Here is a 72,089-nt window from a genome sequence, read left to right as displayed (position 1 = left end):
AATCAAAGAGGACATTAGTAAAGAGAGAGAGGAAAGAAAATAAGAGGAAGATAAACAAGACACCTCACATCAGCTACCTCCAGATTGGATTGATGAAAAATAGTATCCATTGGATCAAGTACTAGGCAACATCATGAAAGGTGTAAGTACAATATCTCAGTTTAATCGTTTCTGTAAGTATTCTGCATTCATCTCTCAAATTATACCTAAAATGAAATATGATGCTTTACTTGATGAGGGATGGCTATTTTCTATGCAAGAAGATCTCATTCAATTTAAACAAAAATGATGTTTGGGATCTTGTTCTATGTCCATATATAAAACCGTCATTGGCATTTGATGCGTGTTTAGGATCAAATTAAATGAATATGGCATAGTTACTATAAATAAAGCTAGACTGGTGGAAAAAGGATATAGTCAGGCTGAAGGAATACAATATGTGGAGACCTATGCTCATGTAGCTCGTCTTAAAGTTATTAGACTCCTTTTGGAATTTGCTTACTGCTTGGATTTTAAATTTTATTAAATGGATGTTAAATCAACTTTCTTTACGGCTATATAAATGAAGAAGTCTATATCTCTTAACTCCCTGGTTTTGAGATCACGAAAATCTGGATTATGTTTTTAAACTTAAAAGATCTCTCTATGGTCTCAAACAAGATCCTAAAGCTTGGTATAAGTTCCTTAGTGGATTTTTAATTAAACAAGGATTAAATTATGGTAAAGTAAATACTACTTTTTTTATTATACGTAAAGAGAAACATGTTCTTTTAGTTCAAATTTACGTTGATGATATTATATTTGAGTCTACTAATGAATCCCTTTGCAAAGATTTTTCTAGTTTGATGCAACGTGAATTTAGAATTTCTCTGATGGGAGAGCTTACCTACTTTCTAGTATTGCAAATAAAGCAAGCGGAATATGGAACATTCATAAGCCAAAGAAAGTATTGCTTGGAGCTTCTAAACAAGTTCAATATGCAAAATTTGAATAGCATCTCAACCCACATCGTGTCAAATATGTTGATAAACAAAGATAAGAATGGCGTAGATATTAACATTACAAAATATAGAGGTATAATATAATCTTTACTTTTTAACCACGAGTATGTATGATGTTATATTTAGTCTGTGTATGTGTGCTAGATTTTAGGCATCACCTAGGGAATCTCACTTTAAGATCGTAAAAAGAATTTTGAAGTATCTTAACAGAACCTCACATCACAGTCTTTAGTTTCCTAAAAGGTAGTGAATGTAGCTTAGTAGGTTTTTCTAATTCTAATTTTGTTGGTTGTAAGTTGGATAGGAAAAGCAATAGTGGTACTTGTCATTTACTTGGAAATATGTTGGTTTCTTGGCACAATAAGAAGCAGCATAACATTGCTCTTTCTACTGTTGAGGTTGAATATGTAGTCGCTGGTAATTCTTGTGCATAAGTCTTATGGCAAAAGCAACAATTAATGGATTATGAATTAAAACTCGATTACATTTCAATCAAATGCGATAACACTAGCGCGATAAGCCTCACTAAGAATCTTGTACTTTATTCACGTACTAACATATAAAAATCTGACACCATTTCATTAGGGATCTATTTGAAAAAGGTGACTTTATTTTTTATTATATGGATACGAAAAATCAGCTAGCTAATATCTTTACAAAACCTTTATCCTCTGAACCTTTTCACTAGATACGTAGGTAATTGGAAATCTTGGATTCTTCGCGATTTTAATAGTTTTGAATTCATATTTCATTTGAATTGTTATTTTTATTATGTTGTTGTTCGCTGTGAATTTTGGCGAACAACCTCTGGTTTACCAAAACTTGTAGAATTGGGTTACTTGCAGGATCAACCACACAAATCCTAGGACATGTGCAGATCTAGATGGTCTTGAAGATGTCTAGAACCACTTTCATATCTTTCATTTTTGTTCTCTAAGTGTTTTACGTCGAAGAAATGTTGATTAAAGCGTTTAAAGAGATGTAAATTTGACAAAATAAGGTAAAATGGCAGAAAATAAACTGACGAAATGTAAAGTGTCGAAAAATAAAGCGTAGAAAGGTAACAAACTGGAAAGCGTAAAGGGAAAATATAAAGAACTTTGTTTTTCTATGAAATATAACTTTGAAAGAAATTGGTGTTTGTTTACACATACATGTTCCAAATATGACTCTTTTCTCTCACACGGGTACTTTGAGTGTTTTCAGAAATTCTGTACAAGTAATTTTTCACACTCTTTTTCCGATAACAACTACCCTATTTATAAACAAATAACATAACTGTTACTAACGACCAAATCCTAAAACTGTGACACATGACTTTCTTCCTTTCGCTAGATGCTTCCACGCGTCTTCTGCCAAACGTCACAACTCTTTTGAATTTGAATTTGTACTTTAAATCGAAATGATGTCTTCCTTCAGGCTTTTTGTCGAATTGTCGATATACTACAATGTTCTCCATGTCTGTCAAAGGTGTCTTCCCAGCTGCAGATATCTTGTCGAAATGTCGAAACCTCCATTTTGTCGAAGTGTCGAACCATACTTATTAGCCAAACGTTTATCCCATGTTGTTATTTGTCGGAAGAAACATTTTTACACCAAATCCCATGGCGTCGAAAACGCATGTATACAAATTGCCCCCCAACAAAGACGTTTCGACTGTGTTTTCTGGAGAAACAGTCATTTGTTGTCAACCAATGTTTTGATGCCATGTCATTTAATCTTTATTAAATCCAAGTCTCATAATCTCAATTTCCAATGCAGATCCATCATTACACTTTCTTCACAATGTCACGTCTAGCCCACGTTCACAGTCTATTACCATCATTCCCTCACATCATGGTCTCTTTTCAACTTCCACCTCTTTATCATTCCCATCAGAAATGGCCACGTGTCCCACTAACATCATTACCATCCTAAAACGCTTCAACATCTTCTTCCTATAAATACCCATAAACCTTTTCTTTAAACCCTTTTCCGCTTCAGATTTCCATTCTTCATACCCATTTCTCAAGCTTTTCACACTTTTCTGAGAAATCTTCCTAAGTTCTTCCTAGCAATGGCGCCTCAAAAACCTTCAAGCAGCAAACATTCCAAGAAGAAACAAGACTCAGCTTTCTCTCCTGTGCATGATTTAAAAGGACCAATGACCATTGGAAATCAACAGTATGTTCCAGAACCTCCCAATGAGAAAGAGAAAGAATGCATCTATAAATCCCAGGTATTAATCCCCGTTCTTATTTCTGGAAACTGTCATGCTATGTTAGGTCCCCTTCCAAATTTAGAGATTAAACCAGATCGCTTAAAGGAATTTTTTCCATCTTACTTTCACACAAAACCCATAGGCGCTGGAAGAAAACCTCAGCCTAAAGAGAAAGTTGTAGAACAAAAAGACTCATCGAGTTCGACGGATATTGGAGAGTTGGACTTAGCCTATTTGAACTATCCCAGGATATTTAGAACTTGCCCATGGTCGAAAGACCCTTCCGACTACGTATCTTGGTTAGATAAAATCGAAAAAGTTAAAGGGGCTTTTTGGAAAGAGGTAGGTGTCGCATCCGCGAAAAACAACCGGCGGGCTGAAACAAAACAACACAGAGCCGCCACCGTGCGTTATTTATCCCAAAAGAGGGAAAGGAAACGCTCAGAGTAAACCTGGGAAAAGCAAGGTCTCGCGACCAAAGAGAAAGGGTACGGGAGTCGGTTACGCAAGGGGAAGGTATTAGCACCCCTCACGTCCGTCGTACTCGACGGGATCCACGCTCTAAAAGAAAGAAAAGGTTGCTAAAACAAAACATCACACACACACACTAAAAACAACGCAGGTGGGGTTAAGAGGAAGAGGGCTCGCTAGGACGTCGCATCCTATGCCTACGTATCTCGTCTGGAACGAGAATCAGAGCTGCCGTAGTTCGGCTCACGCACGCCAAACAAGACACACACAAACAAGGGCAAACCTGGAACCCGAATGCCAATCGCTGGACTTACATCGGCTTCCGAACCAAACAAACACAATCAGGATACGGACAGCCAATCGCTGGGCTTACATCCATATCATGACACACAAGAGGGTAACAAGCAAACACACACAAAAAAGGAAAAAAGTGCCCAGAGAGACCTCGCACGGTCTCCTGCCTACGTACCTCATCTGGTATGAGGATCAGGGCGACGTAGTTCCCCTGAAAGGGAAAGAAATTCTAACCAGATACAAAGGGAGACACACTACCAGGGAGTTGTACTCGAGCCTAGTGTTATCATGCATCATTGCCCTATGTTATGGTTTCTATCCTACTTGCGCAACAGCAAGCTAATCCTAACCAGGAAAAGAAGCATACAAGCATACAAGCAAAGCAAATATTCCAAGTAGCACACACTATATCCAGTCAAGTGGGCTCAAACAAAGGGTTTGACTGCCGAGGCAAGTCATCTGTACAAGGTAGTGTTCGCTCTTAACCCCGACATTGAGAGTCAGGGTGAAGCAGATGAAAGGTGAGTGAAGATGAGACTTCACAGCTCTTATCCCTGACCAGGGAGAGCTTCAGACAAAGGAGCGTGGGTCCAGAATAGAGGGACCCTTCTACGCTCAAGACTCTGACTCGACTGTGCAACAGCACAAGATCTTGGGTTAATGTCCCAATGCATCAACACAGTGGTGTGAGCAGAGGGACGACTTCAACAGAATAGCGGGGGATAGATTGCATATCCCTTGGGTTCTGCCAATTGCCTCATAGAGGTCTTTACCTGCTTGGCACAAAAGTAAACAATCACAAACATCGCCTCTTAAGGAGGACTTCAGACAGTTGCCTGGCCAAGTAACAGGCCAGGTCTTCCAGACTACATGGAGAATAGAAATTCTACCTCAATTGGTTTAAAAACCAAGCAACAGCAAGCAAGTTCTCAAGGAACTGTAAGCAACTTAATGTACCTAAAATCAATCAAGTATCATCAGTACTCAGACAAACCAACAGTAAACAGCAAATGTTAATCTGTACAGTCAACACAAGTTAATGCACATAAGTGCAAGCCATGAGCTCAAACTCAAGCATCAAACCCTACAACACAAAATCAATGTTAGTTTACAACATCAAACAAACTCAATTTACAACTTGCATTGTTCTCCTTAAGGCTTTTGCATTTCATCCTGAAAATCCAAACCAAACATGAGAAACTAGACCACTAGGCCAAGCCTAGGGTCCAAAGGAGATAAAAAATCCTAAACAGCAAGTAAAAATTATCCAAAATCACAATCAAACAAATTAAAAGCAAATGCAATTGGTCCCATGCTCATATCAATCACCCTTATCATTTCATGCACAATTTAGTATCAAACATGCAATTTGCAACTTCAAAAGACCAAACAGAACTATCTCCATCAAAAGCATACCAAAACATTTCAATTAATTCCACAAAAATTCACACCTGAACAGGACACATTCAATGAATAGCATGTCAAATTTCAGCTCAATTAGACAAAAGGAAGTAGGTCAATGAAAATCAAGAAGTTCAGACAATTTCAAGCAAGCCAAAACAAGGCATCAACACAAGCATCAACTTCCAAAAATCATAAAACAGTGACAATGTAAGATAAATGAATGGGATCAAAACCACAATGACCTATAATGTGTCTACAGTCCACATGTCAAATTTTACATCCATCCAATACACTATGAGAATTTCACAAACAAAATACAATCATATGTCACAAAAACTCACAAAATGATTCAACAGAAGAGAAAATCTCAATAAATTAGGAAATGCCATCAATAAATCCAGGAAAATTCACATGTCATCTCAACATACATATGCTCATTCATGCAAAAAAATTAGCTCAATCCAACATCCATAAGCACATCAAATAAAATCATGAAATTCATCAAGCTTGGTGTGACACAAATTGTCATACCTCTATTCAAAAATTTATATCTCCTCAACCAGGTATCCAAAAACCACAAACTCTACATCAAAATCACCATCAAAGTGTCCAGAATATGCACAAAAAATTTCATCCATTTCTTTGAAAGCATCACCATTTTATGAAGGATATGGCAAGACATATACAAATGTGACACATTCAATCAATCTCTAGACAAATTAATTTTCCACACGTGCACAAAAATCACAAAAATCATGATAAAATTCTACACATTGTAAGGAACATGGTGAAAAAAACCTCACAAAATTTGGACAAGAAATGAGTGATTTATGGATTTTCTAAGTTCAAGCATCAAAAATGAAAAAGAAATGAAAAAGAAATAAGAAATAAATCCAATTAATCTGATAATGGCAAACTTGTAATACTTAAGAACTTGGCCAAAACGGCGTCGTTCCACTTAAACGCAGTGGCGCGTTTCTATTGGTTGAGGCATGGCGGCAAACACATTTTCAAACCAGGAAATGGAATTTTTGGATCAAAACGCGTTACAGTGGATTTTCATCATCTTCTTCGAACCAATTTCCAGAAAAATGAAAAACATCAAATCGTAACCAAAATCAACAAACTTATAATCATTAGAACCGTCTTCCAACAAGGATCATGAATATGTAAACGATTTAACCTAAGTCTAAGCATAGCGACGGGATCGAGTAAAAAACGAAATGCGCATCAAACTTTAATTCACGATTACACATTCAATACTCAATCAATTCACAAACTAAAAGCATCATTGCATTCTACGTTCAAAGACCTACAAAAGGCATATAATAATTCATGCAATGGTGAGATTCGAAAAAACACCTTGTGGAGATTGCAGTGCTCGATTTTGATGTTTCTGGCTCCAATTCAGTGAAACAGATATGAGAATTATGGAATCACCATTGTAGATCAAGCTTTGGACAGTCCACGATCTTGAAGTTTTTGGCAAGGATTTAGCAAAACAGTTCTTCAGTGATGATTATAGATCATGGATCCACGAAGAATGAAGCAAAATGATGTAGAATTGATGAAGATTTGATGAAAAAATGTGATGAAGTTCTTGGAGAATTTTGAGAGGTTTTGATGAAAAACAGTTATGATTCTTGAGAAATGTGTTTGTCATTACAATTCTGTTAGGATTAGAAACTTATACCATCTCCTTAATCACTTTGTTAATCATAATTAGCAAAAACCAATTGATTAGTGAAAATGTGCATTTAGGTGAAAGTCCAAAAATGACCTTGCCAAATAATGCAATGTGACAGCTCATGACAGTCCAAACAAGTTTCAATTGTCATATGTGATGTGTTGGAAGTGGTCTCATGTCCAAAGGCCTTGTATTTCTCAATTTCACTATGCCATGCCAAAAATACACATGAATTCACCTGAAATTTGACTTTTTGCATTGACCATTTTTGGTGAATTTTGATCATACACCATGAAAGTACATGTGAAATGGGGTTTGCTCACAAAAAGATCACCCAAATTGGACATTCCATGTGAAAGTTATGCCACTTTGATTATAGGCATTTTTGGAAAGTGAATGGACCATAACTTGTCAACCATACATGGGAATTTCAAGTTCTTGGACTTTTTGGAAAGGTGAGATCAAGATCTACAACTTTCAGGTTGGACAAATTTTCATTTGAAGCTTTTTTGGACATGTAATTTTGTGGTGAAAAACTTTCCATTTTTGGAAACTTCCATTACAAGTCACTTTCTATTTTTGGCAATTTTTGTCCTGACTTTATTTTCTCCATTCTTGATGTTTTAAATGTCAAATGAAACTTGTTTCAACATGAATGAAGTGTATCCAACTCTCTCCCACCTCCAAATCCACACAATCAAGCACAGTTGACCACAGTTGACTTTTTCAACTGATAGATGAATTTGGCAATGCACTGATCAATCTGAGCCCCAATCTTCTGATGAAATGGCTCAAGGATGAAACCCTAGCCTCCATAAGCTCAATACAATCATGAAATGATCCCCATATCCACTGTAGACCCCACCTCCTTGCTATGCCCTGATTGGCCCAATGCAACTGATTAGGGTTGACCAGTGGTCAAAACTCTAATCCCAAGGTATCTTGATCAAACACTTGAATCTTCTTGGTGTTCGCTGTGAATTTTGGCGAACAACCTCTGGTTTACCAAAACTTGTAGAATTGGGTTACTTGCAGGATCAACCATACAAATCCTAGGACATGTGCAGATCTAGATAGTCTTGAAGATGTCTAAAATCACTTTCATATCTTTCATTTCTGTTCTCTAAGTGTTTTACGTCGAAATATGTTGATTACAGTGTTAAGTGGATGTAAATTTAACAAGATAAAGTAAATGGCGGAAAATAACTGACGAAATGTAAAGTGTCGAAAAGGATAAAGTGCAGAAAGATAAATGACTGGAAAACATAAAAGAGATTTGTAAAGAACTTTGAACTTTATAAAATAAACTTTGAAGGAATTGGTGTTTGTTTACACATACATTTTCCAAATATGACTCTTTTCTCTCACACGGGTACTTTGAGTGTTTTCAGGAATTTTGTATAAGTAATTCTTCACACCCTTTTTTAGATAATAACTACCCTATATATACACAAATAACATAACTATTATTAACGACTAAATCCTAAAACTATGACACATGGCTCTCCTCCTTTCGCCAGATGCTTCCACGCGTCTTCTGCCAAACGTCACAACCTTTTAAATTCAAATTTACTTTTAAGTCGAAATGACGTCTTCCTTCAGGATTTTTGTCGAATTATCAACATACTGCAATGTTCTCCCTATCTGTCAAAAGTGCTTTTCCTAGGTGCAAACATCTTTGTCGAAATGACGAAACTTCCATTTTGTCGAAGTGTCGAACCATACTTATTAATCAAATCGTTTTAACCCATGTCATCATTTGTCGAAAAAATCATTTCTTACACCAAATCTCATGGCGTCGAAAACGCACGTATACAAATTGCCCCCCAGCAAAGACGTTTCGACCGTTGTTCTGGAGAAACAGTCATTTGTTGTCAATCAGTGTTTTGATGCCATGTCATTTAATCTTCATTAAATGCAAGTCTGATAATCTCAATTCCCAATGCAGGTTCATCATTACACTTTCTCCACAATGTCACGTCTAGCCCACGTTCACAATCTACTTCCATCATTTCCTCACATCATGGTTTCTTTTCAACTTCCACCTCTTTATCATTTCCATCAGAAATGGCCACGTGTCCCACTAACATCATTACATCTAAAATGTTTCAACATCTTCTTCCTATAAATACCCATAAACCTTTTCTTTAAACCTTTTTACGTTTCAGATTTCCTTTTTTCATACCCATTTCTCAAGCTTTTCACATTTTCTGAGAAATCTTCTTCAATTTTTTCCAGCAATGGCGCCTCAAAAACCCTTAAGCAGTAAACACTCCAAGAAGAAACAAGACTCATCTTTTCCTCCTGTGCATGATTTAAAAGGGCCAATGACCATTGGAAATCAACAGTATGTTCCGGAACCTCCAAATGAAAAGGAAAAAGACTGCATCTATAAATCTCAGGTACTAATCCCTGTTCTTATTTCTGGAAATTATCACGCTATGTTAGGTCCCCTTCCAAATCCAGAGATTAAACCAGAGCGTTTAAGAGAATTTTTTCCATCTTACTTTCACACAAAACCCATAGGCGCTGGAAGAAAACCTCAGCCTAAAGAGAAAGTTGTAGAACAAAAAGATTCATCGAGTTCGACGGATATTGGAGAGTTGGACTTAACCTATTTGAATTTTCCCAGGATATTTAGAACCTGCCCATGGTCGAAAGATCCTTCTGACTACGTATCTTGGTTAGATAAAATCGAAAAAGTTAAAGGGTCTTTTTGGAAAGAAGTAGGCATTTTCGACCTTATCCAGTTGTCGAGAGTAGGACCCAATATCTGCCCAAATATGCTTTTGGCTTCTCTCTACTTTTGGGATAGTACTTACAACACCTTTCACCTTCCTTGTGGGATGGTTACGCCTACCCTTTTCGACGCAGCAGCCATTGTTGGTCTTCACCCCAATGGTATAGATTTCGACCCTACTGTCTTAAGTGAAGATACCATTGCTTTCGAGACTAGCCTTGCACCCTACTCCTTATTCATGTCCTATTACCATGATAAGAGTACCACTGAAGTTTTAGATGTCGAACATATAGCCTTTTTGACACTATGGCTGTCCAAATATGTGTTCTGTTCTCGCTCTCTTCAAGTTGCCAAGAGATTTATCACCATAGCCAATCAGCTTCATGCAGGCACAAAACTATGTTTGAGCGAAATGATTCTGGCGAATCTCTATGAATCTCTGAGCGAGAGCGTACATTTCTTAAAGAACACCAAATCCCAAGGGAAAATCAACTTATCAGGACCTTTTTGGCTCTTGCAACTATGGCTCAATGCCACCTTTGAAGCTAGTCTTCCTGTAGCACCAGAAATAGATGAAGAAGAAGTAAACAATAGGACTGTCGAATGGCCAAGATTAGTGCTACTAACGCCAACTGATGAAGGAATCAGCCTTCGACAAGCTTTTAAAAGCTATGTTATGATGTTTGCTAAAAGTCATCAATTTACTTCGACCATGGCACCTTTTGCTGATAGAAAAATCGGACCTAAGTGGTTTACCCAACAGCTGCCCTTGGAGATGCAAAAGGACGAAAACACATTTCTGAATGTTTGGGAATCGTTCTTGACCCCTAGGCTCCTTTTTTCTTATCGTAACACCACTAAAAACCAAATTGCTTTGATAGTTTATCAACCCAACCTTGTTTCTAGACAATTTGGTCTAATCCAAATCAAACCTCAACCTATATTCCCCAAAAAGGGGTCCGTCATCTTTTATAACTCCCTTCACACTGAAGACGAAGGCAAAGAGCTGTCGAAGAAACTAGCTGATGCTTCTCTCGACATTCGACCAGTTATTTTTCGACCATCATTCTTATGCACTCCTGAGTTTGATGAATGGTGGAAGGATTATTATTCCAACAAATTTTTTGACGTAGCTGCTTTTGCTACACATTTGACAAATGCTTTCGCTTTTGTGCAGGATCGGACCAAAAAAGGTATTCCACGACATATTAAGGAAATACAGAAATTTCAAAAATATTTTGAAACTGCGTATAGACCTGATGATCTTAGTCGAACCATATGCGAAGCAGCGGCCGAATTAAAACGTAAATTGACAGAGAAGTTTAAAAAACTGTCATTGCCTTCCAATCTTTCACCAGAGGCGCGCTATGACCTGGTGTAGCGGTGTATTCGTTACTATATGATCTATCAATTAAATCATAAGCAAAGCATACAATGAACATAGAGTCGCCACCGCACTTTTATTTATCCTAAGGACTGGCTAAAAAGCGAACAAAAGCCTAAGAAGTTTTACACGTAGAAAACCAATAAAAGATCAGAGATCGGGTAAGGGGTAAATTACGCAAAGGGAAGGTGTTAGGCACCCAATGCGTCCTAGGTACTCCTAGGGAGCCCTTTTCACACTTTGTTGTTTGAAAATTATTATTTGTCATGACATAAGTATTGTGCAAACATGATTGGGATGATGAGAAAAGAATGTACAAATTAATTATTTTTGTGTTTGGATGGATAACCATTGCCTACGTACCTTTACAGGATCAAAACCTCGTAGTTCGGCTAAAAACTTCCAAAAGTTAGTGGATTCAATTTTACAACACAAGCTCAAAGGTCTTACGTTACCCACGGGAGAAAACTCAACCTTAAGAAACAACAAGTCCACCATGTGAGAAAAGCTTCAACTTGCTAGAGAGGGGTTAACCCTATAATAAGCAAGGAAGACTTACAATTCAATCAACTAAGGACAAATAGGTGAGATTAATATCAACCAACTAGGGTAAATCAAACCTATAGCTAATGTATGAAAACTTAACAAACATGGACAAAGCCACAAAATCATTTGAATGGGTGAAGTTATTTGGATTATTTACAAAAAGTTAAAGTATGATTAAAGTCAATTCAAAATGAAGTATTTACAAAAATGAAGTTTGGAAAATCATGGACTTAAGGTCCAAGTTTCTAATTTGGAAAGAGGTGAGAATGTTTGCACAACACTTATTTCAAAGTTTTAAAACATGTGGGAAAGGTAGGACACAATGGGGTGAATGGAATGGTGTGTATGTAAAACTTCTTAGAAGGGTCCACCTCTTGAAATCATATAGAAGATGATTCAAGTGGGTCCTTAGGAATAAGCTACAAATGAGCAATAAACATGGTAACAGATGAAAGTAAATAAAAGCGGATACTGGATGCCACTCAATGGTCTTATACCTGTCTCCTAAAACAAGTAAGGATATCAGAAGCCACTCTATGGACTTACACTAATCTCCATCAGAATAAAACAAAAAACAAAACAGGGAAATCAACTGCCAATCCATCTGGACTTATGTTAACCTCCACAGTATGATCCTAGGAATACAAATGCCACATCACAGGGACTTACAATGAATCCTCACATACAACAACAATGCTCAAACAAAGAGCAAAAGAAGATATGAGTGACCAATGAGGTCTTACACTCTATCTCTTCCATGTCATAGGAACAAAAGCCAATCAATATGGACTTACAATTGTCCTCAATGGGAAAACATCAATGTCACAAGGACAAAAGAAATGATCATGCACTGATGGCAAACAAAGATGATAAATGCACAACGGCAATCAATGATAGTAAATGCACAATGGCAAATCAAGTAATCATGTATAAATGAATCAAGTAATCAATCACATAAATTCAAGTAGCACACGCTATAACCATTTAATGAGGCTCAAGCAAAAGGGTTTGACTATGAAAGTCCACTGTAAGAGGTAAGTGTCGCTCTTAACCTTGCCATTGAGGGGCTAAGGTGAAGCAGATGAAAGGGTATGAGGGGTGTGCCTCATTGCTTCTATCTCAAGTCCGAGAGAGCATGTAAATATAAGAATGTGGGGGAGTTCAGAAAGATGGAACTCTTTCCCCAATTGAAGACTCTATAGATCTTGGGTTTGGATCTCAATGCTACAACCATGTAATGGGAGCAAGGAGAAGACACACAGATTAGTGGGAGATAGGCTACTTATCTCTTTGATCCACCAATTGCCTCGAATGAGGACTTTTCCTGCTTGGGACAAATATAAACACACACAAGCATTGCCTCTTAAGGAGGACTTCAGACAGTTTGCCCGGCCAAATAACGGGCCGGGTCTCCAGACTACATGAAGAAGAAGGTTCTATACCTCAATGCCAATTGCTTATAAGCAAAGCAATGCAAGTTCTTAAGAGAACTGAGCAACTAAGGGTACCTGGAATCAGTCAAAAATGATCAGCATCCCAACATAAACAAAACAACAACAATAAGAATCAACCAATGTACAATCAAACAATAATGTGCAACATGTGCATAGCACAAAGATCAAGTGAACCAAGCCCTACAAAACAAATAATTGGTCAAATGATTTCAACTCAATTATGCATCAACCTCCTTAAGGCATTAGCTTTTTAACCTGAAAAGTCAAAGTCAAGCTCAAACATAAGTAATAAGACCACTAGGCCAAGCCTAGGGTCCAAAGGATGGAAAAATCCTAAAACAGCAAGCAAATCATGATCAAAACCAAGATGTTTCAATTACAAAGGGATCCCAATTGGGCTCATATCCAAACTATGCACTAATTTCAATTTATGCACAAATTAAGACAAAGTAAGCAATGTTGAATCACATATGAACAACCAGAATGATTACATCACAAAAAAATATCAAAACAGCATAGAAAACTCCACAAAAATTATATCCTAAACAGAGGACATTCAACAAGCTACATGTTAATTTTCATGCCATTTGGACTAGTGGAGCTATGGGAATTAATTCAACATGTCAAGGCATGCAAAAACTCAACCAAATCAAGTCACAAAATGCACACTAACTTCAATCAAATGGTAAACAGTGATATTAAATGGGAAATGAGTAGGACCAAATCCAAATGAAAGCTATACATGTCAGGAACTACTCCACCAAGTTTCATATTCATAGGGTTAGGGATGAGGATTTGGCAACATAGGAAAAAAATGTTACACAAGCAAAACCCTAAAAATGCTAAACAGTAAACAAAAATTCTAATCAATTAGAAAATAGATCAATTAAATCCACAAAAATTCATGTTGAAAGTTAACATGTCAAAGGTATCTCATGCAAAAAATCAGAACCATAGGCCTAAGGGAAACATGGAAAAATAATTTATAAACTCAGCATATCAAAGTGTGACACATATTGTCACACTCAAAAGAATTAATCACATCTAGCAAACCAGAGGTCCAAAAATTACAAATCATATGTCAAAATCTCCAGGAGAGGGTCAAGAATCATCCTATGAAATTTCAATTCATTTGGAGCAGGCATGGTGATTTTATAATTAAAATAGTGAAACATGTGAATATTGCATACATTGTGAACATCCCTATGGCAATTAAATTTTACACCAAGCACAATTTCAATTTTTATGTCTAAAAAATAATAGATTAAAAATGGAGATTAACAAGAAAAGTCCCAAATTAATTGGATTAAAACTGAATATTCTATGATTTTTTGAAGTTTCTTTAACCATTGAAATAATTATTCAGGATTTATTTAGATTTTAGTAATTAATTAAGTGACCGAGTGGCAATTCTGTAAATAATTAAGCCAAGCCAAAAACGGTGTCGTGTGGTTTTTATGTGGTGGCTGCACGTGATTTGCTGGCTCCGGCGGGAAACAGGATTTGAAATTGGAACGGCAAAGCAGTGGATCAACAGAAAACAAATTCCAGAAAATCTCTTCTTCCTCGCGCAGCCGGTACGTCCGTAACCTTCCGATTCCGCCATGAGCAATTCTCAACCAAATTGAACGAACCTTATACCGTTAGAATCGTCTCTCCACGTACAACAACAATATGCCAAAGAAATCTCCTAATTCCTATCGTACAGCGCAGATCGAGCGAAAGAAGATTTCACATCAAAGTGTAAATTCACGATTTCTCTCTCGAATCCTAACGATTTTTAATTCTACAAGTTGCTGCGTACTCTACACATCATGCTCTACAATAACCACAACAAAATTTTGAAAATGGTGATAGTCGAATCCTAACCTTTTCGAGGTGCAGTACCGGAATCCGCGAGTTTCAGAGCTCCAATGGTGAAAACAGCAGCGGTACAATGCGTATGGAGATGATTGGAATACGCTTCGTAGCTCAACAGTGCTCCAGGTTGTAGAATTCTTCAGCTGTCACGAACCGGTTCTTGCTTCAACAGCTGCAAGTTCTTGATGCTTTTGCCACGATTCGATGGAAACAGATCCGATATAGCACGCCTGGAAGATGATTATCACAATAGCAAACACAAAAGATCAAGCAATTCGAAGAAAAATTGAAAAAAAGTGTGATGAAGAATTGTGAAATTTTGAGAGAATTTGTGAGATTTTCTTGTGGATCTGAGAAAAATGATTAGTGTTCCGAGAAAACAGTTATAATTAGACTTATATATGGTTGCTTAATCCCACTCATAATCAAGATTAGCAAAAAATTAGTGATTAGCAAATGAAGCTTGAAAATGCATTTTGGCCTTTTTGCCCTTGGATGGTTTTGATCAATGGAACAGTAATTTATCACCTCAAGCAAACCATAAATATCATTTGGAAGCTATTGGAATTGGTCCCATGTCCATTGGATGCATATTTCTCAATTTCACTATGTGATGGTACTTTGTCCATTTTTTCAAGTTCATTTCAAAAGCCAATTTTCAAACCATGAAGCCTTGGCATGTTATGATGATTCCAACCATTTTCAAATGTCATTTGTGAAGTGTTGCAAAAACCCCCACTCAAAAATTCCAATTATTTCACAAGTTGGACAATTTTGCCCCTGGTTCATTTAACTGTACAGTTGAAATTTGACTTTTTGCATTGACCTTTTTTGAAGAAATCCAATTATGCACCATGAAAGTACATGTCAAATGGAGTTTGTGCATATAAAGAACTGCCAATTTGGACACTCCATGCGGAAGTTATGCCCTCCTGATTATGGGTCATTTTTGAAATTCACTGGATCATATCTTGACAACCATACATGGGATTTTCAAGTTCTTGGACTTTTTGGAATGGTGAGGACAAGATCTTCAACTTTCATGTTGGACAAAATTTGATTTGAAGCTTGTATCATGAAGTAAATTTGAGGAGCAAAACTTTCCATTTTTGGCAGGTGAGAATTACAGGTCATTTCCATTTTAGGAAACTTTTTGTCTGACTTCAATTCTTTCAACCTTGATCCTTGAAATGCCAAATGAAGCTTATATGGACATGAATGAGACCTTTCCAACCATCTCACACCTCCCAAATCCTGATTAAATGCACAGTTGACCACAGTTTGACTTTTGTTGACTTTTCTTGACTGGGCCATGTTCTGATGAATTCCAAGCCTCTTTCAATTGAGATCTTGATTCCAAATGATATCACAAGTTATATGAACTCTTCATGAATGATCATGGTGTCCAAATTCTTCAAGAATGGCCACCATCTATTGCTCAAAGCCTGATTTTGACTGTTTGACTGATGATTGCTTCAGCTGCAAGCAACATGGTTAGATGACAATATTTTTGTACATTTGGTTAGTAAACATATGAAAAGCAATGATATACAAATGCAATACATGCTTGGTGATCAAGAGCCACACTCACAAGATAACCCACCCACTAGGAGGGAAGCTAGGGTATGCAATGATCCTTGAGGCCATGATATGATATGATATGGGCCATGAGGGATCTTAGGGCCAAAATTGGGGTCTTACAGATGCCCCTATTTAAGGTCATTCTAGCCGGAGAAGTGAAGTTTAGAAATCTTCATCTCGACGCGGTAGAATGGGCTTAAATAATAGTAATGAGACGAATTTTGGTCCCTAAGAGACCTTATGATGCAGGTGTATGCATGCAAAAGCAAATTCTGTGAGGGAATATATGATTCACACAGAAGAAAGGACGATCCATCGGAGTAATACACTCACCAGGAACAGAGATTCTAACAAGACTCTTATAGGGGATAGTAAGAAAAAAGAATGCGTGAGCAGGACACGACTTTGATTAGGGATACAAAACTGACGTAGCGTGAACAAGACACGACTCCGAGTGGGGATAACAGACATCGGACTGGAGAACTTGCTGGGGAAGCAAAGGACTCACACCGGGGAATAAAGAATTCCAGAGGAAAATAAATCCATTGGAAAGACATAAGCTGACTCAAATATCCAGAAAGGATACTTCGGATAAAAATCCGGACTCGGACCAGGAAAAGATTCACATAGAGTCTCCCTGCCGGGAAAATGCATATACTGGGGAATAAACACCCATATAGCAAAAGGTAAAAATCACCAAAGGAACTCCGCAGGGGACTGTCTAACAAAGAGACTCTCCTGGGAAAAGCAACAAGGAGGAGGTGTTACCGGTATAAGGGTAACAAACTCAGGAAGAATGAATATCTAAGACCGGTATAAGGGTGAGAGATATCAAAACTTCAAACATCTGAGAAGGACCAACGAAGGGTATAAAACTCAGGAAAATCTAACTCCACAAGGGACCAAAGTCATAATAGGGAGTAGAAAGGAAGGGACACCAGGGATACCGAGGTATATAATAGGTGACCGACAGAAACGTGAATTGGTATATATGCCAAGACACTCATCATCCGAAAGGAGAGCTTGAAATAGCAAAACAATTTACAGGATGGAACATTCGAATCCACAACGGGAAAACGAACCTTACTCAACTGAGGACACAAACCCAAAGAGTACAGGAGATATAATATCCATTACCGGCAGACCGTGGATAAGATACTCGCATGAGACATATTATCTATTACCGTCAGAACGTAGATAATAAACTCGCATGGTAAGAAACACCAGAGATACCGAAGTATATAATAGGTGATCTACCGAAAACGTGAATTGGTATATATGCCAAAACACTCATCATCCAAAACACAAACTGGTTAAAGGATGGGTATTCGATTCTACAAAGAATACGAATCTTACTCTACTAGGGATAATCAACAAAGGATTCCAACCAAAGAGCGCATGAGACATATTATTCATTACCGGCAGACCGTGAATAATATACTCGAAAGGAAAAGACACCAGAGATACCGAAGTATATACTAGGTGACTAACCAAAAAAAGAGAGACAATCGTTACCAAGCATCCGGGTAAACGAGAGACAACTCAAAGAGATAAATTGCAAGCATCCGGCAATCATCTAACAACAAGGAAGAATATTCGACTCCGCAAAGGGAAAATGAATCTTACTCGACCAGGGAAACACACAAGGCTTCAACTGAAGAGTGCATGAGATATATTATCCATTACCGTCAGAACGTGGATAGTATACTCGCATGGAAGATTATCCACAACCGGTATAAGGGTTAATAAAGGATAAATCGTCCGAAACGAAAGGCATCGGGATACCAAAACAGGTATATAATGATGACCAATCAAAGGAGCAACAACATTACCAACAAAAGGGTAAATGAAAGACTCACTGGGGATTAATTGCAAGCATCCGGCAATTATCCGCAAAAGCTGGGAATATATTGACAAACAATCAATGATCCGGGGAATAAATCACTAGCAAACGGTGAAAAGACCCACTGGTGACTTCAAAAGGATAACATTGCTAGCATCCGGCAATGATCCAGGAGACTTCTGGGAATACAAGTGCTTACTCAAGAGCAACTACCCAAAAGCAGGAAGGAATATCAACATCGAATATTGAATGAAGATAACCACGAAGAGATTAGGGTTTACATCTACCGAATACGGGGCAGAAGACCACAAACTCTAGCTGAGGAAACAAGGGGTTTAACAATACCGACTACTGGGTAAGAAACCAAAGACTCAGCTGAGGATAAAATTGCTAGCAACCGGCAATCATCCACATGTATCATAAGATACCACTCCGCTGGAGAGACAAATCACAGCGAAAAAGGATTTACAACTACCGAATACGGGGTAGAAGACCACAAACTCCACTGGGGATATAAATCACCACCGGGAACAGAACTCTGTTAGGGGTAAAACCACAACAACAGAAGATCCACCATCAGCCAGACCGAACCACAAAGGTTACCACTGCTAGGGGAAAAGAGATAGGACTCACAACTACCGAATACGGGGTAGAAGCCATACTCTGGTGGGAATAACCACAAATTAGGGTTTACATCTACCGAATACGGGGTAGAAAACCAAAAACTCTACGTGGGGATAGAATAAATCACGAATCCGCACGAGAAACCAAAAATGAGTTTTATAACAGACCACAAACTCTGTTGGAGAGCAGGGAATTAGGATTTACGACTACCGACTATCAGGTAGAAAACCAACAACTCTGGCTGGGGACTAAAAGGTATATAACCACAAGTTCTGCCAAGAAAGCCAGGAAAAATAGGACTTACAACTACCGATATAAGGGTAGAGACCGAAATCGACTCCCGCAGAGGAATGAAAGGTATATAACCACAAATTCCGCCAAGAGGAAAGGAACAATAGGACTTACAACTACCGGTATAAGGGTAGAGGCCCGAAACTCCGCTGGGGATAAAAATCACCATAGGGAAGCACAATGAACAGACGACAAATGTCAATTCAGGAAAGATCCGAAAAGACAGACTGAATCAAGACACGTCCTAATGAGGATATAACTCAAATAGGAACCTCCATCCCAATATATGTGTCGGGAGGAAACGGAAGAAACCGTCATCCACGAGGGAATATCTCAGTGGGGAACTGTAGAAGGACAGACAGACATTTTCTGCTTATGGGGCTGACTCTATATGGAGAGATTTAACACCCGACATCTGCTTAGGGAGATCTATAAAGATCTATATCACCATAGCAGGGAATAACAAACAAAGGATATATGGCAAAAAATGCAACATGAATATCTGAATGTTTCATGAATATGCATGAATATGCGTGATTTATGTTTGATGAATGCTGACAGAACAGACATTTCTAACACAACAGGTCCAGGAATCAAACGCCCGGTATTACACTTCCAAGGGAAAACCAACTGGAAAGCCAATTCTGCTGGAGATCTGCATGCTATAAAGCAAAGATCTGCGGGTACTGCTGGGAAGCAGAAGCAAAAGAATCAGAGATATCTGGAGAATACCAAATCTCTGAGCACTGGATCAGCGATCATCCCATCTGGGGTACAAAAAGTCACAACAGGCAAAGAGCCACAAAGACGAATCTGTCGGGGAACAAGAGAATCTCAAAGTCCTGCAGGGGATCCTAGAAAACACTGCTATGGAAACGGATCCAACATAACTCCATTGGGGAACAACCCACTGAGGGAGCAAAGGTCACCCGGATAGAGTTTGGCTGCACAAGCAACTCTACTGGGGATATCAGCTACTACTCTCTTGGGGAACAACCCACTGAGGAAGGAAAGCACCAAACAAGTAGATTCTGCAACAAACCCTCTACTCGGGGCGAACACACATCTGATGGATCACATCAGCAGATTCTGCAACAAAATCCGCTCTACTGAGGATCGAAAGGTAATCAGGAAATCAATACAATCTCTGGATGACGGAGCTATCAACCGGCCATACCGGGGATTGAAGGAGGTTCAACAGGCAATAATGCCACAACAACCGCTCTGCAGACGAATGCTGGAGAAAGATGGATGAAAATACTGGGATATCAACCCAATCAACCACGGAGTAGGAAAATAAATCCTGCTCTGCTGAGAATAACAACCATTCTGATAGAGAGAAAGTAAACAACTCCACTGACGACTTTGCCGGGGAAAAGGTAAGGTATCGGGTATCAAACCACTGACTTACCGAGTCTTCCAAAAGGAAAGCGACCGTGCTGAGAAAATAGACAAATCCGCTGGCAACTGCGCTGGGGAGAGTGACAACAACTCTGCTCGCGACTTCGATGGGGATATCAATAACTGTTCTACTCGCCAAGGAGACAAATAAAGTCTGGGGATAGCGACCCACTGGAGGAAGTGACGAGGCACCAAGGTGACAAACCATCAACTGTCGAATCTTCCACAAGGAAAGCATCCATGCCGGGGAAAACTGCTGTTGGAGAAAACTGAGTCTTCAACAACACTCTGTTTGGGGAACAACCCCACCAACAACTCGACTTGTAATTATGCTGGCAACTCACTTGGGGAGAAATACGGGATACGGGGATATCAACCCACTAACCGCAAATATTCTGAACGACTGAGCAATCAAGCCGGGGAGAGACTACTGCTGGAGAACAGACTGAGTCTTCAATACACCACTCTGCTTCGGGGAGTCAGAATCCACAGAAGCTCTGCTTAGGGAACAACCCCAACAACCAACTCTCTGCTTGGGGAACAACCCCAACAACCAAATCTGGAGAAGAAGGATACAAACCAAACCAGGAGTATGAACAAATGTATTACCTGTTGGAATCATGCCACCCTTGGGAGAGCACTTGAGAAATTCTTTGAGTATCCTTTCATCATTGTGAATGTTCACTTTGTTTAAAACAATAATCTTTGGAAAATTTTGTTTTTAAAACAATGATATTTTATCAATTAAAACATGCAAAACATTTGTTGAATTGAAACAAATAAGAGTGCAAATAATTGGATAAAAGCTCAAATTTATTTGATGAAATGGTAGTCTGCAAATGGCAAGACTCCATAGATCTGTACAAATTTGAAATCAGTGATATATATTGGAAGAGGGCTACATTGAACATAATGATCCTTTCTCTACCAATTTGAATCTCGATGTATTCGAAGCTTCAGTTGACGACGAACCGAGAATCCTCTGACGAAAAGACAGCTGATGAACAGAAAGTCTTGTCAGGATGCAGTTACTTGCCTGATCCCTAATTCTTGCCTAGATTGCCCCAGTGTGAGGTACTCAATCTAGCGGGATGCAAATATGCTTTTTTATCAAGTCTCTAACTTTTGCCTAGATCACCCATGCGGGTTCTCCATCGAGACGCTCATTTTTGCCTAAGCCGCCCTTTCGGGTTTTCAACTTAGCGAGCAATTCTGTTTTTCATTTGCATATACTTTTTTTTTTAGGCAAAGTATCTCTTAACTGCATCTGAATTCACAGGACGAATGAAATCCTCCCCATCCATTGTTGTAAGCATCAAAGCTCCGCCTGAAAAGGCTCTCTTAACAACATATGGACCCTCGTAGTTTGGAGTCCACTTGCCCCTGGAATCGGGCACGAAAGACAAGACTTTCTTGGGCACAAGGTCACCTTCTCGGAACACACGAGGCTTGACCTTCTTATCGAATGCTTTCTTCATTCTCTGCTGATATAACTGACCATGACACATGGCAGTTAATCTCTTCTCTTCAATCAAATTCAATTGGTCGTAACGACTCTGAATCCATTCAGCATCAGTCAACTAGGGACTTGAGGGTATACTTTTTCTTTTTTTCTTTTGAAGAAATCTTGAAAATTTTTTACTGATTTTTGATTTTTCTTATTCTTTTTTCACCCTCTCTTTTTTTTCCTTTTTTTACATTACATTTGCAATGCCCCAGTTTGACTGGTTTGCTGATTCTCATGATACAGCTGAATGATCTGCTTTTCATTGCTCAAGTGTTCGGGTAATCTCATCAGGAATCCCCTTCAACATCATCTTCCTCTGCTTCGAATACAAGGAATTCAAATTTGGGAGATGGCGTTGGATCATTATGTTCAATGGGTTTAGAAATCCCTGCATAATGATTTTGGATAACGAAAAGCTTTTGTATTTAAACAAGCAAATCATTTATGCAGATGAAAAAGTTGTTTTCTTGTTTTTCAGGTTTTTTGTGATCACTGATTTCATGCAAAAGCAAAAAGTGAAAACAAATGGAAAAACAAATGTTTAACAATGCATTAATTGAATGAAATATCATTGTATATATGAGCCAAACAATGTCATCACTTCTCCTTTTGGCATGGGAGAAGGGTTTTAAACAAAGTGAGCATATTTACTCTGATCTATGGATAACTGTAGGGACATCCACAGCGACCCAATTGTGGCAGACACCACCAGGAATGACGAAATTGTTCACATCCTCTGCATCCTCTTCCAAGATAGCAGCAGCTTCTTCAGGTTGATCATCATGGATGAATCCTCCACTCGTGAACAAACCTTGTTCATTATATACCCCAGAACAGTAGCCAATGCCAGCCCGGGATTGGTTAACCAGGAATAAATCCATCAACAGTACATAGTCTGGCAAATATCTCCTCTGAGTTCACAACTTTTGCTCAGGATGATCCATAAATCTCGAAGAGTCGGCTCTGGTATAATACCGGCGAGGTGCGTCTCCAAAATAAATGAAGATCGCAGGGTCAGACCACAGGACAGGAGACCGGAACAAAACACCCGCTTATGCAAATGATGCATGAAGTGTTTATGCATATGCTTGTTTTTTATTTCAAAGGAACTCGAGGGTTTTATTTGCAAGCTTTGAAATATTAAAGCATTTCGATCATATATGAGAATATCTCATCAGACACATCGGGTGAAAAAATTTTCCCGGTTTTTCATGTTAGAAATTTTTTGCAAATAAACTCCTTTGGGTTCCTTGAAAATTTTCTTTTTATCTGATGATATGGATGTAGATGAATGCATGAATGCATGAATGCAACAATCACACTCAAGGATCAAGCAAAGCACACCAAACAAAGGTCGTGAGAAAGCTCATTGTATCCCTAATATCAATCATCCATTTTGGTGGATTTAGGTTTTCACCTTATCGACACCCAAGTTCCATTGATATTAACGGTACATGAACCGGCTCAAACATTCTTAATATCAACCAGCCGCTTTGGTGGATTTTAGGTTTTACACCTGATCCGGGATCCATTGATATTAACAATGTTTGAACGACTCAACCACGAATCACGGGTTTGCTGAGAGTCACGAGCATGGAGTCTTGGTTAAGAACCACCCAAAGGGAGTGTACTAGGGTTTAAACCTGCCAGACATGTTCTACCAGAGGTTCCCATAATCATCGTCCCATCTCTCGGATATTATCGGAGGAACGAATACTCGTATTCCAAAAATATTCTCAAGAGAGACTCTTATGAGTGTAGTATCGCGTAACAATCGCATCAGATCTGACATCTGAACGACCTCCGCACTACGTCCTAAAAATAGGCCAAGATGGGTTTGGTAAACTAAGGTCCTTGGCTTCTAAGGCACATGATTGAAAGAATAATGCCTAACCACAAATAACTTGTGTGACATTATTAATCCAACATGACCTCCACCAAGTGAATGGACTCGCAAGTCAACTGGCTAAGGAATACTCCACACCAATCGACAAGACTATGCCATTCTCCTATCCTAGAGTGCACTCGAGTTCGGGTATAGAACTCATCTCACAGAGATCACCAAAGCAAACAGCAATTGTATATCAAGCAATTCACACATTACAATCAATACAGTTATCCCAAATTGTACAAAAATATGTCAAATAACAAATAATAATATATCACACAACAATGGTGAAAAGTAGGCAATACCACCAAGGATGGTCTAAATTTGTCCCCAGTGGAGTCGCCACTTTTCTGTAGCGGTGTATTCGTTACTATATGATCTATCAATTAAATCATAAGCAAAGCATACAATGAACATAGAGTCGCCACCGCACTTTTATTTATCCTAAGGACTGGCTAAAAAGCGAACAAAAGCCTAAGAAGTTTTACACGTAGAAAACCAATAAAAGATCAGAGATCGGGTAAGGGGTAAATTACGCAAAGGGAAGGTGTTAGGCACCCAATGCGTCCTAGGTACTCCTAGGGAGCCCTTTTCACACTTTGTTGTTTGAAAATTATTATTTGTCATGACATAAGTATTGTGCAAACATGATTGGGATGATGAGAAAAGAATGTACAAATTAATTATTTTTGTGTTTGGATGGATAACCATTGCCTACGTACCTTTACAGGATCAAAACCTCGTAGTTCGGCTAAAAACTTCCAAAAGTTAGTGGATTCAATTTTACAACACAAGCTCAAAGGTCTTACGTTACCCACGGGAGAAAACTCAACCTTAAGAAACAACAAGTCCACCATGTGAGAAAAGCTTCAACTTGCTAGAGAGGGGTTAACCCTATAATAAGCAAGGAAGACTTACAATTCAATCAACTAAGGACAAATAGGTGAGATTAATATCAACCAACTAGGGTAAATCAAACCTATAGCTAATGTATGAAAACTTAACAAACATGGACAAAGCCACAAAATCATTTGAATGGGTGAAGTTATTTGGATTATTTACAAAAAGTTAAAGTATGATTAAAGTCAATTCAAAATGAAGTATTTACAAAAATGAAGTTTGGAAAATCATGGACTTAAGGTCCAAGTTTCTAATTTGGAAAGAGGTGAGAATGTTTGCACAACACTTATTTCAAAGTTTTAAAACATGTGGGAAAAGGTAGGACACAATGGGGTGAATGGAATGGTGTGTATGTAAAACTTCTTAGAAGGGTCCACCTCTTGAAATCATATAGAAGATGATTCAAGTGGGTCCTTAGGAATAAGCTACAAATGAGCAATAAACATGGTAACAGATGAAAGTAAATAAAAGCGGATACTGGATGCCACTCAATGGTCTTATACCTGTCTCCTAAAACAAGTAAGGATATCAGAAGCCACTCTATGGACTTACACTAATCTCCATCAGAATAAAACAAAAAACAAAACAGGGAAATCAACTGCCAATCCATCTGGACTTATGTTAACCTCCACAGTATGATCCTAGGAATACAAATGCCACATCACAGGGACTTACAATGAATCCTCACATACAACAACAATGCTCAAACAAAGAGCAAAAGAAGATATGAGTGACCAATGAGGTCTTACACTCTATCTCTTCCATGTCATAGGAACAAAAGCCAATCAATATGGACTTACAATTGTCCTCAATGGGAAAACATCAATGTCACAAGGACAAAAGAAATGATCATGCACTGATGGCAAACAAAGATGATAAATGCACAACGGCAATCAATGATAGTAAATGCACAATGGCAAATCAAGTAATCATGTATAAATGAATCAAGTAATCAATCACATAAATTCAAGTAGCACACGCTATAACCATTTAATGAGGCTCAAGCAAAAGGGTTTGACTATGAAAGTCCACTGTAAGAGGTAAGTGTCGCTCTTAACCTTGCCATTGAGGGGCTAAGGTGAAGCAGATGAAAGGGTATGAGGGGTGTGCCTCATTGCTTCTATCTCAAGTCCGAGAGAGCATGTAAATATAAGAATGTGGGGGAGTTCAGAAAGATGGAACTCTTTCCCCAATTGAAGACTCTATAGATCTTGGGTTTGGATCTCAATGCTACAACCATGTAATGGGAGCAAGGAGAAGACACACAGATTAGTGGGAGATAGGCTACTTATCTCTTTGATCCACCAATTGCCTCGAATGAGGACTTTTCCTGCTTGGGACAAATATAAACACACACAAGCATTGCCTCTTAAGGAGGACTTCAGACAGTTTGCCCGGCCAAATAACGGGCCGGGTCTCCAGACTACATGAAGAAGAAGGTTCTATACCTCAATGCCAATTGCTTATAAGCAAAGCAATGCAAGTTCTTAAGAGAACTGAGCAACTAAGGGTACCTGGAATCAGTCAAAAATGATCAGCATCCCAACATAAACAAAACAACAACAATAAGAATCAACCAATGTACAATCAAACAATAATGTGCAACATGTGCATAGCACAAAGATCAAGTGAACCAAGCCCTACAAAACAAATAATTGGTCAAATGATTTCAACTCAATTATGCATCAACCTCCTTAAGGCATTAGCTTTTTAACCTGAAAAGTCAAAGTCAAGCTCAAACATAAGTAATAAGACCACTAGGCCAAGCCTAGGGTCCAAAGGATGGAAAAATCCTAAAACAGCAAGCAAATCATGATCAAAACCAAGATGTTTCAATTACAAAGGGATCCCAATTGGGCTCATATCCAAACTATGCACTAATTTCAATTTATGCACAAATTAAGACAAAGTAAGCAATGTTGAATCACATATGAACAACCAGAATGATTACATCACAAAAAAATATCAAAACAGCATAGAAAACTCCACAAAAATTATATCCTAAACAGAGGACATTCAACAAGCTACATGTTAATTTTCATGCCATTTGGACTAGTGGAGCTATGGGAATTAATTCAACATGTCAAGGCATGCAAAAACTCAACCAAATCAAGTCACAAAATGCACACTAACTTCAATCAAATGGTAAACAGTGATATTAAATGGGAAATGAGTAGGACCAAATCCAAATGAAAGCTATACATGTCAGGAACTACTCCACCAAGTTTCATATTCATAGGGTTAGGGATGAGGATTTGGCAACATAGGAAAAAAATGTTACACAAGCAAAACCCTAAAAATGCTAAACAGTAAACAAAAATTCTAATCAATTAGAAAATAGATCAATTAAATCCACAAAAATTCATGTTGAAAGTTAACATGTCAAAGGTATCTCATGCAAAAAATCAGAACCATAGGCCTAAGGGAAACATGGAAAAATAATTTATAAACTCAGCATATCAAAGTGTGACACATATTGTCACACTCAAAAAGAATTAATCACATCTAGCAAACCAGAGGTCCAAAAATTACAAATCATATGTCAAAATCTCCAGGAGAGGGTCAAGAATCATCCTATGAAATTTCAATTCATTTGGAGCAGGCATGGTGATTTTATAATTAAAATAGTGAAACATGTGAATATTGCATACATTGTGAACATCCCTATGGCAATTAAATTTTACACCAAGCACAATTTCAATTTTTATGTCTAAAAAATAATAGATTAAAAATGGAGATTAACAAGAAAAGTCCCAAATTAATTGGATTAAAACTGAATATTCTATGATTTTTTGAAGTTTCTTTAACCATTGAAATAATTATTCAGGATTTATTTAGATTTTAGTAATTAATTAAGTGACCGAGTGGCAATTCTGTAAATAATTAAGCCAAGCCAAAAACGGTGTCGTGTGGTTTTTATGTGGTGGCTGCACGTGATTTGCTGGCTCCGGCGGGAAACAGGATTTGAAATTGGAACGGCAAAGCAGTGGATCAACAGAAAACAAATTCCAGAAAATCTCTTCTTCCTCGCGCAGCCGGTACGTCCGTCACCTTCCAATTCCGCCATGAGCAATTCTCAACCAAATTGAACGAACCTTATACCGTTAGAATCGTCTCTCCACGTACAACAACAATATGCCAAAGAAATCTCCTAATTCCTATCGTACAGCGCAGATCGAGCGAAAGAAGATTTCACATCAAAGTGTAAATTCACGATTTCTCTCTCGAATCCTAACGATTTTTAATTCTACAAGTTGCTGCGTACTCTACACATCATGCTCTACAATAACCACAACAAAATTTTGAAAATGGTGATAGTCGAATCCTAACCTTTTCGAGGTGCAGTACCGGAATCCGCGAGTTTCAGAGCTCCAATGGTGAAAACAACAGCGGTACAATGCGTATGGAGATGATTGGAATACGCTTCGTAGCTCAACAGTGCTCCAGGTTGTAGAATTCTTCAGCTGTCACGAACCGGTTCTTGCTTCAACAGCTGCAAGTTCTTGATGCTTTTGCCACGATTCGATGGAAACAGATCCGATATAGCACGCCTGGAAGATGATTATCACAATAGCAAACACAAAAGATCAAGCAATTCAAAGAAAAATTGAAAAAAAGTGTGATGAAGAATTGTGAAATTTTGAGAGAATTTGTGAGATTTTCTTGTGGATCTGAGAAAAATGATTAGTGTTCCGAGAAAACAGTTATAATTAGACTTATATATGGTTGCTTAATCCCACTCATAATCAAGATTAGCAAAAAATTAGTGATTAGCAAATGAAGCTTGAAAATGCATTTTGGCCTTTTTGCCCTTGGATGGTTTTGATCAATGGAACAGTAATTTATCACCTCAAGCAAACCATAAATATCATTTGGAAGCTATTGGAATTGGTCCCATGTCCATTGGATGCATATTTCTCAATTTCACTATGTGATGGTACTTTGTCCATTTTTTCAAGTTCATTTCAAAAGCCAATTTTCAAACCATGAAGCCTTGGCATGTTATGATGATTCCAACCATTTTCAAATGTCATTTGTGAAGTGTTGCAAAAAACCCCCACTCAAAAATTCCAATTATTTCACAAGTTGGACAATTTTGCCCCTGGTTCATTTAACTGTACAGTTGAAATTTGACTTTTTGCATTGACCTTTTTTGAAGAAATCCAATTATGCACCATGAAAGTACATGTCAAATGGAGTTTGTGCATATAAAGAACTGCCAATTTGGACACTCCATGCGGAAGTTATGCCCTCCTGATTATGGGTCATTTTTGAAATTCACTGGATCATATCTTGACAACCATACATGGGATTTTCAAGTTCTTGGACTTTTTGGAATGGTGAGGACAAGATCTTCAACTTTCATGTTGGACAAAATTTGATTTGAAGCTTGTATCATGAAGTAAATTTGAGGAGCAAAACTTTCCATTTTTGGCAGGTGAGAATTACAGGTCATTTCCATTTTAGGAAACTTTTTGTCTGACTTCAATTCTTTCAACCTTGATCCTTGAAATGCCAAATGAAGCTTATATGGACATGAATGAGACCTTTCCAACCATCTCACACCTCCCAAATCCTGATTAAATGCACAGTTGACCACAGTTTGACTTTTGTTGACTTTTCTTGACTGGGCCATGTTCTGATGAATTCCAAGCCTCTTTCAATTGAGATCTTGATTCCAAATGATATCACAAGTTATATGAACTCTTCATGAATGATCATGGTGTCCAAATTCTTCAAGAATGGCCACCATCTATTGCTCAAAGCCTGATTTTGACTGTTTGACTGATGATTGCTTCAGCTGCAAGCAACATGGTTAGATGACAATATTTTTGTACATTTGGTTAGTAAACATATGAAAAGCAATGATATACAAATGCAATACATGCTTGGTGATCAAGAGCCACACTCACAAGATAACCCACCCACTAGGAGGGAAGCTAGTGTAACACCCCGATAATAATAAAATAATTATTTAAATTGAGTTAATAATTTATTTATTAATTTAATTAAATAATTGGAAATTTTATTATTATTATTTTTGGATTATTATTAATATTCGGAAAATATATAAGTTGGAAGTTAGAAAAATCCCATTTTTGGTAAAAAGTTATTTTCACGTGAAAAGGAAAAAGAGGCAGAAAAGGGAAAAGGGCAAAAAGCCAGAGAACGAAGGTTGAAGGAAGGAAAAGCTTGGAGCTCAGAGATTGCCGGATTTACTCAGGTAAGGGGGGTTTATCACCGATTAATGGGTATTATGGGATAATATGTGATGGGTAGTGAGAAACCATTGATTTGCCTCTGATTGAATGATGTATGATGAATTTGTGGACTTTTGGGATGAACGAAATTGGGATTAAAATGGAAGAAATTCGTAGGAATTAGAGGTAGAAAGGTTAGCAATTTGTGAAATCGAAAGTGTATGATTCGTGTTAGATGAGATGAATGAATTGTATGAAAATTGGACTGTAGAAGGTTGGAATTGGATAGATCTCGTAGCAGAGAAAGCCATAGCAGATCTGGGAATTCTGGGTTCTGGTCATACGCGTATGGCACTAGGCAATACGCGTATGAGATGGCTGGTACGCTTATGGATGAGGCCTTACGCGTATGGGTGAGAAAGATGATGTTTTGAACGTGAAATTGTCTCTGTTGGTACGCGTAGGAGAATGTGGTACGCGTAGCATACGCGTATGGGCTTGGGCAATACGCGTATGGACTTGGTCAGGAATGGGCAATACACGTATGGGTATAGGCAATACGCGTATGGGCAGACTTGTGGTTTTCCTGAACTGTTGTTGTGCAGTTTTTGGTTGTTTAGGCTGAGTGATGTAACTTAGCTGATGTATGACGTAGTAGGGATCATTTCCCGTTGTTTTGAGCAGTATAGGTATTAGTAGAGTGTGCTAATACTGTGTTTAATTATTTGATATGATATGATGTGTTGATACATGTGTTGATGATGTATGATGAAATGCATAATGCTGTGAATGTATATATTATGCATGTATTTGTGAATGGACTGTTGTATGGCTTAGAGTGTGAGCATGTGTCCATTGTGGATTGTTGTTGATGTTGCATTGCTAGATGATTAGCGTGCATAGCATAGCCTGTGGGGCTGTAGCTAATTCCCATAGTGAGGAATTAGTGAGTAAATCATTGTGGATTTGTTGTTGATGTTGGCATGCTAGGTGATTAGTGTGCATAGTCTAGCCTTTGGGGCTGTAGCTAATTCCCATAGTGAGGAATTAGTGAGTGAGTCACTAGGTCTCAAATGAGTGGGACTGGTGAGCTTAGTAGCCGTATCTGGAGGGATCGGTGAGCTTGAACTATATGTTCAAGAATAGTCGGTACCGCATGTGTGGAGTCTCATTGCATAAATTATGTATGGCGTATAATATGAATGGATGTATTCCAATATTATACGTGTGTTTGTGTTGGTGTTGAGTATTATGTTGAATTGATGTGCTGTTACTGAATGTATGTTTGGATTAGGGTGATGAAGTGTGTTGAAATTACTTAGCATTACATAATGTTTTATAATGCTTATTATATTGATTGAGGAACTCACCCTTACAACTGTTTTTCAGGTAACGAGCAGTGATTGAGTAGGAGCTAGTACTTGGAGTCTAGAGTAGTTCTTTAGTGGGTCATGCTCTGATAGATGTAACATCGGGACGGGATGTTTGACTTGTTTTCATTGATGATTGTTGAATGAGCTTACATGTTTTGTATTGATGTTGGATTCTATTCCGCTGCGAATTATGCAAATGTTTTATTTGATTAAATAAATGAGCATGACAGGATATTTTGATGATTGTTATGAAATGATTGTGTGGCACCCTTCGGGGCATAATTACTCTGATGTTATATTTTGATATTTAATTAAATTATTGGGGTATTTTAGAAGGGTGTTACATTAGTGGTATCAGAGCATAGTCGGTCGAGTCGAGTCGTAATTATTCTGTTTCCCCTGTACGGTATAGGTGTTGTGTAACCTATCGGTACTCATTGTTTTAGTTTGTTCGGGTTAACTCAGAATAGAGATTGCTGGAAGAGGTAGAGATGATGCTGCAATTGCTGAGGCTCTGGGTATGCTAGCTGGAGTACTTGGAGGGAATCCGAATGTTGTGGGAATGGGAGCTGCTCGTCAACTGAGTGAGTTCCAGAAGAACAATCCTCCAATGTTCAAGGGAGCATACGATCCAGATGGCGCTCAGAAGTGGTTGAAGGAGATAGAGAGAATCTTCCGAGTGACTGAGTGTGCCGATAACCAGAAGGTCAGGTTCGGTACGCATATGCTGTCAGAGGAAGCTGATGATTGGTGGGTTGCTACCCGCACTGAGTTGGAATCTGCTGGAAATGCTGAGATCACTTGGGCTGTGTTCAGAGAGAGATTCCTGAGGAAGTATTTTCCAGAGGATGTTAGAGGGAAGAAAGAGATAGAGTTCTTGGAATTGAAGCAGGGTAACAAGTCTGTTACAGAGTATGCTGCTAAGTTCACAGAGCTGTCGAAGTATTACACTCCCTATAGTGAGGCTGCTGGAGAATTTTCGAAGTGTGTGAAGTTTGAGAACGGGTTACGTCCCGAGATCAAACAGGCTATTGGATATCAGCGGATCAGAGTGTTTTCTGACTTGGTTGACTGTTGCAGGATTTTTGAACAGGATTCCAAAGCCAGAGCAGAGAGCTATCAACAGAGAGTTGATAGGAAAGGCAAGAGTCAGAATGATCGTGGAAAACCGTATGCAGCTGGCAAAGGTTTTCAGAAGCAGAGTGGGATGAAGAGGCCTAGTGGGGGAGACTCTAGTGCCCCTGCTAAGTGTTATAGATGTGGTCGGGCTGGACATCGTGTCCATGAGTGTACCAGTGCTGAGATGAAGTGTTTCAAGTGTGGAAAAGGTGGTCATTTGGCTGCAGAGTGTCGGTTGAAGACTGTAACTTGTTTCAACTGTGGAGAGTTGGGTCATATCAGTCCACAGTGTCCTAAGCCGAAGAAAGAGAATCAGTCAGGAGGCAAGGTCTTTGCTTTATCGGGTTCTGAGACTTCTGCAGATGATCGTTTGATCCGAGGTACGTGTTATATTAATGGCTTTCCTCTTGTAGCTATTATTGACACAGGTGCGACTCATTCCTTTATATCCTTGGACTGTGCTGTGAAACTTAAGTTAGAGATATCTGAGATGCGTGGTAGTATGGTGATTGATACTCCTGCAAAGGGTTCAGTGACTACTACTTCAGTTTGTTTGAATTGTCCTTTGAGTATTTTTGGTAGAGACTTTGGGATAGACCTTGTGTGTCTTCCACTAGTACAGGTTGATGTTATCCTGGGTATGAACTGGTTGATGTTTAACCGAGTCTATATCAACTGTTTTGATAAGACTGTGATTTTTCCTGAGATTGAGGAAGGAAAGAATTTGTTTCTATCTGCAAGGCAGGTGGATGAGGCAGTAGTAGATGGGGCAGAGTTGTTTATGCTGTTAGCGACTATGGGAGCTAAAGATAAACTGGTGATTGGTGATCTAGCTGTGGTGTGTGATTTTCCTGATGTATTTCCGGAAGAGGTGAATGAATTGCCACCAGAGCGTGAAGTTGAGTTCTCGATTGATTTAGTACCTGGTACTAGACCGATATCGATGGCTCCATATCGTATGTCTGCTGTTGAGTTAGCTGAATTGAAGAGTCAGCTGGAAGATCTGTTGGATAAGAAATTTATTCGTCCGAGTGTGTCACCGTGGGGTGCACCAGTGTTATTGGTTAAGAAGAAAGAAGGTACTATGAGGTTGTGTGTGGACTACAGGCAACTGAATAAAGTAACGATCAAGAATCGATATCCTTTGCCGAGGATTGATGATTTGATGGATCAATTGGTTGGTGCGAGTGTGTTCAGCAAGATAGATTTGAGATCTGGGTATCATCAGATACGTGTGAAAACTGAGGATATTCAGAAGACTGCTTTCAGAACAAGGTATGGACATTATGAGTATTCTGTGATGCCTTTTGGTGTGACTAATGCGCCTGGTGTATTTATGGAGTATATGAATAGGATTTTCCATCCGTATCTAGATCAGTTTGTTGTGGTGTTTATTGATGACATTTTGGTGTATTCGAAATCTGAAGAAGAACATGCGGAGCATTTGAGAGTGGTTTTAGAAGTTCTCCGAGAAAAGAAGTTATTTGCTAAACTGTCTAAGTGTGAATTTTGGTTAGAAGAGGTTAGTTTTCTTGGTCATGTGATTTCAAGAGGTGGTGTTGCTGTTGATCCTTCTAAGATAGAAGCGGTATCTCAGTGGGAAGCTCCGAAGTCTGTTGCCGAGATTCGAAGTTTTCTTGGTTTGGCTGGTTATTATAGGAAGTTCATTGAGGGATTTTCTAAGTTGGCGTTACCGTTGACGATACTGACTAGAAAGGGGCAAGCGTTTGTTTGGGATTCGAAATGTGAAGAAGGTTTCCAAGAGTTAAAGAGAAGGTTGACTACTGCTCCTATTCTGATATTACCGAGTCCGTCGGAATCATTTGAGGTTTTCTGTGATGCTTCATTGTTGGGTTTGGGTGGTGTGTTGATGCAGAACAAGCAGGTTATAGCTTATGCTTCGAGACAACTGAGGATTCATGAAAAGAACTATCCGACACATGATTTAGAGTTGGCAGTTGTGGTATTTGTTCTGAAATTATGGAGGCATTATTTGTACGGGTCGAGATTTGAGGTTTTCAGTGACCATAAAAGTTTAAAGTATTTGTTTGATCAGAAAGAGCTGAATATGAGACAGAGGAGATGGTTAGAATTTCTGAAGGATTATGACTTTGGTTTGAATTACCATCCGGGTAAAGCAAACGTAGTGGCTGATGCATTGAGTCGGAAATCATTGCATATGTCTATGTTAATGGTTAAAGAATTGGATTTAATTGAGCAGTTTAGAGATTTGAGTTTGGTGTGTGAGAGTACTCACAATAGCGTTAAATTGGGAATGTTGAAGTTAACGAGTAATATTTTGGATGAGATCAGAGAGGGTCAGAAATCCGATATGCTTTTGGTTGATAAGTTGACTTTAGTGAATCAAGGCCAAGGTGGTGAATTCAGAGTTGATGAGAATGGTGTTTTGAAATTTGGTAATCGGGTGTGTATTCCGGATGTTACCGAACTTAAGAAGAGTATTCTGGAGGAAGGACATCGTAGTGGCTTGAGTATTCATCCTGGAGCTACAAAGATGTATCATGATTTGAAAAAGCTATTTTGGTGGCCGGGAATGAAAAGAGAAATTGCGAGTTTTGTTTATTCCTGTCTGACTTGTCAGAAGTCGAAGATTGAGCATCAGAAGCCGTCTGGGCTAATGCAACCGTTGGCTATTCCAGAGTGGAAATGGGATAGTATCAGTATGGATTTTGTTTCGGGTTTACCGAGGACAAGTAGGAATTTTGAAGCTATTTGGGTGATTGTGGATAGATTGACGAAGTCGGCTCATTTCATTCCGATCAGAATGGATTATCCGTTAGAAAGATTAGCCGAGTTGTATATTGAGAAGATTGTAAGTTTGCATGGTATTCCGTCGAGTATTGTTTCGGACAGAGATCCTAGATTTACATCGAAGTTTTGGGAAGGTTTGCAGAAGGCTTTGGGAACTAAGCTGAGATTGAGTTCTGCATATCATCCGCAGACTGATGGTCAGACTGAGAGGACGATTCAGTCACTAGAGGATCTTTTGAGGGCTTGTGTTTTGGAAAGAGGAGGTGCTTGGGATTGTTATTTACCTTTGATTGAGTTTACCTACAACAATAGTTTTCATTCGAGCATTTGTATGGCACCGTTTGAAGCTTTGTATGGTAGAAGATGTCGGACACCGTTATGTTGGTATGAGTCCGGTGAGAGTGCTGTGGTTGGACCGGAGATTGTTCAACAAACTACGGAAAAGATTAAGATGATTCAGGAGAAGATGAGAATTGCTCAGAGTCGTCAGAAGAGTTATCACGACAAGAGGAGGAAGTCACTTGAGTTCCAAGAGGGAGATCATGTGTTTCTTCGTGTTACTCCGATAACTGGTGTTGGTCGAGCTTTGAAGTCAAAGAAGTTGACACCTCGATTTATTGGTCCTTATCAGATTTTGGAGAGGATAGGAGAGGTAGCCTATCGTATCGCTTTACCGCCGTCGCTTGCGAATTTGCATGAGGTTTTTCATGTGTCTCAGTTGAGGAGGTACATTCATGATCCGTCGCATGTAGTCCAAGTAGATGATGTACAGGTGAGAGATAACCTGACTGTTGAAACATCACCTATGAGGATCGAGGATCGAGAGTTGAAGCAGTTGCGGGGTAAAGAGATTGCCTTGGTGAAGGTAGCTTGGGGAGGACCAGCAGGTGGCAATGTGACTTGGGAACTTGAGAGTCAGATGAAGGAGTCTTATCCGGAGTTATTCGATTGAGGTATGTTTTCGAGGACGAAAACTCTTTTAGTGGGGGGGAGTTGTAACACCCCGATAATAATAAAATAATTATTTAAATTGAGTTAATAATTTATTTATTAATTTAATTAAATAATTGGAAATTTTATTATTATTATTTTTGGATTATTATTAATATTCGGAAAATATATAAGTTGGAAGTTAGAAAAATCCCATTTTTGGTAAAAAGTTATTTTCACGTGAAAAGGAAAAAGAGGCAGAAAAGGGAAAAGGGCAAAAAGCCAGAGAACGAAGGTTGAAGGAAGGAAAAGCTTGGAGCTCAGAGATTGCCGGATTTACTCAGGTAAGGGGGGTTTATCACCGATTAATGGGTATTATGGGATAATATGTGATGGGTAGTGAGAAACCATTGATTTGCCTCTGATTGAATGATGTATGATGAATTTGTGAACTTTTGGGATGAACGAAATTGGGATTAAAATGGAAGAAATTCGTAGGAATTAGAGGTAGAAAGGTTAGCAATTTGTGAAATCGAAAGTGTATGATTCGTGTTAGATGAGATGAATGAATTGTATGAAAATTGGACTGTAGAAGGTTGGAATTGGATAGATCTCGTAGCAGAGAAAGCCATAGCAGATCTGGGAATTCTGGGTTCTGGTCATACGCGTATGGCACTAGGCAATACGCGTATGAGATGGCTGGTACGTGTATGGATGAGGCCTTACGCGTATGGGTGAGAAAGATGATGTTTTGAACGTGAAATTGTCTCTGTTGGTACGCGTAGGAGAATGTGGTACGCGTAGCATACGCGTATGGGCTTGGGCAATACGCGTATGGACTTGGTCAGGAATGGGCAATACGCGTATGGGTATAGGCAATACGCGTATGGGCAGACTTGTGGTTTTCCTGAACTGTTGTTGTGCAGTTTTTGGTTGTTTAGGCTGAGTGATGTAACTTAGCTGATGTATGACGTAGTAGGGATCATTTCCCGTTGTTTTGAGCAGTATAGGTATTAGTAGAGTGTGCTAATACTGTGTTTAATTATTTGATATGATATGATGTGTTGATACATGTGTTGATGATGTATGATGAAATGCATAATGCTGTGAATGTATATATTATGCATGTATTTGTGAATGGACTGTTGTATGGCTTAGAGTGTGAGCATGTGTCCATTGTGGATTGTTGTTGATGTTGCATTGCTAGATGATTAGCGTGCATAGCATAGCCTGTGGGGCTGTAGCTAATTCCCATAGTGAGGAATTAGTGAGTAAATCATTGTGGATTTGTTGTTGATGTTGGCATGCTAGGTGATTAGTGTGCATAGTCTAGCCTTTGGGGCTGTAGCTAATTCCCATAGTGAGGAATTAGTGAGTGAGTCACTAGGTCTCAAATGAGTGGGACTGGTGAGCTTAGTAGCCGTATCTGGAGGGATCGGTGAGCTTGAACTATATGTTCAAGAATAGTCGGTACCGCATGTGTGGAGTCTCATTGCATAAATTATGTATGGCGTATAATATGAATGGATGTATTCCAATATTATACGTGTGTTTGTGTTGGTGTTGAGTATTATGTTGAATTGATGTGCTGTTACTGAATGTATGTTTGGATTAGGGTGATGAAGTGTGTTGAAATTACTTAGCATTACATAATGTTTTATAATGCTTATTATATTGATTGAGGAACTCACCCTTACAACTGTTTTTCAGGTAACGAGCAGTGATTGAGTAGGAGCTAGTACTTGGAGTCTAGAGTAGTTCTTTAGTGGGTCATGCTCTGATAGATGTAACATCGGGACGGGATGTTTGACTTGTTTTCATTGATGATTGTTGAATAAGCTTACATGTTTTGTATTGATGTTGGATTCTATTCCGCTGCGAATTATGCAAATGTTTTATTTGATTAAATAAATGAGCATGACAGGATATTTTGATGATTGTTATGAAATGATTGTGTGGCACCCTTCGGGGCATAATTACTCTGATGTTATATTTTGATATTTAATTAAATTATTGGGGTATTTTAGAAGGGTGTTACAGCTAGGGTATGCAATGATCCTTGAGGCCATGATATGATATGATATGGGCCATGAGGGATCTTAGGGCCAAAATTGGGGTCTTACACCTGGCTTTCAATTGTCATCCACCAAAGTTTCCTCCTTTGCCAACTGCTGACTTTGGGGTGGCGTTTGGTTTTCCACTTCCAGACTGGTTCCTTTGTGGGGATTTTATGAAAATTCTTCGTCAAAAGTATCAAAAACCTGCTGAGCGTGTGGTTCCGACTAAGTATCATCTGGGCGAATATCCAGGACACCTTCATATTGGAATAGAACACGTTCGCGTGGAAGATACCATTCTTGAAGGTGTTCACAGAAAAATATGATTTTTCTTTCTGTTATTCTAACTGTCTTATCATGTATCTCTTATATTTGTTTCTGAATTTTCTTTCTTTCCTTAGCCGTGAAGATCCCTGCTAAGAAAGCTGTTGTCGAAGCGTCGCCCAGTACTGCTAAGAAGCCTTCGACAAAGGTACAACACTTTTTTTTTTTATTATTTTCCTTCCATTATTCAAAACTAACTGGCTTTGGCCTGTATGACTAGGTAAGTCGAAAACCCTCAACAATCCAAAAGAAGAAGAGTGAAGAGGAGAGAAAAGAGGATAAAGTCCCTAGTGAAGAGTCTGGTGATGAATCTCCAGAGTTAGTCCCTCCTCCTCAGAAGAAAAAGAAACTCACGAAGGTTTCTTCCCAAAGGTCCATCGTCAACCCAATCAGGAAGGATTCTGCCAGTACTTCTCCTGCCAAGCCTCAGTCGAAAGATACGGGGAGTGGGAAATCCGGTTTTAACACTGAAATTCCTGAGGTAATTTTTTCAATTCGACAGCATATGTTTACCTTTCCTACATCTTTCTTCTAAATCTTAGAATTTATTTTTAGGAACAAGTGGCTGTCGAAGGAACGTCTGAGAAAATTTTGGAGGAAACAGTGCCAGAGGAAGATATCCCCGCCAGTGACCATGACATGCAAACCGTAGAAGAATTCGACACTACAGTGGGTGAAGCTTCTGAAGATGAATCTCCTCCTCATCCAGGATTACATGTTGCACCTCAGGGTGATGATATTGAAATGGAGGTTGTAGTCGAGGATGATCCTGAAGATGGAGCTGCCAGAGATGGGGACAACCAGTTGAAACGAACAGAGGTTGAGCCTACTTCGACGCGAAACACTCCACCTGCTCCTGACCGGGCCCAAGGGAGTGGCAAATCAACTGGTTCGACCAGTTTTTCTCGCGAGGAGCTTGAGAATCTCAAAGTGCAAAGACCTTTGGAGTATCTGAAAGCCATGCTTAGCACCCGTTTTAATTTTCAGGATTCTTCGCAGAGTAGTTCGACCACTTCTGGGGCAACTTCTGAAGCACCATCACTTGGCAACCTCCTGACCAAAATCAAAACGAAAATCCTTGATGTCGATTTGTTTAAAGTCTTGGAAGAAAATTCCCTTGCTCAAATTGGTCTTAAGAAAATTCTGAAGCAAGTGAATGTCCTGGAAGCTTCTGCTGAGATTGGAAGTTTTGTGATGGAGCTGATGACTCTCATTGACTTGGCCACTGCAGATCTCCATCGTCAAAGGGATCTTACCAATCAAATCTCCTCCAAGTCTGAAACTCAAACTGCTGAATGGGATGCTGTTTCGACTTCGACTGACAAAGTTTCAAAATTGCAAAAGCTCTCTGAAACGTATGTCGAAGAAGTTGCTGCTTGCAATGACAATATTCAAAAATGGAAAACCCAGATAGCAGCACTTCAAGAAAAGATCTCTCAAGAGGAGAAACGTAAGGCATCCATTCAGCAACCCAAGCAGAGCGAGATTGACGAAGAATTGAGGGTGGGTATTCGACATGCAGAGAAAGCCCATCAACTTAGTCAGGAGATTGAGACTCTCTCTACTCACAAAAGTCTTTGTGATCATCGACTCCAACTCCAGAGGCAGAAGTTTGCCACTTTGAGGGATACTTTTGCCAATTTTAATTTTTAGTCGAATTTATTTAGCAACTCTCAGCCCTTTGAGGCTTTCTTTGTAATAACTTTTGAATGCCATTTTTATTTGGCCCATCTTATCACAATTATGTTTTGCACTTATTCTGTTACTACTTTTACTTCCTGCAATATAGGCTTATATTTTTTCAAATACTTGCCATTTATTCTTAGGATTCTCTTATCCTTCTCTATTTCTTCTATTTCATACGCGCCGTTTGAAAATGTTCTCAAGACCTGGAAAGGTCCCTCCCATTTAGGAGACCACTTTCCCATTAATTTATCCTTTCGATCCATAGGAAGGATTACTTTCCACACAAGATCACCTATTAAGAAGGTCTTGAATCTTACTTTCTTGTTGTAAAATCTTTCGACTCTCTCCTTTTGTCTTCTTATTAGGTCTAGCGCGCGCAGCCTTTCTTCGTCTAAATCAACTAGTTCGTCCATCATCATACTCCAATATGTATCTGATGGGATTTCATGATGCCTTTGCACTCTGACTGACTGCAGATATATTTCGACTGGCAAAACTGCATCGTGTCCGTAAGTCAACTTGAATGGAGTCGAATTCGTTGCCTCTTTGTGGGACGTTCGACAAGCCCACAAGGCTTGATCCAAAGTCTTATGCCAATTTCTAGGCTTTTTCCCCACATGCTTCTTAATCAAGTTTATCACTACCTTGTTGGCTGCTTCAACTTGCCCATTTGCTTGAGCGTAGTAAGGTGTCGAAGTAAGGAGCTTAAAACCTGTTTCTTGTGCAAACTTCTGCATGTTTTTACCGGTGAACACAGATCCTTGATCTGTTGTTATTGTCTCAGGTATCCCAAATCTGTAGATTATGTATTTTTGGATAAAGTCTATGACTGCTTCTTGATCCACATTCGCCAATGGTATGGCTTCGGTCCATTTTGTGAAATAGTCTATCCCAACCAAAATGTACCTTTGCCCTTTTGAGGAAGCTGGTCGAATTTCCCCGATCAAGTCCAACGCCCATCCTCTGAATGGCCAAGGTTTTATAATTGAGTGCAACTCACTTGCAGGGACATGAGGTATGCCTGCATGTACTTGACATTCCTGACAACCTTTTGCGAATTCGACACAATCCTTCAGCATTGTTGGCCAATACATTCCTTGTCGAAATAAAAGCCACTTTATTTTGTGACCTGCTTGGTGCGCGCCACACGCTCCACTGTGTACATTCGACAAGGCTATGTAGGCTTCGTCCTCACTCAGGCATTTCAACAAAACTCCTTCTGCAGTCTTTTTGAACAATTCATTTCCCAAAAGTACGTAACTCAAAGCTCTGTATTTTACCTTTCTTTCCGCTTTCTGATTTGGGTCTTGTAGATAATCCTTGACAGGCTTTCTCCAGTCTGTTATTCCTGAATCATCTATGTTGAATATCTCGAAGTTTTCATCGTCACCGTATCCTAATCTTATTGACTCTAGATCTGATGGGGACAACTTGGTGGACACGACTCTTCCTCTGACTTCAATGGCTTCTTCTAACTTTTCCTTCGACACTTTGTATCCGGACGCTAGTTGAGCAAGATCATTCGCTTCTTGATTCTTCAACCTGGGAATGTGCCTGAAGACGACGTTGTCGAATGCTTTGAGAAGTCTATTGGCTATTACAAAGTACATGATTAAATTTTCTTTCACGCACTTATACTCTTTCGTCAACTGCTTTATTACCAGTTCGGAATCACCCATTATTTCGACTCTCGTTGCCCCCAATTTCAACAAGATTTCAAGTCCAGCGATCAAAGCTTCGTATTCTGCTTCATTATTTGAACACAGACTTTCAACTTTGTACTTGAATTTTGTTGGAATTTTTTCAGGAGAAATAATCAACATCCCAACGCCCGTTCCGTTTTTATGACTGGAACCGTCGAAGTACAGTTTCCAAGGTTCCAGTTCGACGTATTCCACGTCTTCGTTTATAGAGTGGTCCGCTATGAAATCAGCGACCACTTGTCCTTTCACTGCTTTTAAAGGCAGATATTTCAAGGAGTATTCTGTTAAAGCTAAAGCCCACTTTCCAATTCGACTATGTAAAATAGATTTAGATAACATATACTTTATTACGTCGAAATGGGAAGAAATATATACATCGACAGGTTTTATATAATGTTTTAGTTTGATACAAGAGAAATATACACACAGGCATAACTTTTCTATAATGCTATATCTAGTTTCGGCATCGTTCAGGACTCTACTGAGATAATAAATGGCCCTTTCGACGCCATTCTCATCTTCTTGACACAACATACTTCCTAATGTTTTGTCTGATGCCGAAATGTACAATCTCATATTTCTTTTTCTGCAAGGAGACATCAGGATTGGGGGATTAGCCAGGTACTCCTTGATTTTGTCGAAAGCCGCTTGCTGTTCTTGCCCCCATGCGAAGTCTTCTTTCTTTAGTCGAAGTAGAGGAGAGAAAGCTTGTGTCTTCCCACTGAGGTTGGAGATGAATCTTCTGAGAAAGTTGATTTTCCCTAGCAGAGACTGCAATCCCTTTTTGGTTGATGGCGCTTTCGCTTCCATTATGGCCTTGGCTTTATTTTCGTTTATTTCGATCCCCTTCTTATGGACCACAAAGCCTAAGAAATCACCCGCCTGCACACCAAAAGCACATTTAAGTGGGTTCATTTTCAAACCAAACTTCCTCATCCTTTCAAAGGATTGTCGAAGATGATCTATATGATTTTTTCCTGAAACAGACTTAATCACAATGTCGTCAATATACACTTGCATGAAAGTTTCGATGAAATCATGAAAGATGGAATTCATGGCACGTTGGTAAGTCGCTCCAGCGTTCTTTAAACCAAAAGGCATTACTACCCATTCGTACGTTCCTATGGCTCCAGGACAACGGAAAGCCGTTTTAGGAATGTCTTCTTCAGCGATAAAAATTTGGTTATAGCCAGAGTATCCGTCTAGCATACTTAAGTACTCATGGCCGGCTGCAGAATCTATGAGCATTTCTGCCACTGGCATAGGATATTCATCCTTTGGGGTAGCCGAGTTTAAGTCTCGAAAATCAATACATACCCTAAGTTTGCCATTTTTCTTAATTACTGGAACAATATTTGCAATCCATTCGACATACCTGGTTGTGCGGATGAACTTGCATCTTAGAAGTCTTTCGACCTCTTCTTTTATTTTCGACAGGATTTCTGGTGCGAAGCGTCTCGGAGTCTGCTTTACTGGCTTCTTCCCTTCCATTATTGGCAACTGCATTTCGACCAGACTTCTGTCAAGACCAGGCATTTCGTCATAATCCCATGCGAAGCAATCTTTGAATTCTTTCAGCAACTGGACTATTTCGACCTTGAACTGGGGGTCCATTTTTGCGCTTATGTACGTTGGTCTATGTTCTGCCCCCGCTCCTATGTTTATCTCTTCTAAAGGATCCTGCGCCACCATTTTCTCGTTAGTTGACACTGGATCTTTTTCGAACCCCAGAGGTTCGTCGTCGTAAATGGCGTCAAGCTTTTGGTGTTGCCATCCGCCCATTTGGTTGGTGACATGATCTTCCGCAACGTCTTCTTGAGGACATTGTTTGTTGGAGTTCTCTTGGTTGGCTTCGACAGCCATATTTTTTACCTCAGCCTCAAGGGCCTCTTTTAGTTTGTTTTCGGCCATGTAAGCCGTAATCTTTTCGATCGCTGATTGTTCACTCGTCATCGTCAAATTCACTACCTCATCCCGTCGGCGCTATATGAGTGGTTCCCCATATGTAAGTTTCGCCAATCACTTCTTTATCCCACTGGAAACCATGCGTTGGATGTAGGTACATGGAGCAATAGGCATTGTCTGTCGTCTTCAAGTCGAATTCTGCCGGGCTGCAGGGAGGTATATGAGCCAGGTTTTTGTCGAAGCTTTGGCTGTTGACAGTGTTTACCTCGGTCATGAAGTAGCTTTGGTCAGCCTCGATGTTTTCGACGATTCCATCTGGCCTCCATATGGCTATCCGCTGGTGCATTGAAGAGGGTACAGCTCCTACGCCGTGAATCCATTCCCTACCAAGCAGCAGGTTGTAGTTGGCTTTCGAAGCGATGACTATGAACATTGTAGGTCTTGTTATGGTTCCTACAGTTAAGTTCACTTGGATGACTCCCATAGTTGTCCCTATCTTCCCTTCGTAATTCGACAGCACCATGTTGTGAGGCTTCGCGTCCGAATCGTCTTTTCCAATCTTCTTCAGCATGTAGTGGGGCATCAAATTCACTGCCGCTCCCCCGTCCACCAGTATCTTATTCACGCCGACATTTTCCACCTTTCCTTTTATAAACAGAGGTTTCAAATGCACTTTCATGGAGTCGTCTGGTCTTTCGAAAAAAGCGTTCTGCTCTTCGACGCATCCGTTGTTCATCACATAGTAGCAGACGGGCTTGTGTGCCATTGTTTCTTCCTCCATTTCGTCTCCTTCATCCTCAATTTCCATGACTCTATCATAGTCTCTAGGGAGAACAGAGACCACGTTGCAAATCACGTTGAAGGATGCCTCTGAGTCAGAGTTAAAATTGTCGGTTACTTCATCATCTTCCTGCATCTTCTCTTTTGACGCCACCGATTCGACAACTCCGCTAGGATTGATCTGGAGGGGAGTCTCTTTCCTGCTCCTTGTCTGACGATTGTTGCTAGATTCTGCTTCGTTTGGACCATTCATGTTCTTTTTCGCCGTCTCTATTTCTGCCCTCTTCTGCCTTTGGAACCTCCTCCATTGGGACCTGGACATGGGATTTTTGCCTTTGTAATTCTCTGACGGGTATGGTCTTGGCTTGTGTTTCTCCCTTTCCTTCTTGCCCTCTATCGACGCGCCTCTCTGAACCTCGAACTTTCCCCATTTCTTCTGCCCCTGGGCGTCCCTAATGGGTTGAACCCATTTGTCGTCCGTCGCTTTGTCAGATGGTTTATAGGTGTTCTGGCGTCTCTCTCCGTGCCTCCACTGGTGGTGATCACTTCTCCTTGGGTCATATCTCACTGTTCCCCAATTCTCTTTCCTTTTGGTCTTATCCACCGCTTCCAGGTTGGTTGCTGCCTTCCTGTCGAAGACTGCGCTGCAGCGTGGGCACAACATCACTTCGGTTTTCATCCTTTGGCACCTCTTGATGAATTCCATTAAGTTTTCCTCCTCTCTAGGGTACGCCAGCCTTTGGTACTCTTTCTGACGACGCTCTTCGCCCTTTTCGACTTGGTCCTTCTGAGATATTTCTACCATATTTACCCCAACATTTTGTTCGTCGGCGATGCTTAATTCGTTCATCTTCCTGATGAGCCTCTCTTCTTCGCCTTCGACGCCTTTTGGTGTCTGGTCGAACTCTTTCTCTGGGCAACAGCACCAAGATATGGTCCTGGGACCATGTTTGCAACAGCATTTGTTCCAATTCCTTCTGGGGTCTTCCATGGTCCTACGCAGAATCCCACTGATCATGGGCTTCGAAGGACCGTTAGCGGCTTCCGCTTTGATTTTTGTGACCTCTTCACTGAAAGGCCCCATGGTGTTGACGCAGTTGGCGATATCACCTTTCTTTGCTTTGTTAGAATCAAGGCCTTCAGCAGCCTTGTTTTCAATCGCTGGGTCTTCAGTAACCCTCCCCTTCGTATTAGGGGCATGCTCAATTGCGTCGACTGTCTCCTCATTGTTTTCTGAAGAGGCATCTCCCCAACCGCTTGGTTGGATTGTGTTAATGTCGATCTGAGAGCTTGCCGGCGCGTTGTACTTCACAAGAAAATCATATTTCCCACTTGGCTGTCCCAAGCGGTCCCAATTCTCCTCTTGTCGAAACTCCACATTCTCGACAGCATTGTCACCGTCCTTCTTGTCGAAACCTTCAGTAGTTTCTATTCTTTTCTGGCTTGCGAGATCATCAGTAATCTCGACCATGTTGACATTTGCGTCGAAGCTTCCAGGGGCTTCCACCATTTCCAAATTGCCATCAGGAGCAACTTCGGCCTCCACCATGTTTACGACGGATGGTTCAGCGTAGTGGGCTTCGACTGCTTGCATAGGATTCGAGTCGATCTTCATCTGTTGTTTTGGTTTGTCACCAAACTTCAGCCTTCCGTCCCGGATAGCATTTTGAACGAGATCCCTGAAAAGGAAACAACGAGACGTCTTATGGCCCAGAAAATTATGGTATTTACAAAAACCTCTCTTTTTCTGTTGTTCCATAGGCGGTTCTTTAGCGCCTGGTGGTTTTATTAATTGACCATCTTTAACCAACAGATCGAAGATTTCGTCACATTTGGTAATGTCGAACGTATAAGTCCTTTTGGGGAACTTATCGTTGGTTTCGACTGGGTTTCCGTTCGACGGAGTTAGTACTTTGCACGAATAAGGTGGCCCTTGTTTTAGTTCTGCTAGGTCGATTTCTTGTTCGTCGAAGCTACTTGGTTCGTGTTCGTCGAACTCATCATCTTGGCGAACCCCTACGTAGGCTACCCTCTCTTTTTTATTCTTATTTGCCCTGAATTTTTCGTCCCTTAACCTTTCGACCTGTCTCACTCTATCCGCTAATTGTGCCATATCCCTCAGATACTGGGTATCTAGTTTCTTCCTTATAGAATAGTCTAGTCCCCCTGCGGCCATTTCGACCAACTCATGTTCTGGCACTGGGGTGAAACATCTAGCCTTTAGCAATCTGAACCTATTTAAATAATCATCTATTGGTTCGGAGTGTTTTCTCTTGACACTGGCTAATTCTTTCAGACTTATTTTTGTTTGTCCCATGTAGAATTGTTCATGGAACAACCTTTCTAATTGGGTCCACGTGTATACTGAGTTTGCAGGCAAAGATGTAAACCAAGTAAACGCGTTTTTTGTTAAGGAACTAGGGAAATATTTTATTTTCAAATTTTCGTTACGGGCTATCTCCCCTGCCTCGATCAGGTAACGTGCCACATGTTCTATAGTGGACTCACTAGTGTCCCCTGAGAACTTTGTGAACTTAGGGACTTTCCACCTTGGTGGCAATTCTTCTTGCAGAATATATTCTGATAGTGGGGATGCGTAACTAGGCCTTTGTAAACCCATGTTCATCCCATTTTGTGCCATTATTGTTTCGACCATGGCTGCCAAATTATTTTCGACAGGCGGATTATTATACCGCATCCGTTATTGCAATACAACATCCGCGTCCTGGCCTCTCTGGATTACTATCCTTCTAGGCTCTTGTGGAATGGGGATTTCGACACGAGGCTGTTCGACTACATCCTCTCGGTTTCTGACGTTCGTTTGAGGATTGTCTAACGGTATCTGGTTTATCGTAGGTTCTTCTTGGACCGCTACCGCTGGGTTATGAACCACTTGTTCTCTGTGTCGAGTTTGAGGGACTCCAAAGAAATCAGCAATGCGCGTCATTTGCGCTGCCAACGCTTGGTTTGTTTGAGTGGTGTTCTGTATCAGTGGATTAAACACCGCTCCCATTTGTTGCGTCAACATTTGGACCATATCATGATTACTCTCGTCCATCTGCTGTCTAATCACTTGCACCGAATTATTTGTTATCGGCGGCACGTAAAGTGGTTGTTGATTCAGTCTACTCACGTTTCCACCATATCCTGACCCTTGTAAGGGTGAAGACACGTTGGCCATCGAGTCTGAATATATTAACGGGGAGTTATGTAAATTTGCCATCACCGAAGTTGGCATTCCGAAGGGTTGTTCCCTACCAGGCGGAGGCATGGTGAAATTCGTTACAAAAGGCCTAGAAGTGTTTCCCACAGGGGGGGGTGTCCCAATGGGCATTTGTTGTGCCCTGAAGGACGAACTAGGCGCGTTTTGTGACATCGAAACCGCTGGTATCGACCCCGCTGACGAAGGTACAGCCTCTGACACAGGGACCGATCCTATATTGCCTTCTGTCGAAGGGACAGGGTTAGATACTGGGATGGATTCGTTAGGATTATTTGGCTGGTTCGCCATTTTCCTTACTCTTGTTCTTTTAGGTATTTCTACTTCGGATACGGCTAATTTACCGCTTCTCAGTCTCATACAAATGAAGGACAGATTTTGACTAGCGATTATCTAACTTTCTAAATTTTTGCACAGTCCCACTGGGCGTGCCAATTTGTTCGCTGTGAATTTTGGCGAACAACCTCTGGTTTACCAAAACTTGTAGAATTGGGTTACTTGCAGGATCAACCACACAAATCCTAGGACATGTGCAGATCTAGATAGTCTTGAAGATGTCTAAAATCACTTTCATATCTTTCATTTCTGTTCTCTAAGTGTTTTACGTCGAAATATGTTGATTACAGTGTTAAGTGGATGTAAATTTAACAAGATAAAGTAAATGGCGGAAAATAACTGACGAAATGTAAAGTGTCGAAAAGGATAAAGTGCAGAAAGATAAATGACTGGAAAACATAAAAGAGATTTGTAAAGAACTTTGAACTTTATAAAATAAACTTTGAAGGAATTGGTGTTTGTTTACACATACATTTTCCAAATATGACTCTTTTCTCTCACACGGGTACTTTGAGTGTTTTCAGGAATTTTGTATAAGTAATTCTTCACACCCTTTTTTAGATAATAACTACCCTATATATACACAAATAACATAACTGTTATTAACGACTAAATCCTAAAACTATGACACATGGCTCTCCTCCTTTCGCCAGATGCTTCCACGCGTCTTCTGCCAAACGTCACAACCTTTTAAATTCAAATTTACTTTTAAGTCGAAATGACGTCTTCCTTCAGGATTTTTGTTGAATTATCAACATACTGCAATGTTCTCCCTATCTGTCAAAAGTGCTTTTCCTAGGTGCAAACATCTTTGTCGAAATGACGAAACTTCCATTTTGTCGAAGTGTCGAACCATACTTATTAATCAAATCGTTTTAACCCATGTCATCATTTGTCGAAAAAATCATTTCTTACACCAAATCTCATGGCGTCGAAAACGCACGTATACACTTGGATGATCTCAAAATCATGATGATGATGATGTGTCATTTCAACCAAGATGTAGCTCAATCTCCTTGAGAACCATGAAACCCTAATTTGAACCACCCTCAGACAGTTAGTGATCTAGTCCAATGAAACCCTAGCTTGCACAATGACCTCTTCATCTTCTGATCAAGCCTTATGAGGATGACTTGCACAATGTAACCACATGATATGCAATATGCAATGCCTAATGACCTAAAATGATATGCAATATGTTAAGCTAGTCCCAAGAGAGGAGGGCAAATTTTGAGGTGTTACAGTTGCCCCTATTCAATCCACTGTGAACCTGTCGATATGAATAGCCTCGGCTTTCAGATGATCAGGATGAAGAGTGATTGAATACCAAGAACAGACGAACAATTTGCACTCTGATGGGAAAAAAAATTAACAACGCCTGTCAGAATCGGCAAAGAAACACAATCTCGAAACAAACATCCGTCTGGAACGGAGAAAGTCGGCCTGATCACCGAAACAACAACATCAACCTGGATACCAAAATAAATGGTAACGCAGGGATAACCTTGGCCTGAACACCACTCGTCAGTCTGAATACTGAACCTCGGAATATGAGAGTATTGATGTCGGTCTGAATACCGGAATACTGGCCTGAACGCCACTTCGGTCTGAATACCGCCTCGGTTTGGATACCGGAAACTGGCCTGAATGCCACATCCACTGGGGATTATTATTCCCCCCCTTTTTTTTTATGCTTTTCTTGAACCCCGAAATTTTCTTCCGCGCAAATGACCCCTGATCACTGCATTTGAACCCCGTTACTCCTGTTTGCCAAAATAATGAACCCCATTCTCCAGTTTGAACCCCCAGTCGCCTGACGATCACTTGTGATCGCCAATGTGAACCCCATCTCCAGAAAACATCTCATGTCTCCTTTTCTCCATTTGGACCCCGCTCTCCAGAAAATGCCTCAACATCTCCCCTTCTCCATTTGAACCCCGATCTCCAGAAAATGTCGCAACATTTCTTTTTCTCCATTTGAACCCCGTTCTCCCATCTCTCGTGATAATTCCGCTGGCAACGACGGAAATAACACCAAACACCACTCTGAGGGCGACATATCAGAGGGTAAACCTTCACAAAAGGAAGGTAACATGTGCATCTCTTCTTCAGAAGACACCTATAACGACCTCCACTGGCATCCGCCAAAGTCTAAGGTGACACATGAACAGAAGATAATCCTGAGGACCTCATCCTGGATACAATCTTCAACTCCAATCTTCATTTGAACCCCGCTCTCCAGAAAATGTCTCAACATTTCCTTTTCTCTAATCGAACCTCGATCTCCAGAAAATGCCTCAACATTTCCTTTTCTCCATTTGAACCCCAAAATCGCGCTGATCGCGTAATATCCTTTGATTTCATTTCCATCTCCGTCCGACAGAAAAACTTCCTCCAGTATCGCACTACTGGGGAACATTGCTGATCTGACATCATGATGCTAAACTCCTCAGAGTAACTTCTTCACCATCCGGCGAAACCAAAACCTCAAGCGGTAACCACGGCTTGAGTCGCGCTGATCGCGTAACATTCCCATCTCTGTCCGACGGAAGAGTTTCCTCCAGTATCGCACTACTGGGGAAGTACTGTTGATAAAAAAAATCATGATGCTGAACTCCTCGGAGTAACACCTTCACTTGCTGGCAAACACCTCTCAAACAGTAACCACGGCCTGAGACTAGCTTATGCTTGCAATATGATGCATGACTTTTTCTGCGTAATGCTCCACCATTGTGGAAATGCTACGCGATTTATTTTTCTATGCAACATGCTATGTTTATTCTACATGATGAATGCATAAAAAGCGTCCCCCTCAAGGGATTCTGCTGGGGATCTCGAGACACTCTGCTGAGGAACTCGTCAATCTCCGATTCCACCCTGCTGGGGAATAGCACTGCTGTTGGGAAAAGGTAACCCTTGCTGGGGAAGAACCTCCTTTGCACCCAATCCGCTCAAGAAACTGCTGGGGAAAAGAACCACCAACACTCTATGGGGATACAACAGTCTTCGACTTGCTGGGGGATATCAACCCCGACTCTGCTTTGGGAAACCCTCACAAATACCTGGCGACTTCACCGGGGAAATGCTCACAGATAGCTCCGCTGGGAAACAGCAACCTCCAGGCCTGACGACTGGGGAAGCATTGATTTGACACCTGCTGGGGATAACCATCCTGACCCTGCTAGGGGAACCACAGACCTTGGATCTACCAGGGAGTTGGTCCTCTAATTCTGCTTGGGGACCTTGCTGGGGAAATGAGAAAAGTTGGTACAGAACACCCGTCGACTTGTCGAACCATGGTATCCACCTCCCAATCTCGTACCGACTTTCCACTTTTGAGAATTCCCAGACTCGTCTGGACCTTTTCTGCTCCATCATCTTGTACTCCCCACCGCTTCGCGCTCGACGGAATGCGAACTCCTAGGGATTATACAGACTTTCAATTTTCAGACTTTGAAGAGTCTTCTTGATTAATTCCAAAGGTCGTCGGACGTCTCAACGTCTCTTCGCCACTTCTCTACCCATTCATTCGTCCCTGATTGGACCCTGCGGGGAATTTCTACAAACTTTCCAATCTTCCGATTTTGAAGAGTCTTCTTTATTATCATCAAGGATCGTCGTACGTCTCAATATTTCTTCGTCATTCCTTCATATTCTTTCGTCCCTGATTGGACTCCATAGGGATTTGCTTTTGTCAACAGCCTCCGCGTCACAACCTACAAGTGAGTGAAAATATCTAACAGTACCTGCAAAACAGACCGTCAGATAAAATCGTGCCCCAGGCGTGTCAAGATTTCAACACTTGGGTCACTCAACCTTCCAAATAAGATTTCAAGTTTTCAATCTTATAAACATGCATTGGAAGGGACCTGTATGTCTTAAAGTGCAAGATTCTTTATCATAATAATTGGATGTTTTTGCAATCAAAGCAGTAATGAAAACAAAAACCAAAATTATTTGACTGAATATGCATTTTATTGATTGGAAAACTATGTGGCTCAAATTGAGCAATACAAAGGAAGCAATTCCTGAAAAGAGGTAATTGCGCAAAAGGAAAAATCTGTCCTAATGGCAATGTGAAACCCGTAATCTCATCGAGTTCCAACTCGGTTACACCCCATATGTCCTCAGACTCTCCATGCTTTCTGCCTTCCGAACAATACGATTCCAATTGATCCCTACCGGGTATTATCCATGATGCTTTAACCAAAGCGCAAACGATCATGCTGGACGCAGTTGTTCGTTTCAATCCCTCTTTTGCCTTGACCTCCCTTTCGGGTTTTCAGTCCACCGGGACACCCATTTTTGCCCAAGTCGCCTTTTCAGGTTTTCGACTTACCGGGTGTACAGTTTTTTCATTTTATCCCTAATTTTTGCCCGAACCTTTCTTTCTGTTTTTTGGTTCGCCGGGATGCCCATTTTTGTCTGGACTATTTTATTCTTTTCGTCCAGCGGGTCTCTTTACACGAAGTATCTTTTAACTGCATCCGCATTCACAGGGGATGGAAAATCCTCGCCATCCATGGTCGTTAACAACAAGGCTCCACCAGAGAAAACCTTCTTGACCACGAATGGACCTTCATAATTAGGTGTCCATTTGCCCCTTCGATCGTTTTGAGGAGGAAGGATCCTTTTCAGCACCATATCACCTACGCGATATACCCGAGGTCGCACCTTCTTGTCAAAAGCACGCTTCATCCTTTGCTGGTATAACTGCCCATGACAGATGGCTGCTAGCCTCTATTCCTCTATCAGGCTCAACTCTTCATACCGGGTCCTTACCCATTCAGCCTCTTGCAACTTGACGTCCATCAGGACTCTCAAAGAGGGAATCTGAACTTCAACAGGTAATACAGCCTCCATTCCATATACCAATGAGAAAGGAGTTGCCCCAGTAGACGTACGCACCGACGTTCGATACCCATGCAATGCAAACGGCAACATCTCATGCCAGTCTTTGTAGGTTACCACCATTTTCTGCACAATCTTCTTTATATTCTTGTTGGCTGCCTCAACTGCCCCATTCATCTTCGGACGATAAGGAGAAGAATTGTGATGCTCGATCTTGAATTCCCGGCACAGTTCTGCCATCATCTTATTATTCAAATTAGAACCATTATCAGTAATGATTCTCTCGGGAACCCCATATCTGCAAATGATGTCTCTCTTGAGAAATCTGGCAACGACCTGCTTCGTCACGTTCGTATAAGAGGCTGCTTCCACCCACTTGGTGAAGTAGTCAATAGCCACTAATATGAATCTGTGCCCATTCGAAGCCGTAGGCTCAATCTTTCCGATCATATCAATGCCCCACATAGCAAACGGCCATGGAGACGACATCAAACTCAATGGATTTGGAGGCACGTGCACCTTGTCAGCATAAATCTGGCATTTATGACACTTCCGCACGAAATTGAAACATTGGGCCTCCATTGTCATCCAATAATAACCTGCCCTTAGCAGCTTCTTCACCATTGCATTCCCACTGGCATGGGTACCGAACGATCCCTCGTGAACCTCTTTCATCAATTGGCTTGCTTCTTTATCATCCACACATCTGAGCAAGACCCAATCAAAATTCCTCTTGTACAGAACCCCATCCTTATTCAGGTAGAACACCATGGCCAACCTCCGCAGAGTCTTTCGGTCCTTTTTCAATGCTCCCTCAGGATACTCTTGAGTCTCTAGATAGCGCTTGATATCATAATACCACGGCTTCTCATCATCAGACGCTGTATCAACAGCAAACACATAAGCCGGTCTATCCAGACGACCTACTTCAACACTGGGGAACTGATTCCACCACTGCACCTTAATCAAGGCGGCCAGTGTAGCCAAAGCATCTGCCAAAGGATTCTCCTCTCTAGGCACATGATGCATCTTCACCTTGGTGAAAAACGTTAACAATCTCCTCGTATAATCTCGATACGGAACTAAATGAGACTGATGCGTATACCATTTTCCGTTAACCTGATTTACCACCAGAGCTGAATCTCCGTATATGACAAGGTTCTTGATTCTCAAATCAATCGCCTCTTCAATCCCCAATATACAAGCTTCGTATTCAGCCACGTTGTTGGTGCACTCAAATGTTAGCCGGGCAGCAAAAGGAATGTGGGATCCTTTCGGCGTAACCAAAACAGCACCAACACCGCTTCCATTCACGTTAACGGCCCCATCAAACATTAGAATCCATTCGGATTCAGGGTCAGGCCCCTCCTCCGGGATCGGTTCCTCACAATCTTTCGATTTGAGAAACATGATGTCCTCATCAGAGAATTCAAAATTCATCGGTTGATAATCATCAATGGGTTGTTGAGCGAGGTAATCAGACAATACACTCCCCTTAATCGCCTTCTGAGAAGTATACTGTATATCATATTCAGTCAAAATCATTTGCCATCTCGCAACCCGTCCGGTCAATGCTGGCTTCTCAAAAATGTACTTGATTGGATCCATCTTGGAAATCAATAAAGTGGTATGAACCAGCATATACTGCCTTAGTCGGCGAGCAGCCCAGACCAAAGCACAGCAAGTTTTCTCGAGCAGTGAATATCTTGTTTCACAGTCGGTAAACTTTTTGCTAAGGTAGTATATGGCATGCTCTTTTCGACCAGACTCGTCATGCTGCCCCAATACACACCCCATAGACCCCTCGAGGACTGTCAGGTACAGAATTAACGGTCTTCCCTCCACAGGAGGCATCAGAATCGGAGGCTCCTGCAAATACTCTTTTATTTTTTCAAATGCCGCTTGGCAATCATTATTCCACCTGACCGTTTGATCTTTTCTCAACAATTTGAATATCGATTCACACGTGGCTGTTAGGTGAGATATGAACCGTGAAATGTAGTTCAATCTACCTAAGAAACCACGAACCTCCTTCTCTGTTCTCGGTTCAGGCATTTCTCTTATTGCTTTTACTTTTGTAGGATCAACCTCGATTCCTTTCTCGCTTACAATGAACCCCAGCAATTTACCGGACCGCACTCCGAACGTGCACTTGTTCGGATTCAACCTCAGCCTGAATTGTCTCAGCCGGTCGAACAACTTGGCCAGATCTACCAAATGCCCCTCTTCTGTCTGGGACTTTGCTATCATGTCATCAACATAGCATTCGATTTCATGATGAATCATATCATGAAACAAAGTCACCATGGCCCTCTGATAAGTAGCACCGGCGTTCTTGAGACCGAATGGCATCACCTTGTAACAAAAAGTGCCCCACGGTGTAATGAACGTTGTTTTCTCCATATCATCTGGCGACATTTTGATTTGATTATAGCCAGAAAAGCCATCCATGAAGGAAAACACCGAGAATTGAGCCGTATTATCTACCAACACGTCAATGTGAGGTAGTGGAAAATCATCCTTCGGACTAGCTCTGTTCAGATCTCGGTAGTCCACACACATTCTTACTTTCCCATCCTTCTTCGGGACTGGCACAATGTTCGCAACCCATGGCGGATAATTGATGACAGCAAGGAAACCAGCATCCCACTGCTTCTGCACCTCTTCTTTGATTTTCATCGCCATGTCAGGTCGTGTTCTGCGCAACTTCTGCTTCACTGGAGGACAATCTGCTCTCAACGATAGCTTGTGCACAACAATATCGGTATCCAACCCTGGCATATCTTGATAAGACCAAGCAAAGATGTCGACATACTCTTTCAACAACACTACCAATCTGCTCTTGACACTTGCCTCCAAAGCAGCCCCGATTTTCACTTCTTTCTTAACCTCATCGGTACACAGATTCACGACCTCAATCTGCTCTTCATGCGGCTGAATCACCTTCTCCTCTTGTTTCAACAACCTGGCTAATTCCCCTGGCAGTTCGCAATCTTCTTCGTCTTCTTCTTCAGTAAGATAGATTGGATTGTCGAAGTCATACAAGGGTGTAACAGGATTGTTATCAATGAGATCCGGAGAATCGCATCTGCATGAATGTTGATTCATGCATTGCTTAGAACCGGTGTGAGACAAATTGAAAAAGAAAAATGAAAACATTGCCATTTTTATTTGTTTTTATTTTTAAACTGCAAAAATAAATGAAAAACAGGGAACACCGCTTTTAACTGAAAAACATCCTTTTATTAATGATGCGAATTTGCAAATTTTAACATGAGGTGGCCCTTACAATGGACCATTACGTGTCGGGCAACACGTATGGCTTTCATGCATATAAAATCAAAACAAGAAAAATATTACTCTTCCAGCAGAGTGACCCGGATGATCTTTTCAGCCTTCCAGTTCTGGATTCCCATCCCTGGTGCGCACGGCTTTATCCACCGGTCCATGTCACAGTCGCTATCAGCTTCATCACTCATCATGCAGACGTGATCCGGATCCAGCATTCCGGCACTGGTGAATGTGACTGGCGTACGACGTCCTCTGCCTTGTCCCACCGAGCCTCGGCCAGGCTGATACCCCACTCCGAAACGGTCTTTCTTCGCAGAGACATCCATCATTCTGCCCCAACCAGGAGCCTCTCCATTCTTTACCACCTCAACGGCCTGCTTGTACGAAGAAATGGATGGTTTCTCCTCCTCTTTTGCAAAAAGAGCATTCTCCACCTTAACGGTTTCAAATGCTTGACTTGGCGTCTCCCAGATCTCGCCGTCCATCTCCACATATTTGAATGAGGACAGGTGGCTGACAAAGATGTCTTCCTCCCCACAAACAGTAACGACTTGGCCTTCCCAGATATACTTCAGCTTTTGATGTAAAGTCGAAGTTACTGCCCCAGCAGCATGAATCCACGGCCTACCCAACAAGCAACTGTATGCTGGCTGAATATCCATGACATAGAATGTCGACTTAAACACCTCTGGGCCTATCTTCACTGGCAGCTCAACCTCTCCGAATACGGCCCGCTTCGATCCATCAAACGCCCGCACAATCAAATCGGTCGGAGTCAGAATCAGCCCATCACAGTTCAGCTTAGCCAGAGCCTTCTTCGGCAACACATTCAATGAGGAGCCGGTATCAACCAGCACATGCGAAAGCACAGCTCCTTTACACTCCATAGCGATGTATAGTGCCCGGTTATGATTCCTCCCATCCACAGTCAGATCCATCTCTGTAAAACCCAGCCCATGGTTGGCATGTACGTTAGACACGACCGTCTCCAACTGGTTAATTGTAATCTCTTGAGGAACATAAGCCTTCTTCAAGATTTTCAGTAAAGCCTCTCTATGCCCCTCAGAGCTTAACAGCAATGATAAGATCGATATTTTGGAGGGAGTCTGCTGCAGATGGTCAACCAGTTTGTACTCGGACTTCTTGATGATTCTCAAAAATTCCTCTGCATCATCATCAAGTTGTTCATCCGACCCCACAGGCGCCGGTGTCACCACTGGAGTACCATCATTAACCACCGCCTTCCCTTTTGCCCTGGCTAAAGCCTCGGCCTTTTCTTTTTTTTCTTTCTCCCCTTCTCCTCCCCTCAGGGCCTCTGGAGCAAATAATCTTCCACTGCGAGTGAAACCGCTGGTACCGGCATTATCCACCTTTGAAACGGTGGTTTCACTAGCAGTCTGGTCTTCCACCTTCTCACCGTTAAGTAGACCTCTCCACCATAATGCCATGGCACGGCATCCTCTTTGTCGTACGGAATTGGTCTAGGTACCGTGATGGTAACTGGAGCCGCTTCAGCAAGAGTAGACAAATCCACCGGATCAAAGTATATTGTTATGGTGGAGACCTCATCTTTCCCCTTATCAGCCCTCTCAATCAAGATACTCCCCTCGTCCATCAGACCCTGAACAGTCTTCCTCAATAACGAACACCCGCTCTAAACAACAGTGCACTCAGCACAATCAATATCACAACCCGGGTAGACCCCATTCCATAACAACTGCCTCTTGACCTCAGCCAAAGGAGTCTTCAACTGATCCACCGTAGACAGCCCAACTCTATTCTCTTCAGAAACAGCATTCACCCCCCCCCCCCTTGACCATGCGCGGGCATGGGATTAGCATTAACATTGGGAGATGGTGCGAAGTTGATGGCCTTCGAATCCACCAGGTCTTGAACTACGTGCTTAAAAGCTTTGCAGTTCTCTACATTGTGTCCGGGAGCACCCGAATGGAATTCACATTTGGCATTTTCATCATAGTTGGCTGGCCTTTGATCAGGTCTCAAAGGTGCCAGCGTCCTCAACTATACTAACCCCAAATCCATCAACTTTTTCAGTAAGAAAGAATAAGTCACCGGAGGCCTATCAAACTGCCTGTCATTCATTCGGCCCCTGACTTGGTACCCGGCCCTCTGTGGCCTCTGCTGAAACGGTTGTCTCTGTTGCTGTTGAGGTTGTTGTTGTTGCTGTTGTGGTGCAGGCTGATGCTCAGCAGGAATAGTTACCGCAACGGTATGCTGGAAGTAACGATCCCTACTGGGTCCCCTCTGTGCATAGACAGCACTGGTATCACCCTCTTTCTTCCTCTGACCATTACCAAAAGGCTTTTTCGACCCTGAAGAAGAGGCTGCACCCTGAATCTTCCCGAGCTTTAACCAGCTCTCAATCCTCTCTCCAGCCACAACTATATCCGAAAAGTTGGTCACCGGACAACCAACCATCCTCTCAGCATAAGCCCCCTGCAGGGTCCCCATGAAAAGATCAGACATCTCCCTAGTAACAAGGGAGGTTGCACCCTGGCAGCCAACTCCCTCCATCTTTGGGCATATTCTTTAAACCCCTCATTACTTTTCTGAGACATACCCTGCAGCTGGGTACGACTCGGGGCCATATCAGCATTAAACTGATACTGCTTGAAGAACGCGTCCCCAAGATCTTGCCAGTTCTTGATATCTGAGGACTTGAGCTTGGTGTACCACTCCAGTGAGCCTCCAGACAGGCTGTCCTGGAAGAAGTACATCCACAGCTTTTGGTCCATGGTGTAAGCTGAGATCTTACTGACGAAAGCCTGAAGATGAGTCTCGGGGCAGGAACTCCCATTATACCTGTCAAACGCGGGCGCCTTGAATTTTTGTGGGATCACAATCCCCTCCACCAGCCCCATGTTCGACATATTAACCACCCCAGGAGTGGCATAGCTCTCTAGAGCTCTGATTTTCTCAGCCAGCAGCTGAATCTCTTTGCTCTGCGGTGGAGCACTGTACTGACCCAATGGCTCATTGTGCATCGAGAACTGATCGGCCTCTCTGTCTTCCTCTCTGTCGTCATCAACACCGAAGAAAGGTGGGAACAGACTATCTTTCAGATTCTGACCCGGCCCAGGTTGACCACCAGCAGTACCAAAACCAGCGTTGTTCACCACACCCACTGTTGTCCTCTTACCACCGTCTCTAGATCCACCCAGCCCCTGGTTGGAGACACCATCCAGGTTCACACCACTGTTTGCTGCTGAAGCCCGCTCGAGCTTCTCGACCTTATCTGCTAGAGCTTTCTGACCAACTGCAAAACCTTGCATGATGTTGATCAGCTCATTCATCTTGTCTTTCAGCTCGAGGATATCTGTGTTCGGAAGATCCATTAATCTGGGAGTATTGCGCCTTGTGAAGTATCTGTGAGGACGAGTTGAGTGCAAAGGTACAGCTCTGCGAGCACGAGCAATGATTCCTGAAACAATCAAGCACGTTAGCAACAGATACCTGCAAAATAAAACACAAGTTATTATGATCAATGCATGAATGCAGTGTTTATCCACATGAGGAACACTTTGTCTCTTGATCCTGGTTTCATCGAGACAAATAACAATTCGGCAGCAATATTTTGATATTCAGCATTTGATTCATCATACAGATCAGAGATATGTGATTTAGCCAAAATACCCCCAACCATGTGTGTGCTTGTGTGAGAGCATACGGTAAGGCAAATAAAGCTTGAAGATCAATCACTGAATGAAAATAACCATCAAATAACAAAATGCACAATAAGTGACATAGTCATACATCAAATCAGATACAAATCTCCAGAATCGGGAAAGAAATACAAGCAAATGAATTCCGTTAACAAGCCTGACGGTAATCCACACAAATGAAAGCTAGCCTGATGAGGGTCCCACAGATGGCCCTATCTCATCAACCATCTTCGCGAACTCTGCGGCGAACCTGAGCTCGGTGTTCTCCTGCTGTAATCTCCCCACCTCTTTCTGGTGAATCTTCATCTGCCTGAAGTAATAATCTCTCTCAGCGACAATCTTAGCTTTCTCTGCCTCCCATTCTGCAGCGAGGACTCTGGCTCTAGCATCTCTCTGATCTCTCACGAGGATTTGCCTCCTCTTCTCATCTTCAATGACCTTTGAAGCTCTGGCTAGCTTCTCTTTAGTGATGTCATGCTCTCTGGTAGATGACGCTAAAGCTTGACTAATCTTCCCATAATAGGCAGTATCCATCTCAAAACGCTTTGCTTCCAGGGCATGTCGCTTGTCTTGATCTTCCATCTTCACTCTGATCTCCTGGTTAGCCGTTTGAATCCGAGCAACAGTCATCTCCAATTCCGCTTTCTCTGTAAGCAACTGATCTCTGGCTCTCTTCATCTCGAGGAATTCTTCCATACCGACAGAAGAACGCGGACCCTCAATCAAAGGACACCCAGGATCACCTCCCGGAAATGGTAGAAGTGTGGCCTCTATCCTCTTCCGCAACCAATCATCAAATAGAGGAAAATACTGACAGTTGACCTTGCCAAACGGAACTTTGCCCTTCCTTTGAATGTTACGCCATGACCCAGACACCTGCATCAACTTGGCCTGATTGCCCTCAATCAGGAAGTAAAAGGACTCCTGAGTCTCACACTCAAGGGGAGGAACCTCCATAGCAAATCCCATCTGTCTCCTAAGAAGCGTTGGGTTGTAATTAATGCAACCCTGAACTCCTATGAGAGGCACATTGGGAAAATCCCCGCAGCTATATATAAAATTCCGTCCAGCCAAACCATTATGAGTCCATGCTATGTCATCAGCCCGCAAACCCATCAACCTGAAGGACCACTTGACAGTAGGATCAAGATGAGCAAAAGCACCACGAGAAGGCAAATACGCCATAAACCACCTGAATAGTAACTGCGCACAGCACCGGATCAAACCCCCACGCCGCTTCTCGTTCCTGTTATGAACCGAGTAATAGACATCTCCGACCAGAGTAGGAATAGGGTTCCTCTGCATGAACAATCTAATAGCATTATGGTCCACAAAGCTCTTCTGATTAGGAAACAGAATAACACCATAAATGCTCACAACAATCAAAGCACAAACCGTCTTCCAATTACCCGCTGCAACATGTTCCTTGGCCTTAGCTTCCAAGAAACTCAAGTGAAAACCCGGTAATTTTCCTTTCTCCTTCAAACCCTCCTTAGTCACTTCCGGACTCAAATAAAGAGCACGGGAAATCCCAAGGACGTCAGGCTGTCTCCTAATAGCACAAAAAGGAATCTGATCGCGGATTTGAACACCCAGAATGCTAGCATAATCCTCCATCAGAGGTCCCAACAAATAACCCGGAAACACGAAACATCTCAGCCCCGGGTCATAGAATTGGAGAAGAGTATGAATGGCGCTTCTGTCGCTGTCAGTGAGTCTGAAAACCATCTTCAGAATGCTACCGTATGCCTCTCTGAACATACCCACATGGTCGGGCGTGATCAATGCTATCATATCTTTCAACTCGTCAATCTCTGGCTCTGGGTTGAAGAAACTGTAGGCAACATCATCCTTCAAACCGGGCCTCATATCTGAGCAGAAAGTCTCTCAACCAGGATCTCGATCTAAAGGGTCCCTGCATATGGATAAACATGTGTTAGATGCAGGTAAATGCAAGATGTAATGATGCTGATGAATGAATGTAATGCATTGCCATCCTCCAAGTCATCTGATCATTTGTTGCTCTGAGTCACAGCCCTGATCTCTGAACCGATCATAACCATCTGAAGGAAAATGTAACCACAAATCCTACTCAAGGGTTCCGAAATAAACGGAAGACAGATACATCATCATCATCATCATCAGACCAACTCTGAGCAGATACCCATAACCTCTGAATCGGCCCGGGGAATCCTGAAATAAACGGATCCCCACTGATAAATAACTCGGACAGCACTCCGGCGTCTCGGAAATAAACAGCCATAAATCCGACTTATAAATATGACTCTGATCAACGGAACCAAAAGTCACCATCTGAGTCACCATCTGAACAATGCATCTGAAAGAATCACCCTCCCCTCACAGGTAAATTCTAACCAGGTCATCCTAAGGCGGATAATAGTCTCGACAATCGGGCAGAGATACTCAATGGGTTTGCCCTTTCGGGTGTGCCATTGTAGCTCTCCTGAGATCATCTAAACCAAAGATCCGGGAAATGATCGGTCACCGAAGTCAATAGTTGAGATGAAGTGACACAACCAAAGTGGATACTCCACAGAGGAAGGGCACTATCAAATGAACCTCGTCCGGCTTGTGGTATGTCACGTTGCAACAATATGCTGATAAAGCAAATGAGGAACGTGAGACCACACTAATCCTAGGTGTATACTCGGGCCTGGGTTTTAGCCCCACTCAGAACACCCACCCCAAAACAGAGGAACCACCTGCACAGAGGACGACAACATGATAGTATGATGCATGCAAACATTTATGCAAATATATACACAGTCAGAATAATAAATGCAATAAATAGAACACAAGCAACCTAAACTATCCTAGAACGCTAGGAGAGACTCGCTTAGGGAAGATGGACCAGCACAGGTCAACATTGCTAGTCCCTAGCAGAGTCGCCAGCTGTCGCATCCGCGAAAAACAACCGGCGGGCTGAAACAAAACAACACAGAGCCGCCACCGTGCGTTATTTATCCCAAAAGAGGGAAAGGAAACGCTCAGAGTAAACCTGGGAAAAGCAAGGTCTCGCGACCAAAGAGAAAGGGTACGGGAGTCGGTTACGCGAGGGGAAGGTATTAGCACCCCTCACGTCCGTCGTACTCGACGGGATCCACGCTCTAAAAGAAAGAAAAGGTTGCTAAAACAAAACATCACACACACACACACTAAAAACAACGCAGGTGGGGTTAAGAGGAAGAGGGCTCGCTAGGACGTCGCATCCTATGCCTACGTATCTCGTCTGGAACGAGAATCAGAGCTGCCGTAGTTCGGCTCACGCACGCCAAACAAGACACACACAAACAAGGGCAAACCTGGAACCCGAATGCCAATCGCTGGACTTACATCGGCTTCCGAACCAAACAAACACAATCAGGATACGGACAGCCAATTGCTGGGCTTACATCCATATCATGACACACAAGAGGGTAACAAGCAAACACACACAAAAAAGGAAAAAAGTGCCCAGAGAGACCTCGCACGGTCTCCTGCCTACGTACCTCATCTGGTATGAGGATCAGGGCGATGTAGTTCCCCTGAAAGGGAAAGAAATTCTAACCAGATACAAAGGGAGACACACTACCAGGGAGCTGTACTCGAGCCTAGTGTTATCATGCATCATTGCCCTATGTTATGGTTTCTATCCTACTTGCGCAACAGCAAGCTAATCCTAACCAGGAAAAGAAGCATACAAGCATACAAGCAAAGCAAATATTCCAAGTAGCACACACTATATCCAGTCAAGTGGGCTCAAACAAAGGGTTTGACTGTCGAGGCAAGTCATCTGTACAAGGTAGTGTTCGCTCTTAACCCTGACATTGAGAGTCAGGGTGAAGCAGATGAAAGGTGAGTGAAGATGAGACTTCACAGCTCTTATCCCTGACCAGGGAGAGCTTCAGACAAAGGAGCGTGGGTCCAGAATAGAGGGACCCTTCTACGCTCAAGACTCTGACTCGACTGTGCAACAGCACAAGATCTTGGGTTAATGTCCCAATGCATCAACACAGTGGTGTGAGCAGAGGGACGACTTCAACAGAATAGCGGGGGATAGATTGCATATCCCTTGGGTTCCGCCAATTGCCTCATAGAGGTCTTTACCTGCTTGGCACAAAAGTAAACAATCACAAACATCGCCTCTTAAGGAGGACTTCAGACAGTTGCCTGGCCAAGTAACAGGCCAGGTCTTCCAGACTACATGGAGAATAGAAATTCTACCTCAATTGGTTTAAAAACCAAGCAACAGCAAGCAAGTTCTCAAGGAACTGTAAGCAACTTAATGTACCTGAAATCAATTAAGTATCATCAGTACTCAGACAAACCAACAGTAAACAGCAAATGTTAATCTGTACAGTCAACACAAGTTAATGCACATAAGTGCAAGCCATGAGCTCAAACTCAAGCATCAAACCCTACAACACAAAATCAATGTTACTTTACAACATCAAACAAACTCAATTTACAACTTGCATTGTTCTCCTTAAGGCTTTTGCATTTCATCCTGAAAATCCAAACCAAACATGAGAAACTAGACCACTAGGCCAAGCCTAGGGTCCAAAGGAGATAAAAAATCCTAAACAGCAATTGAAAATTATCCAAAATCACAATCAATCAAATTAAAAGCAAACGCAATTGGTCCCATGCTCATATCAATCACCCTTATCATTTCATGCACAATTTAGTATCAAACATGCAATTTGCAACTTCAAAAGACCAAACAGAACTATCTCCATCAAAAGCATACCAAAACATTTCAATTAATTCCACAAAAATTCACACCTGAACAGGACACATTCAATGAATAGCATGTCAAATTTCAGCTCAATTAGACAAAAGGAAGTAGGTCAATGAAAATCAAGAAGTTCAGACAATTTCAAGTAAGCCAAAACAAGGCATCAACACAAGCATCAACTTCCAAAAATCATAAAACAGTGACAATGTAAGATAAATGAATGGGATCAAAACCACAATGACCTATAATGTGTCTACAATCCACATGTCAAATTTTACATCCATCCAATACACTATGAGAATTTCACAAACAAAATACAATCATGTGTCACAAAAACTAACAAAATGATTCAACAAAAGAGAAAATCTCAATAAATTAGGAAATGCCATCAATAAATCCAGGAAAATTCACATGTCATCTCAACATACATATGCTCATTCATGAAAAAAAATTAGCTCAATCCAACATCCATAAGCACATCAAATAAAATCATGAAATTCATCAAGCTTGGTGTGACACAAATTGTCATACCTCTATTCAAAAATTTATATCTCCTCAACCAGGTATCCAAAAACCACAAACTCTACATCAAAATCACCATCAAAGTGTCCAGAATATGCACAAAAAATTTCATCCATTTCTTTGAAAGCATCACCATTTTATGAAGGATATGGCAAGACATATACAAATGTGACACATTCAATCAATCTCTAGACAAATTAATTTTCCACACGTGCACAAAAATCACAAAAATCATGATAAAATTCTACACATTGTAAGGAACATGGTGAAAAAAACCTCACAAAATTTGGACAAGAAATGAGTGATTTATGGATTTTCTAAGTTCAAGCATCAAAAATGAAAAAGAAATGAAAAAGAAATAAGAAATAAATCCAATTAATCTGATAATGGCAAACTTGTAATACTTAAGAACTTGGCCAAAACGGCGCCGTTCCACTTAAACGCAGTGGCGCGTTTCTATTGGTTGAGGCATGGCGGCAAACACATTTTCAAACCAGGAAATGGAATTTTTGGATCAAAACGCGTTACAGTGGATTTTCATCATCTTCTTCGAACCAATTTCCAGAAAAATGAAAAACATCAAATCGTAACCAAAATCAACAAACTTATAATCATTAGAACCGTCTTCCAACAAGGATCATGAATATGTAAACGATTTAACCTAAGTCTAAGCATAGCGACGAGATCGAGTAAAAAACGAAATGCGCATCAAACTTTAATTCACGATTACACATTCAATACTCAATCAATTCACAAACTAAAAGCATCATTGCATTCTACGTTCAAAGACCTACAAAAGGCATATAATAATTCATGCAATGGTGAGATTCGAAAAAACACCTTGTGGAGATTGCAGTGCTCGATTTTGATGTTTCTGGCTCCAATTCAGTGAAACAGATCCAATACAAGGCTATGGCAGTTGATTGAAGCAACTTGCTCAGCTCAAAGCAGCACCAGGTACGAGAATTATGGAATCACCATTGTAGATCAAGCTTTGGACAGTCCACGATCTTGAAGTTTTTGGCAAGGATTTAGCAAAACAGTTCTTCAGTGATGATTATAGATCATGGATCCACGAAGAATGAAGCAAAATGATGTAGAATTGATGAAGATTTGATGAAAAAATGTGATGAAGTTCTTGGAGAATTTTGAGAGGTTTTGATGAAAAACAGTTATGATTCTTGAGAAATGTGTTTGTCATTACAATTCTGTTAGGATTAGAAACTTATACCATCTCCTTAATCACTTTGTTAATCATAATTAATCCAACTCTCTCCCACCTCCAAATCCACACAATCAAGCACAGTTGACCACAGTTGACTTTTTCAACTGATAGATGAATTTGGCGATGCACTGATCAATCTGAGCCCCAATATTCTGATGAAATGGCTCAAGGATGAAACCCTAGCCTCCATAAGCTCAATACAATCATGAAATGATCCCCATATCCACTGTAGACCCCACCTCCTTGCTATGCCCTGATTGGCCCAATGCAACTGATTAGGGTTGACCAGTGGTCAAAACCCTAATCCCAAGGTATCTTGATCAAACACTTGAATCTTCTTGGATGATCTCAAAATCATGATGATGATGATGTGTCATTTCAACCAAGATGTAGCTCAATCTCCTTGAGAACCATGAAACCCTAATTTGAACCACCCTCAGACAGTTAGTGATCTAGTCCAATGAAACCCTAGCTTGCACAATGACCTCTTCATCTTCTGATCAAGCCTTATGAGGATGACTTGCACAATGTAACCACATGATATGCAATATGCAATGCCTAATGACCTAAAATGATATGCAATATGTTAAGCTAGTCCCAAGAGAGGAGGGCAAATTTTGAGGTGTTAGAGTAGGCATTTTCGACCTTATCCAGTTGTCGAGAGTAGGACCCAATATTTGTCCAAATATGCTTTTAACTTCTCTCTACTTCTGGGATAGTACTTACAACACCTTTCACCTCCCTTGTGGGATGGTCACGCCTACCCTTTTCGACGCAGCAGCCATTGTTGGTCTTCATCCCAATGGTATAGATTTCGACCCTACTGTCTTGAATGAAGATACCATTGCTTTCGAGACTAGCCTTGCACCTTACTCCTTATTCATGTCCTATTATCACGATAAGAGTACTACTGAAGTTTCAGATGTCGAACATATAGCTTTTCTAACACTATGGCTATCCAAATATGTGTTTTGTTCTCGCTCTCTCCAAGTTGCTAAGAGATTCATTACCATAGCCAATCAGCTTCATGCAGGCACAAAACTATGCTTGAGCGAAATGATTCTGGCGAATCTTTATGAATCTCTGAGTGAGAGCGTACATCTTTTAAAAAACACCAAAACCCAAGGGAAAATCAACTTATCAGGACCTTTCTGGCTCTTGCAATTATGGCTCAATGCCACCTTTGAAGCCAATCTTCCTGTAGCACCAGAAATAGATGAAGAAGAAGTAAAAAATAGGACTGTCGAATGGCCAAGGTTAGTGCTAATAACGCCAACTGATGAAGGAATCAGCCTTCGACAAGCTTTTAAAAGCTATGTTATGATGTTTGCTAAAAGGTATCAATTTACTTCGACCATGGCACCTTTTGCTGATAGAAAGATCGGACCTAAATGGTTTACCCAATAACTGCCTTTGGAGATGCAAAAGGATGAAAATACATTTCTGAATGTTTGGGAATCATTCTTAACCCCTAGGCTCCTTTTCTCTTACCGTAACACCACTAAAAACCAAATTGCTTTGATAGTTTATCAACCCAACCTTGTTTCTAGACAGTTTGGCCTAATCCAGATAAAACCTCGACCTATATTTCCCAAGAAAGGATCCATCATCTTTTATAACTCCTTTCATACTGAAGACGAAGGCAAAGAGCTGTCGAAGAAACTAGCTGATGATTCTCTCGACATTCGACCAGTTATATTTCGACCATCATTCTTATGCACTCCTGAGTTTGACGAATGGTGGAAAGATTACTACTCCAACAGATTTTTCGACGTAACTGCCTTTACTACACATTTGACAAATGCTTTCGCTTTTGTGCAGGATCGGACCAAAAAAGGTATTCAAAGACACATTAGGGAAATACAGAAATTTCAAAAGTATTTCGAAACTGCGTATAGACCTGATGATCTTAGTCGAACCATACACGAAGCAGCAGCAGAATTGAAACGCAAACTGACGGAGAAGTTTGAAAAACTGTCATTGCCTTCAAACCTTCGACCAGAGGCGCGTTATGACCTGGCTTTCAGCTGTCATCCACCAAAATTCCCTCCTTTGCCAACCGCTGAATTTGGGGTGGCATTTAGCCCTCCATTTCCAGATTGGTTTGTTTGTGGGGACTTTATGAAAATTCTCCGTCAACAGTACAAAAGACCTGCTGAGCGTGTGGTTCCGACTAAGTATCATCTGGGCGAATACCCAGGACACCTTAATATTGGAATAGAACACGTTCGCGTGGAGGATCCCATTCTTGAAGGTGTTCACAGAAAAACACGATTTTTTCTTTTGTTATTCTAACTATATTATCATGTATCTCTTACACTTATTTTTTAATCTCCTTTCTTTCCTTAGCCGTGAAGATCCCTGCTAAGAAAGCTGTTGTCGAAGTGTCGCCTAGTACTGCTAAGAAGCCTTCGACAAAGGTACAAAACTTTTTCTCTTCTTATTATTCTTCTTCCCTTTTTCAAAACTAACTGGCTTTGGCCTGCATGACTAGGTAAGTCGAAAACCCCCAACAATCCAAACGAAAAAGAGTGAAGAGGAGAGAGGCGAGGATAAAGTACCTAATGAAGAGTCTGGTGACGAATCTCCAGAGTTAATCCCTCCCCCTCAGAAGAAGAAGAAACTCACGAAGGTCTCTTCCCAAAGATCCATCGTTAACCCAACTAGGAAGGATTCTGCCAGTACTCCTCCTGCTAAGCCTCAGTCGAAAGACACGGGGAGTGGGAAATCCGGCTTTAATACTGAAATTCCTGAGGTAATTTTTTATTTCGACAGCATATGTTCACCTTTCCTACATCTTTTCTTCTAAATCTTAGAATTTATTTTTAGGAACAAGTGGCTGTCGAAAGAACGCTTGAGAAAATTCTGGAGGAAACAGCCCCAGAGGAAGATATCCCCACAAGTGACCATGACATGCAAACCGTAGCAGAATTCGACACTACAGTGGGTGAAGCTTCTGAAGATGAATCTCCTCCTCATCCGAGATTTGCACCTCAGGGTGATGACATTGACATGGAGGTTGTGGTCGAAGATGATCCTGAAGATGGAGCTACCAGAGATGGGGACAACCAGTCGAAACGAACAGAGGCTGAGCATACTTCGACGCGAAACACTCCACCTGCTCCTGACCGGACCCAAGGGAGTGGAAAATCAACTGGTTCGACCAGCTTCTCTCGCGAGGAGCTTGAAAATCTCAAGGTGCAAAGACCTTTGGAGTATCTGAAAGCCATGCTTAGCACCCGTTTTAATTTCCAGGATTCTTCGCAGAGTAGTTCGACCACTTCTGGGGCAACTTCTGAAGCACCATCACTTGGCAATATCTTGACCAAAATTAAAACGAAAATCTTTGATGTCGATTTGTTTAAAGTCTTGGAAGAGAATTCCCTTGCTCATATTGATCTTAAGAAAATTTTGAAGCAAGTGAATGTCCTGGAAGCTTCGGCTGAGATTGGAAGTTTTGTGATGGAGCTGATGACTCTCATTGACTTGGCCACTGTAGATCTCCATCGTCAAAGAGATCTCACCAATTAGATATCCTCCAAGTCTGAAGCTCAAACTGTTGAATGGGATGTCGTTTCGACTTCGACTGACAAGGTTTCAAAATTGCAAAAGCTTTCTGAAACTTATGTCAAAGAAGTTGCTGCTTGTGATGACAATATCCAAAAATGGAAAAAATAGATAGCAGCACTTCAAGAAAAGATCTCTCAAGAGGAGAAACGTAAGGCATCCATACAGCAACCCAAGCAGAGCGAGATTGACGAAGAATTGAGGGTGGGTATTCGACATGCAAAAAAAGCCCAGCAACTTAATCAGGAGATTGAGACTCTCTCTACTCACAAGAGTCTTTGTGATCATCGACTCCAGTTTCAGAGGCAGAAATTCGCCACTTTGAAGGATACTTTTGCCAATTTTAATTTGTAGTCGAATTTATTTAGCAACTCTCAGCCTTTTGAGGCTTTCTTTGTAATAACTTTTGAATGCCATTTTTATTTGGCCCATCTTATCACAATTATGTTTGCACTTATTCTGTTACTACTTTTATTTCCTGCAATATAGGCTTATACTTTTTCAAATACTTGCCATTTATTCTTAGGATTCTCTTATCCTTCTCTATTTCTTCTATTTCGTACGCGCCGTTTGAAAATGTTTTCAAAACCTGGAAAGGTCCCTCCCATTTAGGAGACCACTTTCCCATTAATTTATCCTTTTGATCCATAGGAAGGATTACTTTCCACACAAGGTCACCTATTAAGAAGGTCTTGAATCTTACTTTCTTATTGTAAAATCTTTCGACTCTCTTCTTTTGTCTTCTTATTAGGTCTAGCGCGCGCAACCTTTCCTCGTCTAAATCAACTAGTTCGTCCATCATCATACTCCAATATGTATCTGATGGGATTTCATGATGCCTTTGCACTCTAACCGACTGCAGATATATTTCGACTGGCAAAACTGCATCATGTCCGTAAGTCAACTTGAATGGAGTCGAATTCGTTGCCTCTTTGGGGGACGTTCGACAAGCCCACAAGGCTTGATCAAAAGTCTTATGCCAATTTCTAGGTTTTTTCCCCACATGCTTCTTAATCAAGTTTATCACTACCTTGTTGGCTGCTTCAACTTGCCCATTGGCTTGAGCGTAGTAAGGTGTCGAAGTAAGGAGCTTAAAACCTGTTTCTTGTGCAAATTTCTGCATGTTTTTACCGGTGAACACAGATCCCTGATCTGTTGTTATTGTCTCAGGTATCCCAAATCTGTAAATTATGTATTTTTGGATAAAGTCTATGACTGCTTCTTGATCCACATTCGCCAATGGTATAGCTTCAGTCCATTTTGTGAAATAGTCTATCCCGACCAAAATGTACCTTTGTCCTTTTGAGGAAGCTGGTCGAATTTCCCCGATTAAGTCCAACGCCCATCCTCTGAATGGCCAAGGTTTTATAATTGAGTGCAACTCACTTGCAGGGACGTGGGGTATGCCTGCATGTACTTGACATTCCTGACAACCTTTTGCGAATTCGACACAGTCTTTCAGCATTATTGGCCAATACATTCCTTGTCGAAATAATAGCCACTTCATTTTGTGACCTGCTTGGTGTGCGCCACACGCTCCACTGTGTACATTCGACAAGGCTATGTAGGCTTCGTCTTCACTCAGGCATTTCAACAAGACTCTTTCTGCAGTCTTTTTGAACAATTCATTTCCCAAAAGTACGTAACTCAAAGCTCTGTATTTTATCCTTCTTTCTGCTTTCTGATTTGGGTCTTGTAGATAATTCTTGATAAGCTTTCTCCAGTCTGTA

At 41.0% G+C, this 72,089-nt stretch overlaps 1 protein-coding gene across 1 annotated transcript; it reads left to right on the top strand.

Annotated features, from left to right (window-relative positions):
• Positions 1–39,491: 39,491 nt before the first annotated feature.
• LOC127115068 (uncharacterized) lies at positions 39,492–70,323 on the top strand. The gene is made up of 5 exons (XM_051046733.1): positions 39,492–39,741; positions 69,142–69,212; positions 69,287–69,547; positions 69,622–69,949; positions 70,160–70,323. The coding sequence occupies exons 1-5, from the start codon at positions 39,492–39,494 to the stop codon at positions 70,321–70,323; spliced, it is 1,074 nt and encodes a 357-aa protein (XP_050902690.1).
• The last annotated feature ends 1,766 nt before the right edge of the window (positions 70,324–72,089 follow it).

Source organism: Lathyrus oleraceus, chromosome 1, assembly GCF_024323335.1.
Source record: "Lathyrus oleraceus cultivar Zhongwan6 chromosome 1, CAAS_Psat_ZW6_1.0, whole genome shotgun sequence".
Taxonomy (NCBI): domain Eukaryota; kingdom Viridiplantae; phylum Streptophyta; class Magnoliopsida; order Fabales; family Fabaceae; genus Lathyrus; species Lathyrus oleraceus.
This window is presented reverse-complemented; position numbering and strand designations above follow the sequence as displayed.

What these genes read in the sequence shown, in the direction of transcription:
- LOC127115068 (XM_051046733.1), top strand. Translation starts at nt 39,492, where the DNA reads ATGCAAACCGTAGAAGAATTCGACACTACAGTGGGTGAAGCTTCTGAA. An exon ending in AGGGAGTGGCAAATCAACTG is followed by an intron (nt 39,742 to 69,141) that starts GTTCGACCAGTT and finishes TTCTTTCCTTAG; the next exon opens with CCGTGAAGATCCCTGCTAAG. An exon ending in AGGGAGTGGAAAATCAACTG is followed by an intron (nt 69,950 to 70,159) that starts GTTCGACCAGCT and finishes ATTTGTTTAAAG; the next exon opens with TCTTGGAAGAGAATTCCCTT.